The following is a 72,089-nucleotide window of genomic DNA, read 5'->3' as shown; positions in this document are numbered from 1 at the left end:
TTTTAAATGCTTAATAGTTTATACAGCTGAACCCAAAATAAGAGGTTGTCACCACCCCTTAGAGACATTATCACATGAGCTAAGATTTTATCTCTATATATGCTTAAACTTGATAATCATTAACTCATATTCATCTGTAAGATGCCTCTAGCTTGACACTAAGAGATTAGTACTTGTAAGATACCCAAAAACAAGTAAACAATCATTTTTCACTTTAATTCCAAGGCATGAAGTTCTTGAAACTGTTTCAAAGAACCATAAAGAAAAAGCAATTATAAGATTTGATAAAACCAAAACTCCGTTGAAGAAAAATCCAACACCTTGTATTTGGAATTAAAGCCAACATCACCGCAGGCAATCGACCTGAAACGTTGCCACCATTCCATTTCGGGACGGCCACAAAATCTTGTCTCTCCAACCCCTACTCAAGAGAGTATATATGAGGCATGTCTAAGATGCAAAGGAGATAGTGCTTGCTATACCTTAAAGAGCAAAGGAAAAGAGAGAGAAAGGGAAAATGCAAGCGGCGAACGAGGGCAAAGAGTCTCGACATTGAGTCACTATGTTAAGCGTTAAACAAAGTGTTTTTTTATTGAATTGATTGGATGGATGGATTTGATTATGAGGTTATTGTTTCTCTTTCAACAACAATATATCAAGAAATGGGTTCCATTCATTTAATCACACGATATTCCAATGCCTAAGGTTGTGCAGGTAGCCAGGTATACGATTCTGGATATGTCAGGTGGAGGATTGCAAGACTCAGCACAACACATGAAACACCATGCATCTTACTTACCCGTTCATTTCATTGACTTAAATCTATCAAATGTCGAAAAAGTGTATTATGGGATACACAAATGGATATACAGATAACAAGTTTCAATGTATTTGAGTTGCCCATTGCATCCATTATATTAGCACTTATATTAACAATTATTTAATGTTTTTTAGGGTTCAAAAAAAGCTGAAAGGGTATTTGTTAGGAGAAAGTGCAAAGGACTATGATTATGGGGGGGGGGGAATCTGAGAAAAAAAACAGAAAGGAAAAATAATTGGACCACCCTTTGTTTTGTTTGCTATTATTATAATTTTGCTTTCGTTTATTCCTTTCTCAAAGTCCTTGTTTTGTGATTGGGCAGCAGGAATACTGCAATTACAGTCAAAGCAGGTCAAAAGGGACAATTGGGTCAGGCATGACAAAAGGACCTTGTTCCCATATTTCTTTTAATGTTTTCTTAATTTTTTATTATATAAATTTTAAAACATTAATAATTTGTATTATCATATAAATTCCCAAATAATTGTAGAATTTGTATATAGCCGTTCTGTATTTATTTGAAATTTAAATTAAATTGTAATAACAAAATAATAAATACTTATCAAAGTATTATATTTCGATATTTTTCTAATTCGGTCAATTTCTACCTACGTAAGTTAAGGATTTAGTTTTTCTTTTTTTCTTTTTTACACCTTTTAAATTTTTAATATTAACTTAAACCGTAGTTTTAAATTCATTCATTAAGTTATAAGAGTGTTATTTTTAAAATATTATGTGGCAAATATATTATCGTAAGTGTAATGTTATGTTAGCTATATCATTTTATTAGCGAATTTAACAATTATTGTTCAAGTCAAAATTAATTTTCTTTTTAAGTATAAAATTAAAATGATTAAATATGAAAATAGGGACTAAATGCCTAACTTAATCATAGTAAGAGGCTAATTAAAAATAAAATAATTTGTTTTGACCAATTAAATATGTAACATGTACAAGCCTTCAATTTTTATTATATCAATTTTTTATAACAAAATACTTAAAAAAAAACTAAACACCTAATTAATAAATCATAAAAAGAAATTGGTTAGTGCTATTCCTAATTGAGTTAATACTTTTGGTTGAAACTCACATTTATTCATGTTAACATAATGCTTAGAACAATTAATTTATTCTCGAATTTTGTCTACCAAAATTTTTATTATTAAATTTGATCTTTTATATTTTTATAAGAAATTATGGGGTAATTATTTAGTAAATCCTTGAAAAGTTTTGAACTTCATAAGTGGGGTTTAAATTTCACCATTTTTAAAATTTTTTAAATACATGGTAAAAAGAAGCTATTTACAATTTATCATTTAAAAAAAAGTAAGAAAAGTCAATTTAATATCTCCTAATAAAAATATATAATATTCCTTTTTATGAAGTTTGAAACTGAGGGCTTAACATTTTGGAAAAGCTTGAAGAACATGAACGTGGATTTCCAATTTTAACATCCATGATATTGGTGATGAGCCCCGGGTCGGATATCTGCATGTTCCGAATATCGATTTCGTTGCACATCATCTTAACAACGGTGGACATGTAGGGTCGAAGCCGAGCTTTTTGTTGCACACACATTAACGCTACCTTGAGGAAACGATCCACGTCTTGTTTCGAGAACCTCATCTCGTTCAACACTGGATCCACCATCTGCACCAACTTGTTTGATCTGTACATCTCCCATGCCTTTCATCACAAATATTCAAACCATAAAATTATTATGAATTGATTGATGTTAATGGAAATTTTTACTTTATTCTTCATTAATTTTGTATTTTAAATTACTTCACCTAAGTGATGCCAATTCTCTCACTTAAATTACAAAAACAATTTTTCCCCTTAATTTCTTGGTTTTTCATATCCATACAATATATTTAAAAACTCTACAAGGAGTTAGTTGAGTCTTAACTTAATTGGTATGAGCATTGTTGCTGATATAGAAAGACGTGGGTTCGAGTGTGCTAAAGCACATTTTTCTCCTATTTATGAGTTGAGGAGAGTCTATGAGTAATTCTAAATATTGTGTCAAAAATAAATAAATATGATCAGACTCAATAAATCTTTAATGTCAATTTTTTCCATTTAAGAGGGTCGAAACCCTTACTAGCCCTCCGACTATGTCCTTGATCACTAAATGTATGATAAATAATTTAATTTTATTTGTAATAATGTGACATCATTTAATTGATTCAGGATTGTAAAATCATAAATCATCCTCAATACATCAAATATTTCATTGTGAAAGTTTAAATTTTTAATGTTTCATAAAAGAGAAAAAAGAAGAAGAAGAAATATATACCTTTTGTACAAGAAAGAACTCGCCAACGTCGGGATCAAAGTCAATTGCAGTTCGACCACTCACAATTTCTAAAAGTAGTACTCCAAAGCTATAAACATCTGCTTTTCGTGTTAAGCGTCCACTCACAGCGTATTCCGGAGCAAGATAACCTCTTTAATAAAAAACAAATTAAAAAAAAGAGAGAGGACATGGGAGGAAGAGAAGATATATATATATATACTTACAATGTACCAGCAACTCCAGTAGTAAGGTGAGTGACACTATCGAAAAAGAGACGAGAGAGACCAAAATCAGAAACTTTGGGGGCGAAATTTTGGTCCAAAAGAATATTGCTAAGCTTTATATCTCTATGCACAATATGTGGCTTCACCTCTTCATGAATGTAGGCAAGTGCTCGACCTATCCCTACTGCTATTTCTCTCCTTGCTTTCCAACTTAGCATTGCTCTATTTTCCTCCCCTCCTACCACTCGTCAATACATGCCAAATTTATGATTATACTGAAGTCTCATATACACATACATTTAAGGTACTAGTAAAAGTAATTATATGAACACGAAATTCTAAAAATAGAAAGAAATATACCAAGTAAGATATGAGCTAGACTGTTGTTTTCCATGTACTCATAAACCAGAAGCTTAGAGGATCCATCAATACACCCACCATGGAGCTTTACAAGATTTTCATGTCTAATATTTGAGATGGAAGCTATTTCAGACATGAATTCCCTGTCCCCTTGCTTTGATCCAGCTGATAACACTTTCACTGCTACTCTTCTTCCATCTTCCAGTATTCCCTTCAAGTTCCCAATCCAAAACAATGTTAGCCATCAAAAAATAAAAAATTCCTTTTTTTATAAGCCAAAAAAGTTTACCAATGCCAACTCATTTAAAAAAAACAGGCCCTAGTATTTTGTTTAAATCCATTTTTCAAACTTATATTTTTGTTCAAACTCTTCTGTTTTTTGAACAAGAGCCCAGCCTATGGACAAATTTGAGTTTAAAGTAGATTCCGGCTCAAATAGTTGAGTGCAATTCTGTCTTTCGCTATCATAATAATCACCATGAAAATTACACTAAAATGCTTTGAATATATTGTTTAAAATGAATTTATATTGTATTATTTAGGAGAATGTTAACCAGAGGTTTGTGGCAATGATTATGACAACATTCATAGGACAAAAACATATTAAATTTAAATATTTTAACAAATTAATAACTAAATAGAACTCGACCAGCATCATTCAAGCAGACTTTATTATTTATAATTTTGAGACATTAGAGAGTGATAATGGTTGTATTTGATGCCATCAATCACTTAGTTGTATTGGTAATCAATTATTGTCAACAGGAGGACGTGAGTTCGAATGCACTGAAACTCAATATCTTCCTTATTTATGAATTTGAATGCAATGCAATATATTAAATATTTACATTATTTAACTTAATTTCAACAAATGGAAGCATTAGTTAGGAAAATCTATAATTATAATAATGAAGAATCTTTTGTCATTTTTAATATATTGAAGGAAAACATTTCAATGTATAATAACAACTATATTATTAATAAAGTGGTTGGGAGACCAAATTTAATGTTAGTAGATGAAATGATATCAGCTAAATTGAACGAATAAAATAAAATTCTAAATTAGATTAAAATAATTTTATAAGACAAAAGACTACTTTTAATTGGATTTATTCATTAAAATATTCATGACGAAAACCCGCCCTACCCAAGCAACTTCAATTCTTTTATAAGGATAAATTATTAAAATAGTCACTTTTGTTTGTTTTAGGTTACATTTTAGTCACTTATGTTATCATGTTATAATATTTTAGCTACTGAGTCGTTAATTTCTAGTAGCGGTGTAACGGTAAGTTGACGTGGCACGTTAAATCATCATTTCAAATGAAAATTTTAAGTTAAATTCTACAATTGATTCCTATATTTTTTTCGTTTTGAGCAATTTAACTTTTTTTTCATTTATGTTCTTTTAACTTTTCTTTTTTTTCTTCATTTTCCATTCTCTTCTGCTTCTCCTTCCGTTTTTCTCCTTTCTTCATTTCTTTTAACGTGGTTTTTCTATATTTACCATTTGTTAAAACTAGTCTACAAGCTCGCCTCACTCGAAAAAATTAAATTGTTCAAAAAAATAAAAGTATAGGGACTAGTTTTAACAAATGTAAAAAATAGAAAAACTACGTTAAAAGAAATGGAGAAGGGAGGAAAACAAAGAGAGAAGCAGAAGAGAATGAAAAAACAAAGGAAAGTTAAAAGAACATAAAAGAAAAAAATTAAATTGCTCAAAACGAAAAAAATATGGGAATCGGTTGTATAAATTAACCTAAAAATTTTGTTTGAAACGATGATTTAATGTGCCACATCAACTTACCGTTACACCAGTAACGGCAATTAACGACTAAGTGACTAAAATGTTATAACGTGATAACATAAGTGACTAAAACGTAATATTTCAATATAAATAACTAAAATGTAACCTAAGATAATAAAAAATGACTATTTTAATAATTTACCTTTTATAATGGATGCTTTTAAAACATCCATTAATATTTTTATTATAATTATTATAATTATTATAATTTATTGCTAACACCTAACCATAATAAAGAAGTCAATGAATGAACCTTACTTTTTTTCTTTAATTTTCATAAAAATAATTAATAAGATAAGGGTCCTTTAAAATAGTGAGTATTTGGTATTTTGGGAGTGTACTCTTTTATTTTACAAGTAGTTTTAAAAATTGATATATATATATATTTATATTAAAATATCTATTTTTTAAATATTTTACTATACGGACATTTGTCAACCTCTAGTTTTAAAACTTCACCAACGATGTACCAAATATTTTCACATTCTAAAATATCCAAAGGCTAGTAATAATAATTAATCCTCACGTTCTAGAAATTTTTCAAAGAGATAAATAACCGATCACAAAATGTGTTTTATTTTCATGAGTGATGATCAAACTCCACTACATAATTAAGAGCCGAGCTATCATGAAAGACCTCGTGATTTAAAATATATATTTTAATTATGAAAGATGAATTTTAAAAGGGAAAATTATGAGGATTTTATTTTATTTTTGTAAAAAAACAGGAAAACTACCTTATAAACAAAACCAAATCCACCTTCGCCAATTTTATTGGAAGATCGAAATCCATCAGTTGCAATTTTCAATTCATCATATGAGAAAGCTTGAAGGTTCCAAAGAGCTTGTGAATCTGTGGGGACGTGAAATTCCATCATCATAAAATAATAATTAACCTAATTTGTTCTTAAAAAATTAAACTTCCAACTAACCATAAATAAATAAACAATTTTTAAAATATATAAAAAAGAGAATATTTATATAAATAAATAAATGATGATGGTGACCCGTAATATGCATGAATAATTTATAGGAGAGTCAACTTAAAGATAACGATACTTTAAAATTCAAATATTATGTAAATAAAAGAAAAACATATATATTTTTTTAAATCAAATTCCATTTAATTTTCTTTATATTCATTACCAAAAAATTTAGGCTTCATCACTCTTTTGTCTTAATCTTAATGATTTGAACTTTTGAACAAACTTGATGAAATAAATCAACATACATTGCATTATAGATATGAATATATATATGTATACACATAAGAAAGGGGATTGTATGAAACTGCGATTCCACGTTATCCCTATCCATTTCTAATAGGAGAATTGACATATCAGATTTTTTCTCTTGATTTTCAGCTTTTTTTCCTTAAAAAATTCAAATCAAACTAAAAATGCTAAAAATCAGGAGGAAAAATCCAATATATCATTCTCCTATTAAAAAGGAATAATGATACGTGAAATCGCAGTTTCTCATATACATATATATTTTGGATATTCTCATTTGCTTAAGTATTAGTTCAGTTGACATTTTTGTTATTGCATTAATATAAATATATGAATTTGGACAGGTTTAAACATATTTCTTCTCTAATTTAAGGATTGAGAAGAGTATAAATAAAAGCATACATTTTATAAAAAAAAATCTTTTTGCAATGTTTATATTGAATACCATAACTAAATAAGAACAAAAACATGTAAAAGTACAAAAGAAATTAAGAGAAAGCCCCACTTTATATATGTATGTATAAAAAAAAATTTAAGAAAAAAAAAAAGAGTAGGAGGAGGATTAAGAGGAAGAGTCTAGACTTGTTTATAAAATGAGTGATCGGTTTAAGGTGGGTTTGGATGGGCGATTGGGTGCGGTGCGTTTAACTTATTTTTTGTCTTACGCTACAGTATCGCTACAGTATCTAATCTCACCGCCACCGCTGTTTTTACACTAACCGCAAATAAACGCACCGCCCATCTAAATTCACCCTTAGTCTTCTAAATTTAGTTTGAATGTTGGTACCTTGTTGATGGGAAGCGTTTTCCGAAGAGGAGAGGCAGTTGAAGCTTGAAAAACAAAAATTCATGATTTTGGATGACATCTTTACTGTATAGTTCTTCTCCATTCATGTGAGTAAGCTTTTTCACGAAGAGGAATTTCATTTGAATGCGAAGACGCCTCAAAACTCTTGTATTTATATATGTACATACATAGCAATCATTGAAGGGAACATTTAATAATACGTGTAGTTTAGCCATCTATGGAAACCCATGGATGACAAAAGCAATAAATGGAAAGCACAACTAGAAATTGGACGGTTGTGATCTTTTTGTTTACATTTTGGACACCCTTGGATTGGATTTATTAATCAACGTGATGGGCACGTGGGGTGGCGGCCGCTGTCTATGTTGATATATTTGATCATCCAATTTGGTTTTGATTTTTTCCTTTATGGGTTTTAGTTTTAATTTTTAATATTTTCAATAATTTTGACTTAAATTCACGGAGACCAAGGATATCTATAACCAATTATGTAGTAGTTAATATACGAAAGTCCAAATATATAAGCTCCGAAAAGTCTATGGAAAATTGGTTGGACAATTATTATCAAAATTTAACTAAACTTAGAAGTCCGAATTAAATTTTAATTCGATTGGTATCAATATTGTTGTTAATGTAGGAGGACGTAGATTCGAGTGCGTTGAAGCGCATCATCCTCCTATTTAAGAGTTGAGGAGAGCTATGAGTAGTTCTATGCAGATATGATAAAAATCTATAATGAGATTTATGTTCCAAAAAATTGATTTGGAATATAAAAATTTGTTTCATATTAATGTAATCATATTCTAATTTAGCTATTTTCGGCCTCAAGACACCGATGGGAATTGGGTCACACAATATGAACCTATGTCAAACAAGTGTTTAATAAGAGTTTTAATCACCGTTTCATACAAATCTAAATTTTGATTTAACTGAATAGGTAAAAAAAAAACTAAAAATAAATTATCAATATTTAAGAGAGTCATTTTTGCATTTTCAAGTCTTAATGCCACATGACCCGAATTGTTGTTATCATCCATCCGAGCAGCGACAAAGATATTTGCTCCCGTATGTTGTTGCTCTTTAAACACAGGCATAGATCCAACACAAGAACAAAATTGTTGACAATATATATATATATATATATATATATATTATTCCCAATAAATTGGGGACAAAATATTTTGATAAAATAAAATTTAAAACTTATTTTTTCAAGGGATAAATATCAAAATTATACATGAATCTTGATTCAATGTGTAATTTGATACATGAACTTTAATTTAGTGCATTTATACATATGAAACTTTAATTGTAGTTCAAACATATATATGAAACTTTAATTGTAGTTCAAACATATATATGAAACTTTAAATTTGATTCAATCAAGCACATTTAAATAAATAAATACATCAGTTTATTTTATATGGATAAATATAATTATTTTATGTGCAATATACAGACATAAAATGACACACTATCAACAATTGTGTTAATAATTTATAAGAACTGGATCAAAATCAAAATTCATGTATAAAACTACACATAAAACCAAAGGTCATGTATAATTTTGATGTTTATCCTCTTAATTTTAGGTATTCATTTCTTTAACAGTTATTTTTCGACATTTAATTTTTTTAATTTATCAAATAGATTATTTTGTAATTATTCTTTTGAAGGTAAAATTGTGTAATTGTTAAAATAGAATCAAATTTATTTGATCTTCTAAAATGTAAAGAAATTTATATCTATATTTATACTATTATTTAAGTTCTTAATCGAATTGGTGTCACCTCCAACTAAGTCATCAACTCGGTTAAAAAGTTATGGAAATGTTGTTCTGTAATTAAAACAAGTAATTCAAAGCTCTAGTATTCTCGCGTCTTTATCATTTCTAAGTCAAGTATTGGAGAGAGATTGCAATCAAAATCATGGAATTTGATATCTCCAACTTCGTCAATTGAACGAAAGGAAGAACAAAGTGAAAGATATTGTTAAAAGTCATTTTGGGTACAAAAATCTAAATAATTCTTTTTATAATTTTTATAATTTGCAAACTTCTCTAAATATTTTTTTTTATAATTTTTATAATTAAGATTAAAATGAAAAATCTTGTAAACATTGAGGGCTATTTTTTTCGAAGTTTTTAGATTTGGGATCAAATTGATAGCATATGTAAATATTGGAGTGCTAACTTTGTTATTATGCTAATAAAACAAAGCACACATTAGACTTTGGTTACGCAACTAATGGAAAAGTGACTAAAATTTTTAATTTTGAAAAGTTGAGTGACTAAGACAAAAAAAATAGTTGAGTGACCAAATTAGAACAAATTGAATAGTTAAATGACTATTCTTGTACTTTACCTTATTTTTTCCTAATTTTTTATCAACATTAAAATTCATTAATCAACTTACAAATACATATATTGAGGAATAATGAAAAATCATAAATATTTAAATTCAATCTCATTTATTTATATATATGTCAAAAATAGATATTTTATTTAATTTTTATAATTTACAACTCTGTCATCTATCCTCATTCTTCTGTAATCTCTTTCATGACAAAAAGAAATATTTTGAGGCTAAAATTAAATCAAATTATTAATTTTTAAGAGAGTTAGAATGTAAATTTTCATTTAATTAAAGAGCTAAAAGACTTAAAATAAATTTATAAATACTAAAACAAAATTAAATTTTCAGAAAAAAAACAATACAACATAAATATAATATCTAAACCATATGTTATATAGATATTAAATATGCATATAAAAATTAAATTATAGGAAAATATTTACTCATAAAGAATTCGTTAAAATAAAAAGAAAATCAAATAGGAGGAAAGAGGCAATAATTTTTCTTCTTCTTCTTTCGTTGAGTAATAGATTGATACCTTAAACCAATATAAAATAGAGTTAATTTTATTTTAATAATTTTTAAAAAATTTCAATCTATATAGTAATTTTTCCACATTTTATCGTGGGAATTGCATTGCCATAAAATAAATAAAATTTAAAATACCAAAATTGGAATAACTTTCCAATTGATTAAATTCCTAAAAATGACTAATTTTCATTATACCAAACTTACCTTAATGTAGACATGTTAGTATCCAACTATCCATTCCGCAAGACTTGAATTATTATTCATTATCTATCCGAGCATACGTATATATATAAAATCATGAAGTGTAGTGTGGTGATTACTCACTTAATCCCTTAATCATGTGATTGGGAGTTCCTTCAGCTCATAACATTTCATAATCAGCCATTTATCTCTACAGAAAGTATCAATGAACAAAAATTTTTGTCGACAAAATTAACATATATGTTATAGATATAAATATTTAAGCGCGACAAGATATTTGCTCCCCATACGCTGTTGCTCTTTAAACACTGGCATAGATCCAGCAGCAGAAGAAGAAAAGTTGACAAATTATTCCCAGTAAATTAATCCCATTCAAGAAATATAACCAGCAGGAGGAAATTGGGGAAACACAGTATGCTTGGTCGGTTCCATTTGAGACATAAAATAAAACAGAAATATAAATTATTTAGCTTGAACGAAACCAAAAATTCAACTCATATGGTCCAATATTCAAAAGAAACACACTAGGAATATGTAGTCAAGGTCTAGAAGTCCAACACTGTCCTACAATTTCGATTTTGATTTTCTTTTTATGACTTGCTCCATTGCAATTCTACTTTCTCTTTTTGGTCTTAATCAATTTCGTCCAAATTTTAAAATATTTATTAGTGTTTAATTGTTAAGAAAAACAACCAATTTATGTAATTAATTCTATCTACTTCTTCTTCTTTCTAGATTTTAGTACTTATAATGAAGATATCTCGCATGTAATCTTAAATGCTTTAAAAAAAATGTTCATGCCAGCCATCCCGTTATCTGCTACATCAATACTGAACGGTCCATCAAAAGCTTTAATAAAAATGACAATTCGTAAGGTCTAATTAATTATTATTTTTAGATTAAAAATCTAATTGATTACACTTTTTAATAAGAAGTTTGATTAATTTTTGAATTATTTTTAAGATTTTATTTAGTACTTTAACCTTAATATAGTAGTGAACATGTTTGAATTCGAAAACTGTAACTAATATTTGAAGAGATTAGCAATTGGTTGTTACAGCTGAAAAGATTGAAATTGGATTATATGTTCGCTTAATGTTAAATTTAGACCTCCATCAATTTTTTTCACTTTGGTATTTAATTTTTTTTTATAATTGGTATTTAAATTATCATTCAGTTATTCGGTTTAGTCTTTTTTTTCTGTAACGATGTTAAAAAAATCAGTTGTCACATGGTGCCAATCAAAATGTTCTACATGACACTTAGGGTTAATTAAAATAAAAAATTGACCCACCATTGATCGACATTTATCACTGTTGTAACCTCCCCAACTCGGCCTAGACGAATCCAACCAATCACACCAATTTGGCAGTCAGTGCCTATTAGACAAATCCAAAAAAAAAAGTTGCGCCCAGCACTGGTTGGTATAACCGAAAAATAGGTGTGCCCAGTACTCGACACGTAGTCGTAATAACCCTAAACTCTTCCTATCCTATAGCATGCCAACTATATTCAACTAGGCCCGAACAGTTAATAGGGTAACAATTTCTCGATCTCATTATAACCAATATCTCCGTTCATATCATAATCTCATCATTAAATCATTGATTTATGCATATGACAACATAATTCATCACAATATGGATTCAATTTTTCATTTGTATTAATATACAACATTTTTTAAAGCAATTAAATTTAATCCTTATCATATCATCCAAATCTCAATTATCGATCGATTCTCAATTTGCTGGCATAGTTCATAACATTACTAATTCAATTTCCACACTTATAACAACAATATATATAATATTTTCACATATATTCAATTCAGTCCTTATCACTATCAATCGATCCCAATCAAACCAATTCAGCTCGAATGTATCAATAACGACTCACCTTATGATCTTACCACGCAACAATTCATAATGCAATATATCAAAGTAGTTCGGATTATAGAAACACAAACTGTAAACTTCGAGTTATTTGCCAACGACTTTGTCTTTTACTTTCTTTTTCGAGGAATCTGGGTCGACGTTAGCTACAGATTAACACAAACATAATAATTCATCAATATACAATCAATTTTACAGTTAATTACAAATTTATACTATTTTTATAATTTATTCAATTTAGCCCCTTGTAATACCCGATTTTGGCCCGAGTAAAAGGCCCAAACCGATTTAAAATAGTGGCCCAATTTCGAATATGGCCCAAATACAGTGGTCCAAAACAGATGAGGAAACCCTAGGGTTTCTGAGGATCAATAGCGCCGCAAGCCACCTCCACGCGATCTCCACCTGCACAGCAAGAAAATAAATAAACAACAATGGCAAGAAAATCAAGAAAATTACAACAGATTTGTTTCTTTGTTTTTTATTTTTATTATGGCTATAAAAAGCCATTGAGATACTGTATGAAGAAAAAAAAAGTGAAGGGGATACAAAGAAAAAGAGAGAAAACAGATACAAGAATAAATACGAAAATCTTTTGAATACAAAGGTTTCTTTTTTTATTTTCGTTCTACATTATTGGCGTTCATCATTCTTTTACTATCTATCTATATTTTTTCTTTTTTCTTTTATTTTTATAGTTTGCTTAAAATAATAAAGAGGAAGAGAACGAGACACTTACCTTTTCTGCCGGAACCACCAAGTTGTTGCCATCTCCGTCGTAATCGGTGCTTTGGCACAAGGCTGAGCGGTGGCACTCAAGGGTTGATGAAACCCTAAAGAAGCCATTTCATATGCTACTTCAGAGAAAGGGGAAACAAAATTGTTTCCTTAAATTTGTTTTTTTTTAACTTAAAGAAGAAGCAGAACGGTGCCATCCAGTGGGGTCCACGCATTTCACCCTAAGTGGGAAATTTGCACATTTAGACCTCCTCTTTTGCGACATGTTTTGATTAAACCTATTGTTCCTTTTTAATTTGGCCCAAATGTTTTTGCCTTTGTTCATTTCAGCCCATATCGCTGCACACCGTTTTGGGGAGGCAGATTATTTCCGATTTGGCCCTCCATGTAATTCGCATGTCGCGATTTGTCGCGATTTGGCCCATTATTTTGATTAAATTTCATTTATTTCTTGTTATTGTAGTTTTTTAACTATTTGGTTTTTTTTTTGCAATTCACTGTTTTTTTTTAATTTATTTTCTCCTCATTATTATTATTATTATTATTATTATTATTATGAACATACAAACATTTTTTAATATATATTATACTTTCTATCCATATTTTATAATTTCTATATATATATATATATTTCTTTATTCTCATGAATGTATTATATATATAAATATATTTTTATATAAATTTTATATTTTTCCATAATTTCAATGTATATATTATGTACTTTTTTTCTTTATTTTTTTACGTTTGTTGATTTATGTTTTCATATTTTTTATTTTGCTCATTTATTTGTACTTTGCATGTCATTTTTTATTTATTTGTTTATCTTATTTCTATACAATTGTCGTATTTATTATTGTTATTTGCTATTGCAACATTTATACACGCATTTAATGTAGCATCACATCATTTTTTACTCGATTTCAAACTTTTCAAAATTAAGATAATGCTTGTATTTAGGATTTTCAAGGAAATTGAGCCCTAACGTATTGGGTTCCGATTTTCTTCGTTAAATCTAACAATCGAGCATTTCTCTTTAATCAAAAAATAAGAACTCATTATTGGGAATTCAACACGTTGTGTCCTAATGTATTGGATGTGACGCATTAATTTCTCGAAATGAAAATTTTTTCTAAAAAATAATAAAGGAAATATTCCGAGTTTGGGATTTTGGAGGAATTGTGCCCTAACGTATTGGGCCGCGATTTCTTAAATCTTGAATAAATGGATATTCTTTTAAATTTTTATTACACGAGTATTCTGGCCTAATTCATTTTTGAGGAAATTAGAATGTCGTGCCCTAACGCATTGGGTGTGGCATTTTCTTTCTCTGAAATGATAAGGGACTTAATACGTAACGTTTAAGAGTTTTTTGCTAAGGATTATATTTTTCAAATTTTCGACATCAAGACATTAATTAATTAACTAGGTACCAATTTTTGGCGTTACGAGGGTGCTAATCCTTCCTCGTACGTAACCGACTCTCGAATCCGTTTTTTTGAAACTCGTAGACCAAAACTGTTTTTTTAGGTGATCCAATCACATCTCAATAAAAGATTGGTGGCGACTCCCAAATTTTCATTTTTTTAAAGTCGACAACCTAAAATATTTGTTTTTCAAAAATGGTTTCGACAGCTTGGCGACTCCACTGGGGAACTTAAGAGAGTCGAGCCACATAGTTGATTAATTCTTGTCTTATAGTTGAGAAAATATTTTTTTATAAAAAAAACTCATGACATCCTTCATTATCTTCTTGTTTAAATATTGTTTGCATTATACATTCCATGAGCTGAACAATTTTACCCTTTTAAGTGGGAGTGAGAAGCTATGCCTTCATGAGGTTTTCACCTCCGTGTAGGGTAGTGGATTGCTTCCGGGATACATCCGTACCTATGTCTTCGTGAGATTTTCATCTCTGTGCAGCCATAGGGAAATGTATTTCCCTGAACTGAACTCGGTCCATATGAGCCTATAATGGGTGAAGATCGAGGAATCTGCTGGTTCGGGTACCTTTGGCCTAGAAGCCGAACTTCATATAGTGAACTTTAGGAATCCACCTTAGGTAGAACTATTCTAAACCCTAGTAGATATCCTAGTAGATGTTTTACTCTTTCTTGATTATATTCTATGTTTATATTCGATACTGACTTTTTGTGTTTTATTTTGATTGCATGACATGACATTTCATTTCATCATAAAAAAGGAGGTGTTGATTCACGTTCAGTTGCTAAATAGAGAGCTTGTCATAGGGAAATGGGTTTCTTGATAAAGTGGATGACAATATGGTTGTCCGAATATGGTCCAAGAACACGTGATAAGAGAAGGATGATAATTTAATGGAAGACTACACGACTATGGCTCCGTTGCCTAAGGATTCAAGATAACAAAGATTATTTGAGAGTTGCTGAACCTTCTTAAAGAGAAGCCAACGAGCATCACGAGGATGAGTGAGCAACAAGTTATGACCTGGATCGAGCAAAAAATGAGATAGAAGAGATGTTTTTTAAAGAGTTCGTGAGATTTATCTTAATGCTCGAATGAAGAAGAGGACCGAATATCTCCACCTATGAGGGCAATGCCATATAAATATCCATTTTATGTAAAGAGATTTGTTTTCTAGTAAAGTTTTCTAAATGGAATTGAATAGAATCAACGTCTCTTTATGCATTCATTTCATGCATTCGCATTACATGATATCATAGCATTAAAATTCTTCAAAAATTCTAATTAATTTAAATCACTGCTCAGTTAATCTGGAAACCAATCAGCCTACTAAACACTGCTACGGTACTCGATCGAAAACTAAGGATATGGATCAAAGGATGGAAAGACTAGAACAATCCCAAAAGGAAATGCAGGAGCAGCTTCAAAAGCAAATGAATGAGCAGCAAAAAATGATAGACAAAATGATGGAATCTCAAGGGAGTATGATGGCTCAGTTAACTCAATGGTTCAACAAAGGAACTGATAAAGGAAAAGGCTCTGTGCTCAATATTGAAGAAGGAGACAATGAGGGACCTGTTTATTCCCAAGAACTTACCTCTCAACAAGCGGAGGTATATCCGCGCAAATCCTCCATTACCATCAACCCTCAGGGCGGTGCTGTAACACCAATGAACTTTCAAGGTAGATCAGGCTCTAACCCTGGAGACAACCTTGCTAATCCCGCTATCCCTGACTTAGATGAGACAGTTGAGAAAATGAATGGTGAATTGCTGAAACAGCTCGAAGAAAAGTACAAATGGCTGGAGGAAAAACTTAGAGCGATGGAAAGTACTGAGGGCTACCATGGAATTGACGCTAAAGAATTGAGCTTGGTTCCAGATTTAGTACTCCCTTATAAATTCAAAATGCCTGAGTTTGAGAAGTATAATGGAACTAGTAGCCCCAAAGCTCATGTTACCATGTTTTGTAGGCGAATGACTGGGTATGTTAATAATGACCAACTGCTGATACATTGTTTCCAGGATAGCCTCGCAGGAGCAGCATCTAAGTGGTACAATCAATTGAGCCGTACCCAGATTAATTTATGGAGAGACCTAGCACAGGCGTTCTTAAAACAGTACAGCCATGTGACTGACATGGTACCTGATAGAATTACTCTTCAAAACATGGAGAAGAAGCCTGGTGAAAGTTTCAGGCAATACGCACAGAGATGGAGGGAGGTTGCCGTCCAAGTTCAGCCATCTCTTCTAGAAAGAGAGATGACGATGCTTTTCATTAGTACATTGAAGGCCCCATTCATAATACATATGTTAGGGAGTGCAACAAAAAGCTTTTCTGACATAATTATGAATGGTGAAATGATTGAAAGCGCCATAAGGAGCGGAAAGATTGATGCTGGAGGAAAAAACAGAAGGCAAGCCTCAAAAGAAAAGGAAAATGAGGTGAACAGCGTGAATAGGTACGGCAAATCGATTGCTAATCAACAGAGTTCATCAAGACAAGAATTAGGTGTGAAGCTAGGTACTGAAAAGCTCCAGTTCACGCCAATTCCAATGTCGTACAAAGAGCTGTATCAAAGCTTATTCAATGCGCATGTTGCTTCTCCTTTACATGTGAAGCCTCCACAGCCCCTGTATCCCAAATGGTATGATGTAAGTGCACAATGTGATTATCATGCAGGAATTACGGGACATTCTATAGAAAATAGCATTACCTTTAAAAAAGTGGTTGAAAGGCTTATCGGTATGGGCGTTGTCAAATTTGGCGATTCATCCAGTGTAGAAAATCCACTACCCAATCACATTTGATAATGGGGGTGAATGGGATGTATGAAGAAATGTTGAGAGGCGTTCACATCAATGCTATTTTTGAAGACACAATTTGCAAGGGTCCTTGAAGATATTCGCCCTTATCAACTTAGAAGTGTTCTAAGTAATTGAACTGCGGAAGAAATCTCTGTAGTTTTTTAGAGCTTATTTAGAGTAATGTTCAAAACAATTTTGTTATTTTTAGCCTAAAAATGATAAAAATTTCTTTGCGAAATAGGCTCATGTCTGAACATCATTATTCTAATAAAATACATCTTTGCATTCATTTTTGAGCCAATATATTTTATAATCATTCTTTTGGATTTTCTTCCACATTCATAATTATATTGTACAAATAATCATTCTTAAATTCGTACATTCTGTGTATATTCTTTTGTACTTACTATAGGTCCCTAGATATCAACGACATGAGTGACGCTGCTACAGACTCAGAATCTCCTTTTGAGCAAGACATGTGTTTAGAGGGATCTCATGACTTTGAAGATGACATAGATTGTAGCCTATTTCCGGACCTGTTAAGGATGGTAGAACAAGTCGAGAAACGGATCTTACCCTACAAAGAATCATTGGGATACTTGACTTCTCTATATGTGGGGCATAAAGGTCATTTGGTCAATCTAGCCAAAAAAGTCTGACGATCATTGATTTATCTTTGTGGTCGTCAATTACTTTACTAAATGGGTGGAAGCTACTTCATATGTCAATGTCACAAAGTCGACAGTTAGCAAATTCGTGAAGAATCAGTATGGAACGCCAAAAGGATCATATCTGACAATGTACTAAACAACAACACAATATCAAAAGTTTGAAGTCACTTCATGATTAATGCCATATCGCTAAGAAGGGGATAACAAAAAAAAAATAAAATCTACCAGGGCAATGTCTTTCTCTTGGGTCCATTGCGGTTTTGCCTATTGAAGACAAGATTCTTTCTCTCTGAGTTTTTGGATCCAATACCGATTGAGGAAGAATGTTCAAAGTTATCCGTCATGGTCAAATGCGCCAAAAGTAAATGATGCGAGCTCACAAAAAAGGTCCGCCCTAAAGAATTCCTTGAGAGGGACCTAGTATTGAAGAAGATCTTTCCCATACAAAAAGAACTTCATCCCAAGCTAGGAAGGAGCTTATGTGGAAGGCCTTATCCGGAAAAGCATCGACTTTGATCAGAAGGGATAACAATGACATGCCTAATCTTACGAGTTCAGATTTAATAAAAAATATTTCAAAAAAAAGGGAGAGGCCAAGGTGAAAATCCACAAAGGACGTCTTGAGACCAAAAGGGATTTGAGTTGAAAACCCGAAAAGGGCGGCTCAAATATTGATCAAAATGAGGCATGAGGTGATCAGAACAACTCGAATCTTGATCAGATTGGGGCATGTGGTTATCTAGTTATATTTGAATCAACAGGAAAGAGTAGACAAAATTTTGGGGCATTGGCAGAGTACTGTGGATCTCCTAAACACATGTCAAACTCAGAAGTGTCAAACTCAGAAGGATCTTCAAAAAGTTTGTACAGAGAAGTTCAAGCTGCGATATCTGGGGCACCCAATTTTCATACTATTGAATTTGTTATTCTTGGAATACTTCATTCTTTTCAAAGATACACATTCCCAATCAATTTCTTTGTTATCTTTTTTTTACTATAATTTATTCTTATCCCTTGTTATGACATTTTTGTAAGCATGTTGCATTGGAATAATGATCAATGGACTAATAAAACTTTCACAAGGAAAGTTTTACATATTACTCTAGAAGTTTCTAAATAATACAGGAGCCTGAAACAGGACTATTATTTAGAACGCATCAGGTTTAAAGGTTGGAAATCTGAAAAGGAAGAGTCTAAACTAGGACTTTCGCTTTGGATTTTGTTGTCAAAAACATTGGTTGAACAAAATAATAAGATGTCGTGTTGATGACAAAGCCTAAATCAACAAGCAAGTAATGATCATCAGGCAATAGAAAGAGGTTGCCTCGGGAGAAGAGCCTTCATTTGCACATGAGCCTTTGGTACGACACCCTGGGAATGGTGTAAGAGACTAGAAAGATTTAGATCTTGTATCCTTGAATTGTGATAGGAGAGGATTGAAGAAAAGCCATATACTCTTGGGTTACAGTGGGAGACCGATGGTATGAATTTTTGCGCCCCAATGGATTAAATTTGGAGGTTCACAGTGGGGGGCAACCTGGCTAAATGTTTCTTCAGAAAAGCCAGTCAAGTAAGAAGGCGTTGTAGCACGCCAGTCACAAAGCCTTAATAAACTTCGAGTAATGACAACTTAAGCGGGATCATTCTCGGAAAAATAAAATTTTGCATTCATGCAAACACCATTCACACATGTCTAGTAAGGAGCATTTGATGCATTTTGATCATGCCATCCTAATCATTAGGCATAATTAGGTTCATTATACAGGTCATGTTCCCTAGAGAATAGATCAGTGAAAATAGTATATCTTACCTTCCTGCATTGACAGCGAAGCAGATCGAAAACAAAGCCTTGCCTTCCTCGATTGTAGTGGAGCAGGTTAAGGATAGCAGATCTTGCCTTCCTGCATTGACAGCGAAGCAGATCGAAGATGACGGATTTTACCTCCCTGTGGTTACAGTGGAGTACATTGAAGCCAGTAATTCTACTTCCCTGAACAACAGTGGAATAGATTGAAGATTTCAGATCTTATCTCCTAAGCGATAGTGGAGCGGATCGAAGATGGCGATTTTACCTCCCCGTGGTTATAGTAGAGTACATTGAAGCGATAATTCTACTTCCCAGGGCAACAATGAAATAGATTAAAGATTTGGATATTATCTCCCTAAGCGATAGTGGAGCGGATCGAATATGATGATTTTACCTCCCCGTGGTTATAGTGGAGTACATTGAAGCCGATAATTCTACTTCCACGGACAACGATGGAATAGATTGAAGATTTCAGATCTTATCTCCTAGCGATGAGTGGAGCGGATCGAAGATGGCGGATTTTACCTCCCTGTGGTTATAGTGGAGTACATTGAAGCCAGTAATTCTACTTCCCTGGGCAACAGTGGAATAGATTGAAGATTTCAGATCTTATCTCCCTAAGAAGTAGTGGAGCAGATCGAAGATGGCGGATTTTACCTCCCTGTGGTTATAGTGGAGTACATTGAAGCCAGTAATTCTACTTCCCTGGACAACAGTGGAATAGATTGAAGATTTTAGATTTTATCTCCCTAAGCAATAGTAGAGTAGATCGAAGATGGTAGATTTTACCTCCCTGTGGTTACAGTGGAGTACATTGAAGCCAGTAATTCTACTTCCCTAGACAACAGTTGAATAGATTGAAGATTGTAAGTCTTATCTCCCTGCAGTTGTAGTGGAATAGATTGAAGCACTAGCTCCTAAACTTCTGAAGATGTAGTGGAGCGGATTAAAACCTTGGAAAAGAAGAAGAAGAAGAAGAGTACCAAGATCCAGCACGACCAGACAAAATCGGGTATTTTTAAAGTCTTTGCTCTGTTCCTGTTACACGATAACGAGCAAAGAGGGGCAGCTGTAATACCCGATTTTGGCCCGAGTAAAAGGCCCAAACCGATTTAAAATAGTGGCCCAATTTCGAATATGGCCCAAATACAGTGGTCCAAAACAAATGAGGAAACCCTAGGGTTTCTGAGGATCAACAGCGCCGCAAGCCACCTCCACGCGATCTCCACCTGCACAGCAAGAAAGGAAATAAACAACAATGGCAAGAAAATCAAGAAAATTGCAACAGATTTGTTTCTTTGTTTTTTATTTTTATTATGGCTATAAAAAGCCATTGAGATACTGTATGAAGAAAAAAAAAGTGAAGGGGATACAAAGAAAAAGAGAGAAAACAGATACAAGAATAAATACGAAAATCTTTTGAATACAAAGGTTTCTTTTTTATTTTCGTTCTACATTATTGGCGTTCATCATTCTTTTACTATCTATCTATATTTTTTCTTTTTTCTTTTATTTTTATAGTTTGCTTAAAATAATAAAGAGGAAAAGAACAAGACACTTACCTTTTCTGCCGGAACCACCAAGTTGTTGCCATCTCCGTCGTAATCGGTGCTTTGGCACAAGGCTGAGCGATGGCACTCAAGGGTTGATGAAACCCTAAAGAAGCCATTTCATATGCTGCTTCAGAGAAAGGGGAAACAAAATTGTTTCCTTAAATTTGTTTTTTTTTTAACTTAAAGAAGAAGCAGAACGGTGCCATCCAGTGGGGTCCACGCATTTCCACCCTAAGTGGGAAATTTGCACATTTAGACCTCCTCTTTTGCGACATGTTTTGATTAAACCTATTGGTCCTTTTTAATTTGGCCCAAATGTTTTTGCCTTTGTTCATTTCAGCCCATATCGCTGCACACCGTTTTGGGGAGGCAGATTATTTCCGATTTGGCCCTCCATGTAATTCGCATGTCGCGATTTGACCCATTATTTTGATTAAATTTCATTTATTTCTTGTTATTGTAGTTTTTTAACTATTTGGTTTTTTTTTTTGCAATTCACTGTTTTTTTTAATTTATTTTCTCCTCATTATTATTATTATTATTATTATTATTATTATTATTATTATTATTATTATGAACATACAAACATTTTTAATATATATTATACTTTCTATCCATATTTTATAATTTCTATATATATATTTCTTTATTCTCATGAATGTATTATATATATAAATATATTTTTATATAAATTTTATATTTTTCCATAATTTCAATGTATATATTATGTACTTTTTTTCTTTATTTTTTACGTTTGTTGATTTATTTTTCATATTTTTTATTTTGCTCATTTATTTGTACTTTGCATGTCATTTTTTATTTATTTGTTTATCTTATTTCTATACAATTGTCGTATTTATTATTGTTATTTGCCATTGCGACATTTATACACACATTTAATGTAGCATCACATCATTTTTTACTCGATTTTAAACTTTTCAAAATTAAGATAATGCTTGTATTTAGGATTTTCAAGGAAATTGAGCCCTAACGTATTGGGTTCCGATTTTCTTCGTTAAATCTAACAATCGAGCATTTCTCTTTAATCAAAAAATAAGAACTCATTATTGGGAATTCAACACGTTGTGTCCTAACGTATTGGATGTGACACGTTGATTTCTCGAAATGAAAATTTTTTCTAAAAAATAATAAAGGAAATATTCCGAGTTTGGGATTTTGGAGGAATTGTGCCCTAACGTATTGGGCGCGATTTCTTAAATCTTGAATAAATGGATATTCTTTTAAATTTTATTACACGAGTATTCGGCCTAATTCATTTTGAGGAAATTAGAATGTCGTGCCCTAACGCATTGGTGTGGCATTTTCTTTCTCGAAATGATAAGGGACTTAATACGTAACGTTTAAGAGTTTTTTGCTAAGGATTATATTTTTCAAATTTTCGACATTAAGACATTAATTAATTAACTAGGTACCAATTTTGGGCGTTACGAGGGTGCTAATCCTTCCTCGTACGTAACCGACTCCCGAATCCGTTTTTCTGAAACTCGTAGACCAAAGCCCTTTTTTTAGGTGATCCAATGACATCTCAATAAAAGATTGGTGGCAACTCCCAAATTTTCAGTTTTTTAAAGTTGAGAACCTAAAATCTTTGTTTTTCAAAAATGGTTTCGACACCCCTAAAATCGAGACTAACATAACTTTCAATCTAGAAGTCATATATTCAATCTGATTTCACTATAGTCCAATTTGGACCTCCTATTTTTCATTTCTACCACAAAGTTTAAAATTTTTGCATTTTACTCCTATACTACAAAACTATAAACTAACTTCATAATTTAGTCATGTTTCACTCCTAAGTTTAAAGTCTATCGATTTAACACCTAAAACTTTAAGAATCCATCAATGACATCATTCTAAAACTTTAACAGTTTCAAAAGTTAACACACAGATTAACTAAATTAAACTCTTGAGATTTAAAAACATAAAAATTACAATAAATAAATAAAAATTTAACTAACCAATTTATAGAACCCTAGTCCGAAGCTTCTCGACGCTGGAAGTTCGGTGCATGGATGGAAGAAGAGAAATGTTTTCTCTTTCCTTCCACCATGCTTAATTATCATTCTTTTTTTTTTTTATTAAACCAACTTTTATAATATTTTCCTTTATAAACAATCAAGCTACCGTCCATTTAATTTCTAGAAGGTATAATCACCATCTTAATCCTTAGCCTATAATCTAATTAAAATTTTTATATTAATTGAACTTCTACCACTCTTACAATTTAGTTTCTATACCTTAATTAATTATTAATTCGGTAAAATTACCTATTCAAAGTTCAATTAATTTCTACTATAATTCTATAAATATTTAATAAAAATATTTATGACTTCAATTTATGAAAATAAAATTTTGAAACTAAATTTTTCGACACCACTTGATTTTCGATCGTTACAAGATTTATTGTAGTGGACTGCTTTGCTACAATGCTTTACATCATATTATGTGCGAAGAGATTTGTTATGTATAACACCTATGACACGAAATAATTTGAAAATATTTGAATAAAACTTAAATTTTTGTGGTTGTTTTTTTAAAAGTAAAAATCACAAGTACTTTATAACATAAAATATCTTAGGAGATTTGTTCAGTATATTGAATTTCATATATCATTTTTAATTTTATTGATTACTTAATACTTCAATTAAGTCATATAAAGTAAATTTGTCTTTCGAAAAAAAATTTGGGTAATCTTCCCTACTAGTCACTCCAAAATTAGGTTGTTCTTATTTTAGTCTCTCTAATTTTTTTTTGTTAATTTAGTCACTTTCATTAAAGAAATTAATCAAATTGGTCACTCAATTGTTAAGTCCATCTCTTCCACCATGAATTCCACTTTTTCTTTTTTCATTTTCTTCCCTTATTTTTTCTATGTCCTCTCCTTTTCTTCATCTTCTCCCTTCTAACCTAGAAACCATAGCCATTGCCTCCTTTAAGGATGTTGTCACTATTTCTATCGAACCACTGTTAGCAAGCTCAAAAGTAAAAAGACATATCAAAATCAAGCTATATCGACTGTGAGATTAAGAGATTTTTTTTGAGAAATATAATCCTCTATATATTGATACAATGCCTAGAACTACTTATAACCCCTCACCAACCCTTAAATAAGAGGATAAAACTCGCTTGAGCACACTCGAACCCTTATCTTTCTTCATTGACAACAATGTTGATGCCAACCCAGCTAAAACTCAATCGACTTACTCTTATATATTTGAAGAGGAGGCTTTGGTCACTTTGTTGGTTTTGGATTGAAAGTTCGATGTCAGAGAAGACGTTCGACGATCATAGCAATGACGATGAGAAGTAACAGCCGTGGGTAAGGAGAAGGAAAAAAACGAAAAACAAGGAGAAAAAATAAGCGTCCCACGATGTCGTTCATTGACAAAATATTGCTCACTGATGGTGGTTTGATAGAGGAAATGATGACATCTTTAAGGGAGATAGGGACTAGGGTTTCTAGGTTAGAAAAGAGAACACGGAAAAGAAAAAAGAAAGAAAATTTAAAGAAAAAAGGAACGGAAAAAAAGGAAATGAGAGCATTCATCTACATTTAACGATGAGGTGATCAATTTAGTCAAATTCTTTAATGATAGTGACCAAATTAACATTTTTTTAGGGCGACCAAATTAGAAACAACCTAATCTTAGGGTGACAAACAGGGTAATTTACCCAAAAACTGTTTAGCAACTAAACTAACATTTAGTATTTATCAACAAAGTTGCTTATCAGATGGCCAATTTCAGACTAAGTTGTTGATCAAAAATAGAGGTTGTTTATGGGTTAGTTTAGGTCGACTTCGAATTTGACCAATACATGGTATCAATTCTATACATATTTATCCAAGCTCGATTCGACCAGAAATATAGATATCAAATTTTGCTCAAGTTTGTCCATATTTATAAATGATTAACTTGAATCTATTTAGGCCCACCCATATTATTCCTTTTTTTTAAATAATTACTTTTATGTAATTTTAAGTAATTATATATATTTAATGCCACTATATTTTTTATTTAATTTTTAAATATAAATAACTTAATATATTTTAATAATTATTTAAATTTCATATGTTATAAATTACATAAATAACATTTAATAAACTTAAGGATGGACCAAGTGGGGATCAAGCTTTAGATAATAGAACTCAAGTTCAATCCATATTTTAAATGTGTGTTTTTGTCCAAACTCATTTTTGGATCTAATACTTTCGTCCAAAACTTATCAAATTGGCCTTTCGGCTTTAAGAAGTAGGCTTGTCCCTGAACAAATATACTCACAAATATACATTTTAGGGATAAATCTCAAAATTATAGATGAACTTTGATTTAATGTGATATTGTATACATGAACTTTAATTTGGTGCAATTATACACGAGAAACTCTAACCTGCGCCGCCGCTGCTCCTAACGCTTGCCACCAACCACTCCGTCAACCACCCCTACAAAAATCAGCAAAAAACACACCAGAACAGTAGCAAATAGTAGAAAATAGAAAAATAATAGTATGGAATCGGCTATAAAAAGCCTAGAAAATCGATTGTAAGGGATTTTTTTTGCTTCTAAAGCAAGAATCGAAATAAAGAAAACTTCAAAAGGTGACCATTTTTTCTTTTTTAAACTTCACAAGGTGACTATTTTTTCTTTTTTTTTTTGAATCTGTTATTACATGTATATATATAAAATAATAATAATAACAAAAACAGAAAGTCGAACAGTTTTACCTGAGTCGCCGCGTAGCCGTTGTGAGCGAGGCCGTTAACCCCGAGGAAAGGTGCCTCCTTTTTGATGCAAAAGGCCTTCGGGTTCTTTTAAACTTGCCTAGAGTTTCGTTGGAGAAGGGGATACGAGGGGTGCGTCTTCAAGAAAAGGGCCAAAAGTGGCTTGAGAAGGCTTTGCCTTCGAGATCAAGGTTAAAAGAAAAAAGAAAAATTGAATTTTTTAGGTTTTTCCAGCCACTGAAGATGGCAGAGCCGTCGCCAGCGATCTGTGGTCGTCACAGTGGATGGCCGACGGCCCATGGCCGGATTCTGAGCTTTGCCCAGAGAGAATAGAAGAGAGTCCGAAATTTTTTTAACAAAGGGATAAAACTGATTTTTTTCTTCAATTTTTTACTTATTTAGACATGCTAAACGACGCCGTTTTGTAACCTAACCCGATTCTGACCCGATCCGACCTAGTAGATTCACCTGTTTTTTTAATGGTTTATTTATGCTTTCAGTCCTTCCGCTTTTTAATGACATTTCAATCCAGTCCTATTTCGCTTCTTTTTCTTTTTTTAAATCTTACCATTTAATCTTGGTTTTGTTTCATTTTAGTCCCTCTTGAAACGGTGCATTTAGGGAGTTTGGAATAATTTCCCGTTTAGTCCCTATTTCTTTTAGCGCATCTTATTTTGATCCTTATTTCTGTTTTATTAGTTATTTTTTTATTATTTACAATTTATACTTCTTAATTTTATTCTGATTTCAATTTAGTCCTTGGCTTATTTAACTTCAATTTTTTTTACAAACTATTTTTTATTACTTTATTTATTTATTTATTTATTTATTTTCAACTTTTAATCAAAATTTTTGTTATTCACTTGTTTATTTATTTATTTACTTATTATTCATTTATTTTTTATGCTTAAAAGCGGCTTGTTTTTGTATTTTCTTTTATTGTGCATTTTATTTATTATTTTATTGTTTTTCCTTTATTATTATTATTTATTTATTACTTTTTATACTTTCAAAAATTAGATTTTTTCTATTTGCAGATTTTGTTATTATCATCATTATTATTATTATCTTATTATACATATTAGTATCATGATTTATTATTACTATTATACTTTTATATTTTATTATGCATATTTTGCCACTATTACTACAAGTTGATATCGCATTATCATTATTGGCTAAGCATGACATTTTATCTCACTTTTAGTCATTTTTATTTATTTATTTATTTATTATTCTGATATCATTTCATTTTACTCATCATTGCTTTGTTTTTTTTATTAATTATTATGCCATTATATATTCATTCATTTTCTCCTTATGCCCGAATAAGTAAAATGCATATCGTTTTAAGTATTATGTTCGTTTTTCGCACGAGGCACAAAAAAGGAATTTTTTTAAATCAAAGTAATGTTCATTATTTTGGAATTAGAAAAGTCGTGTTCTTAACTTATGGAATATGGCTCCTTTCTAAAACCGAGATAGTCGAATGTTTACTTTAAAATAAATAAAAAAAAGAGATTTAAGTAGCGATCAATTGGCGTTTATTCTCGTTTTCGAGGATTTAAGGCGTTGTGTCCTAACTTACAGGACATGATCCTTCCTTCTTGATTAATTTGAAATAAGCCCCTTTTTGTGAAAACTAATTTAGTTAAGTAATGTCTTAATAAGGGATTGTATTTTAAATTCTCTTCAAATTTTTAATTTTTGACACTAAAGACATCAAGTAATCAATTGGGTACCAATTTTGGGCGCAACGATGGTGCTAATCCTTCTTCGTGCATAATCGACTCCCGAACCCATTTTCTGGATTTTTGTAGACCGAAAAACATTGTTTTAACAAATCAAACCTTTTATTAAAATGATCGAATTACGAGGTGACCCAATCACACCTCATAAAAAAAAGATTGGTGGCGACTCCCATATTTCGTTTTTTTCAAATAAAAAGTTAATTTCAAAGAAAAAGGTCTCGACAGCTTGGCGACTTGACTAGGGACACAAAATAAAAGAGTCAATCCACAAGTTGATTACTTTTTGTCTTTTTGGAGAAAATCAAAAACTTGGTTTAAATTTACGATCCTTTCGTTGCATTTCATTTGACTTTGTTGTGATCTTCATTAATTTGGTATAATTGCTTTACTGGGTTGAGTTTTTGATATATTTCTGCACATTGCATCGCATAATCGGTCTATTTTACCCTTTTAAGTGGGAGTGAGAAGCTATTCCTTCGTGAGGTCTTCACCTCCATATAGGATAGTAGATCGCTTTTGGGATACATCCGTACCTATGTTTTCGTGAGATTGTCATCCCATAGAGCCATAGGGAAATGTATCCCCTTAAACCGAACTTGGTCTGTATGAGCCTATAATGGGTGAGAATCGAGGAATCTATTGGTTCAGGTACCCTTACTTTAGAACCGAACTGCATCTAATGAGCCCTAAAAGCCTACCCTAGGTAGAACCATACCGAACCTCTAGTGGTCACCCGATTAGGTGTTCTATTTATTATTTCTTGCTTTGAATTCTAGATTTGTATGAAATGTGCTGACTTGTTTCGTTTTGTTTTGGTTGTGATTGCATTTTCATCATAGAAAGGGGCGTTGATTCACATTCAGTTGCTAAATAGAGAGCTTGTCATGGAAAATGGGTTTCTTGATAAAGTGGAGGATAATGTGACCGTCCGGATATGGGCTGAGACAACGCAACAAGAGAAGGGTGATAGTCTTACAGAAGGGTACGTGTCAGAGTTGTAGGATTTTACTCGTATTAGCGTAACCCAAAATAATCTTCAGGAGATGAAAGAAATATAGGATCAATGGGATGACGAGATCAAGCAACTATTCTACTGTAATTATGGTGACTTGCACTATCTATTCGATATCAAAGTTGACAAGTACTTATTCCGAGCTCTCACCCAGTATTGGAACCCTACTTATAGTTGTTTTCCTTTTGAAAAGCTGGATTTGGTACCTACTGTGAAAGAGTACATGACTTTACCCCGTTGCCCGAAGATTCAAATTGACAAGGTTTATTCCAGAGCTGCCAACATCCCAACGTTCTTAAAAAAGCTGATGAACATCACGGGAATAAGAAAACAATGGGTTGCAGCCCGAATCAAGCAGAAAGGTGATAGTAAGTGCATTCCCTAGAGAAATTTGAAAGATTTGATCCTAACGCATCCCAATGTGAAGAAGAGGGTTGATGTCTTCATGTTAAGCATTTACAGATTAGTTATCTTCCCTAAGGCTTTAGGGCATATAGACGAGGCGATCTCCGATTTATTTGATCGACTTGATAAAAGGGTCACACCCGTTCCCACAATTTTGGTCGAAACTTTCAGATCCTTGAACACATGCCAAAGAGCGGGCGAAGGGAGATTCATCGGATGCGCACAACTCTTACTAGCGTGGTTCCACAACCATTTTTGGAAAGTGAAAAATGTCTCATATCGAATCTTCTCTGAAAACTATTCTTCGCTGAAAGAATTAGTGGCTACGTCAAGACGGGAAGATTTCACGGAGGAGAAATTTTGAGTGAAAATTTGCAAGACGAAGACATCAAGTGGAGAGCCTTTTGGATGCTCCCTGACAATATTTTATATCGGTGTGGAGATTTTGATTGGGTTCCCCTACCTGGAATATGGGGGCTGTTTGGTATACTCCTCTGCTCGTGTTAAGACAATACAGATCAAGACAATTTACACCAGTAACACAAGGATTAGCTCAGTGCGAGTTTGTATGCGAGGGAGATAATTACAAAAAGAAATTTCGTGAAATATTGAACGCCTGGAACCGAACTCGCAGAATGAAAAGGTTTGATGCTAACCCAATGACTACCCTTGAGTACGACCGGTGTAGAGTCAGAGAATCAATGACAACATCTCTACGTCAAACCAAGAAAACACTCGTTCAATAGAAGAACACTTGCAGGTGATCTCGTCTGAGCTAGAGATCATCAAACAGGATTTTGAGAGAAAGAGTTTGGAACTAGAAAAAAGGATAGAGCAATATGAAGAGGAGAAAATACAGCTAGGAGTGGATGTCGACGTCTAGAAACTAGAAGTTGAGAAGTTGAGAAAGGGGAAGAATAAAGCTGAAGAGGATTTGGACAGTTTGAAAGCGGACTACAAAAAGTTGCGATTGTCAATAAAAACTGCCGGTCTGGGAAAAACGTTAGAACAATGGCGGTAAGAAATTAAAGAGGAAAAGAAAAAAGCTAGTCAATGGGAAAAGAAATTCTAAGATGCTCAAGCGCAAGAAGACGTTCTGCAAGGGAGTTTGGTAGAAAATCAAAATGAGAAGGTGAGGTTAAAAATTCGGGTGTTAGAGTTAGAAAGATTCCTACATTAGTATCGTAGTCGTAACTCTGTAATCAAGTTGAAGGCTAGCTGGAGCAAAATTGAATAGCTAAAAAGAAAGATAGAAGAACTCGAAACCGTGCTACAAAACTACGAACTTCGAGTTGAACTTTTGGAAGCAAATAATGAGCAGTGGCAAGAGCAGCTTCATCGATCTCAAGATCAGGTCAGGGATAGGAATTACATTATGGGTGCAGCTTTGACTCAAGTACGAGAGGTGGTTGATCACTTACAAATCTTAGCAGTCCAGGCTGATGTACTAAGTCTGAAATACGAGTCAGAGTCAGATCAAGGCCAAGAGTTAGCTTGGCTTCTTAGGAAGGTCAATGCCTTAAGTATTAGGGCGAGGCCTTATATGTAATCTGTTTTATGTAAAGAAATTTGTTTTCTAGAAAAGTTACTCTAATGAAATTGAATCAGAATCAATGTATTTTTTTGCATGCATTTCATGCATTAGTATTACATTGCATCATGTGCATTAAACCTCACAAAGGCAGTTACACTAGAATATCATTACGGTACACGAGGGAAAACTAAAGCAATAGAAAGATTAGAGCAAATGCAAAAAGGATATGATGGGCCAATTAACCCAATTGCTGACTGGAGGGCTAAAAAAAAGAAAGAGCCCTATGCTCAATTCCGAGGACGATAACGAAGACCCTGCTTATCCTCCAGGCTTTACCCCAAAAAACACCCAAGCACAACCAAACGCATATCCACAAAGGGTGACCGTTAACATCAGGCCCCAATATTAGACAGGTACCTCGACACCGACAAGCTTTCCAATAGGTTTAGGCTCCAACCCAGGAGACAATCCAGCAAATCCCATTGTCTCTAATCTTGATGATATAGGAGAAATAAAAAAGGCGATAGTGGAGCTCGCAAAGCAACTTCAAGGCCAATGCAGATGGCTAGAAGAGAAATTCAAGGCATTGGAAAGCGCTGATTACCATGGTGGAATTTTCTAAAGACTTGAGTATGGCTCCAGATCTAGTGCTCCCGCCCAAGTTTAAGACCCCGGAGTTTGAGAAATATAATGGGACCAGCTGCCCCAAAGCTCACATTACGATGTTCTATCGGAAGATGACAGGATATGTTAATAATGATCAGCTGTTAATTCACTGTTTCCAAGACAGCCTGACCAGGGCTGCTGTCAAATAGTATAATTAGTTAAGTTGTGCCCAAATTAATTCATGGTAAGACCTGGCACAGGCCTTCATGAAGCAATATGGTCACGTAACAGATATAGCACCTAACAAAATCACACTGCAAAACATGGAGAAAAAGCCAAGTGAGAGCTTCAAGCAATATGTTCAAAGGTGGAGGGAAGTTGCCATGCAAGTCCAGCCACCTCTACTAGAAAAGGAAACGACAATGTTCTTCATTAATACCCTGAAGATTCCATTCATTAATCACATGCTGGGAAGCACAACTAAGAGTTTTTCAGACATAGTAATGTCCGGTGAGATGATAAAAAATGTAATAAGGCGTGGAAAAATAAAAGGCGGGGAAAATGCCAAGAGAACGACCCCAAGAAAGAAGAAAAATAAGGTAAATAATGCGAGTGTGTATGGCAAGGGCTATTCAAAGCTGATTGCTATAAGCCAGCCAAGGGAAGTGGCTACTAGCCATCATGGCCCCCCAAGGCAAGAATCTAACACAAGGTAAAATAAGGAGAAACTCTAGTTTATGCCCATCTCGATAACGTATAGGGAGTTGTACCAAAATTTGTTTAATGCATATGTAGTATCCCCTTTCTACCTAAAACCTATGCAACATTCATTCTCCAAGTGGTACGATGTGAATATCAAATACGAATACCACGTGGGAATCACAAGACACTCGATCAAGAACAATACCACTTTTAAAAAGTTAATCAAAAGACTCGTCAAAATGGGCATTGTGAGATTTGATGATCCATCTGGTGTAGAGAATTTGTTACCCAACCATTCTAACAAAAGGGTAAACACGATTATCGAGAATGCATGAAAGAGAATCAAGATGAATATAGCAGAAGTGAAAACCTCAGTGAGAGGGGTTTGGAAGAAAATGGTAGAAAGTAGGTTAATCACACAGGATTTAGGAGAGAAATCCCGAGAAGCAAAGAACTACTGTGAGTTTCATGATGAAGAAGGTCATGAGATTCAAAGATGCAGTAAATTCAGGGCCCTAGTACAAAGTTTGATAGACAATAATGAGCTAGAATTCTTTAAGTATACCGAAGGCCCAGAAGGAGAAGAGGTGTGCTCCTTAGAAAAAAATCGACAGAGAAGGACTATAGGGCCAATCACCCGGTGGTAATCATCTCATGACCAAGAATCAATGAAGCTGGAACACAAATTGCACCAAGGGTCATAATCTAGAAACCCGTATCTTTTCCCTATAAAGACAGTAAAAGGGTTCCTTGGAATTATGACTGCAATGTAACGATCCCGGAAGAGGAGAACATGTTAACACCTCAGAAAAAGGACAAGACGTGGGTTTCTATACACGCAGCGGAAGGTACTATGATACCCCAAACATAAAAGCCGAACTTGTTAAAAAAATCCTTGGCAATTGAACAGAAGAAAGAGAAGTCGGCCAGACTTGAATCACCTGTTAATGAGCTGGTAACTGAGAACAAAGCTATGGAATTCTTAAAATTTCTAAAACACAGCGAGTATAGTGTCGTAGAACAACTACACAAACAGCCAGCTCGTATATCAGTACTGGCTTTACTCTTAAACTCAGAGACACATCGTAGCGCGCTGATGATATCTCCGTAAACAAGCTAGATCTCTTGTTAACAACATAAGTACCGATAATTTCATATTTTTTAATGACGATGAAATACCGCCGGGAGGCATGAGATCCACAAAGGCTCTACACATCACCACCCGATGCAAGGGGTATACATTCCCAGGGGTCTTGATTGACAATGGATCTGCACTGAATGTCCTGCCCCTATCCACACTGAATAGGTTACCTATGGACAGCTCTCATATGAAGACGTGTCAAAACATAGTGAAAACATTCGACGGTATAGAAAAAAAAGTAATGAGAAGGATTGAGATTCCTCTCTTGATCGGACCAAACACATACGAGTTAGACTTCTTGGTGATGGACATCAAGCCTTCTTACAATTAGTTATTGGGGAGTCCTTGGATTCACTCAGCAGGGGCAGTACCGTCATCACTGCACTAAAAGTTAAAGTTGGTAACGAAGGGACAACTGGTAAAGATAAATGCGGAAGAAGACATTATTGCATCCGTTACCAGTGATGTACCATACATAGAGGCAGATGATGAAGCAATAGAATGTTCCTTTCGATCGCTAGAATTTGTGAATGCAACTTTCATCGTCGAAGGAAACAAGATCCCAATGCCCAAAATATCCAAAGCTACGAGGATGAGCCTACAACTAACGGTAGGAAAAGGAGCGTTATCGAGAAGAGGACTTAGGAAATACCTCCAAGAAAGAGTCGAGGTACCAATCTTGATGGACAAACGGGATAGCTTTGGCTTAGGGTATAAGCCAGATGCGAAACAAAGAAAGAAGAAGTTAGAAAAGAAGTAAAAGAGGAGAAGAGCACGATTAAGTGAGGTAGAGGTCAAATGGGAACCAATGACCTTTCCCCATATGTCTAAAACATTTGTGTCAGAAGGAATTATTCACCCTAAAAGGAAGATGACAAGAAAAGAAACTGTTGAATAAATGATGAACATCAATGCCATATTTGAATAGGGAATTTTGGAAGGAAATTTATTGGGCATTCACCCTTATGTACCTGGAAGTGTTTTGACCAATTGGACTGCGAAAAAGATTCCTGCAGGTTTTAGAGGTAATTTAGAGTAATGTTCGAAACACACTTGTTACTCTAAGCCTAAGAGTAATAAGAATCCTTTTATGAAATAGACATATGCCTAACATCTTTATTTCAATAAAATGCATCTTTGCGTATCATTTTGAGCAAAATTTCTTTTATTCTTTCATTTTATTCAAAATCATACCATACAGATAGTTAATCTTAGATTCTTTTGTTCTTTGGATCTTCCTTCATTCCTATAACAGGTCTCTAGATATCAATGATATGAGCGACACTACTACTGACTCAGAATCTCCTTTTGAGCGAGATATGTGTCTAGAGGAACCTCGGGACTTTAGAGATAACAGAATTGTAACCTATGACTTTAGAGATGACAGAGATTGTAACCTATCTCCTGATTTGTTAATGATGGCAGAACAAGAGGAGAAACAGATTCTACCTCACAAAGAGTCAGTAGAAATTGTAAACTTGGGAGACGGACAAGAAAAGAAAGAAGTGGATATTAGAGCTTGCATTACCATAGAGACAAAACGGGTCCTCATTGAGTTACTCCAAGAATTCAAAGATGTCTACGCATGGTTGTATCAAGACATGCCTGGTCTAAGTACTAGTATCTTGGTACACCAGCTCCCCATAAAGGAAGAGTGTAAGCCAGTTCAACAGAAGCTCCGAAGGATGAGACCCGATGTTGTGATAAAAATAAAAGAAGAAGTCAATAAGCAATTCGATGTTGGTTTCTTACAAGTGGTTAAATACTCAAAATGGGTAGCCAATATTGTCTTTGTCCCTAAAAAAGATGAAAAAGTACAAATGTGCATAGACTACAGAGACTTAAACAAGGCCAGCCCAAAAGATACTTTCCCATTGCCTCACATCGACACCTTAGTAGATAATACGACAGGTTACTCACTGTTATCCTTCATGGATGAAACCTCCTCCCCCCTCTCTCAACATTTCCAGAAAACAGCCCTATCACCACCATAGCCACCATATCCAGTGGCCAGACTTCTTATGATACAACCAGATAAAGATGCATCCTGAAGACATGGAAAAGACCATATTTGTAACCATGTGAGAAACATTCTGCTATAAAGTAATGCCATTTGAATTGAAAAACGCAGGAGTGACATATCTGAGAGCCATGGTAACCCTGTTCCATGATATGATGTACAAAGAAATCGAAGTTTATGTCGACGATATGATTGCCAAATCCCAAACAGAAAAGGAGCATGTACAAGTTTTAAAGAAATTTTTCTTGAGATTGAGAAATTTCGAACTAAAGCTCAATCCAACAAAATGTACCTTCGGGGCTAGGTTGGGAAAGTTGCTAGGCTTTGTAGTCAGCGAAAAGGGATCGAAATTGACCCGGATAAAGTTAAAGCTATACAGGGGTTGCCTCCGTCGCGCACTCAAAAAGAAGTTCAAGGTTTTCTAGGAAGACTAAATTACATTGCCCGGTTCATTTCACAACTGACCGAGAAATGTGACCCCATATTTCGTCTTCTCAAGAAACACAATCCAGGTGTATGGGATGACGAATGCCAGAAAACTTTTGACAAGGTTAAACAATACCTGCCCAATACCCAGTGCTGACGCTACCTAGTCCAGATAGGTCACTGATACTGTATTTAGAAGTATTTGAGAATTCTATGGGATGTGTGCTTGGCCAACACGATGAGTCAAGATTGAAGGAAATGGCATATACTACCTCAGTAAGAAGTTCACTAAATGTGAGGCAAGGTACTCACCGATTAAAAAATTGTGTTGTGCTTTAATCTGGACAACTCGAAGACTGAGACAGTACATGTTGTACCACACAACTTGGCTCATCTCGAAATTGGACCCTCTAAAGTACATGATGGAGTCGACTGTTTTGAATGGAAAGATGGCCCGATGGAAAATTCTACTTTTCAAATTTGATATAGTCTATGTGAATCAAAAAGCTGTAAAAGGGAGTGCAATAGCAGATTTTCTAGCCAGTAGAGCTTTAGAGGATTACGAGCCCTTGAAATTTGATTTCCCAAACGAAGATCTAATGTATGTTGCCACCACTAAAGAAGACTCTCAAGAAAGCCATCCTTGGAAACTAAAATTCGACAGAGCCTCAAACATTTTGAGTAACAGAATTGGGACAATTTTGGTATCCCCAAATAGAGATCATTATCCCTTTACTAGTAAATTGGATTTTGATTGCACAAATAACATGGCGAAATACGAAGCATGCATCATGAGTATCTGTGCAGCCATAGAACATAAGATCAAAATACTAGAGGTATATACGGATTCTGCGCTAGTGATCTATCAACTTAAAGGTGAATGGGAGACAAGAGATCTCAATTTGATCGATTCCCGAAGGTTGGTCCTTGAATTAATTAAAAAGTTTGATGATATCACCTTCTGCTACCTCCCGCGAGAAGAAAATCAGATGGCTGACGCCCTAGCAACTTTAGCTTCCATGGTCAAGGTGAACAAACAAGAGGATGTGAAACCTATCCAAATGAGTATTTATAAGGCTCCAGCTCATTGTCACAACATCGAAGAAGAAGAAGAAAATGAGGATCACCTTTGGTACCATGACATATTACAGTATGTGAAAAATTGTGAATATCCTGACCAAGCAACTGGGAATGATAAAAGAACGTTGAGAAGGCTAGCCAGTGATTACGTCTTAGATAGGGAGATCCTATACAAAATAAGAAAGTATCAGGTGCTACTAAGATATGTAGACGCTGTCGAGGCTAAGAAAATCTTAGAGGAAGTCCATGAGGGTGTCTGCAGAACACATGCTAATGAGTTTACGATGGCCAGGCAAATCATGAGATTCGGGTATTATTGGTCCACAATGGAAGGGGATTGCATCAGTTATGCCAAGAAGTGCTATAAGTGCTAAATTTATGGGGATAAGATTCATGTGCCTCCTTCACCTCTTCATGTTATGACTTCTCCATGGCTTTTCTCTATGTGGGGCATGGATGTCATTGGGCCAATATCACCAAAAGCTTCTAACGAGCATCGATTCATCTTTGTGGTCATCGATTACTTCACCAAGTGGGTAGAGGCTGCTTCATACGCTAATGTCACAAAGTCAACAGTCAACAAGTTCTTAAAGAAGGAGATCATATGTCAGTATGGCATGCCAGAAAGGATCATATTAGACAATGCATTGAATTTGAACAACAGCACGATAGCAGAGGTCTACAGTTAATTCAAAATTAAACACCACAACTCGTCACCATATCGCCTAAAAATTAATGGTGCAGTTGAGGTAGTTAATAAAAATATCAAGAGGATTGTAGGAAAAATGACTGAGACTTATAGAGATTGGTATGAGAAGTTACCATTTGCTCTTTATGCTTATCGAACATCGGTCAGAACCTCTACCAAGGCAACTCCTTTCTCCTTGGTTTATGGAATGGAAGCAGTTTACCCATCAAAGTTGAGATTCCTTCCCTTCGAGTCTTGTCGGAGCTGAAGTTGGATGAAGCAGAATAGGTCCAATCCCGATATGATTAGTTAAATTTGATTGAAGAGAAGAGGTTGAAAGCTATTTGTCATGGTCAAATGTACCAAAAACGAATGATGCGAGCTTACAACAAAAAGGTTCGCCTCAAAGAATTCCATGAGGGAGACTTGGTATTGAAGAAGATCTTTCCCATACAAAAAGACTTTAGAGGAAAATGGATGCCAAACTAGAAAGGACCTTATGTGGCAAAGAAGGCCTTTTCTGGAGGAGCGTTGATATTGACTGAGATGGATAGCAAGAACCTACCTAATCCAGTTAATTCGAACTCAGTCAATAAGTACTTCACCTCAAAAAAAAGAAAAAAAGATAGAGGCCAAGGTAAAAACTCGTAAAAAAGCGCCTTGAGACCAATATGGTTTTAAATTGAAAACCCATGAAAGGGCAATTCAAATTTTGATCAAAGATGAGGCACGCAGTAGTCTTGCTTTCTTCGAATTAACAAGAAGGAGAGATGCTACATCTTGGGGAATCAACAAAGTATTCTAGATTCCCTAAACAAATATTAAACTCAAAATGGTCCTCAAGAAATTCGGGCAGAGAAGCTCATGCTGCGATATTTGGGGCACATATTTCCTCTTACTCATTTTGCATTTGAGCAATGTTTGCTTTCTCTGATTAATTTATTCTTCTCAAATTATGTTCCTGATAAATTTCAGTTTTGTCCATCAGTATGATCTTTTTCAAGCATTTTGCATTAAAATAATGATTAATGGGCTAATAATACTTTCATAAAAGGGTTTTGCATATTGCTCTAAAAAGTTTCCTAAATAGTACAAGAACCTGAAACAGGACCATTGGTCAGGACATTTGATTCATTCTGATCATAACATCCTAATCATTTGTCATGAAATAGGCCCATGAAATGAATTTTACAGGTCATGTTAACCAGAGAATGGTATAACAGATCAATGAAGTTACCCATACCCCTGAAGTTGCAGTGGGATGGATTGAAGTCATTATGGCGAATCTTATCTCCCTGAAGTTGAAGTGGAATGGATTAAAGCTACAAATTACGAATCTTATCTCTCTGAAGTTGTAGTAAAGCATATTGAAACTACAAATCTTATCTCCCTAAACTTGCAGTGGAACAAATTGAAGATAGTGAATCTTATCTCTCTAAAGTTACAGTAGAGCAGATTGAAACTACAAATCTTATCTCCCTGAAGTTGCAATGGAGCAGATTGAAGATAGAAAATCTTATCTCCCTAAAGTTGCAGTGAAACAGATTAAAGCTACAAATCCTATACCTCTAAAGTTGCAATGGGTTAGAATGAAGTTATTTGAAAAAGAGGGGTACCAAAGAGGTCAAGATTCGATGAGACCGGACAAAATTAGTCCTTCTTAAAAGTCTTTGTTCCATTCTCATTACACGATAATGAGCAAAGAGGGGCAGCTGTAGAAGCCCAATTTTCCCCAGGCCCAAACAAAAAAAACCAAAAATCAAAAGTCCACAGTCCAAATTACAATGATAGCCTTTTTACAAAAAAAACAACAGACCCAAATTACAAGCCCGAATTAAAAAACCCTAAGTCCCAGTGGCCCAAACTAATTCAGAATGTTAGAAACCCTAAGGTTTTTGGCACCGTACCCTAGCCTACGCTGCCGCTGCTCCTAAAGCCTGCCACTAACCACTCCGTCAACCACCCCTACAAAAAATACGCAAGAAAAATAGCAAACAGTAGAAAATAGAAAAATAATAGTATGGAATCAGCTATAAAAAGCCTAGAAAAATCGATTGTAAGGGCTTTTTTTGGCTCCTGAAACAAGAATCAAAATAAAGAAAACTTCAAAAAGTGACCATTTTTTTCTTTTTTTTCGAATCTATTATTACATGTATATATATAAAATAATAATAACAAAAATAGAAAGTCGAACGGTTTTACCTAAGTCGCCGCGTAGCCGTCGTGAGTGAGGCCGTTAACCCCGAGGAAAGGTGCCTCCTTTTCGACGCAAAAGGCCTTCGAGTTCTTTTAAACTTGCCCGGAGTTTCGTTGGAGAATGGGATACGAGGGGTGCGTCTTCAAGAAAGGGGCCGAAAGTGGCTTTAAAAGGCTTTTCCTTCGAGATTAGGGTTAAAAAAAAAAAGAAAAAGGATTTTTTTAGGGTTTTTCGGCCACCGAAGATTGTGGAGCCGTCGCCAGCGACCAATGCCCGTCACGACGAATGACCGACGGCCCATGGCCGGATTCTGGGCTGTGCCCAGAGAGAATAGAAGAGAGTCTGAATTTTTTTTTTTAAAAAGGGCTAAAACTGATTTTTTTTCTTAAATTTTTTACTTATATAGACATGCTAAACGATTTCATTTTGGTCGGCATTCATAAGCCCCAAAATGACACCGTTTTGTAACTTGGCCCGATTCTGACCCGATCCGACCTAGTAGATTTGCGTGTTTTTTTAATGGTCTATTTATGCTTTCGGTCCTTCCACTTTTTAATGACATTTCAATCCAATCCTATTTCGCTTCTTTTTCTTTTTTTAAATCTTACCATTTAATCTTGGTTTTGTTTCATTTTAGTCCCTCGTGAAACGGTGCGTTTAGGGAGTTTGGGATAATTTCCCGTTTAAATCTTTTAGCGCATCTTATTTTGATACTCATTTCTATTTTATTAGTTATTTCTTTATTATTTACAATTTATACTTCTTAATTTTATTTTGATTTCAATTCGGTCCTTGGCTTATTTAACTTCAAATTTTTTTTACAAACTATTTTTTATTACTTTATTTATTTATTTATTTATTTTCAAATTTTAATAATTTTTTTACTATTCACTTGTTTATTTATTTATTTACTTATTATTCCTTTATTTTTATGCTTAAAATTGGCTTGTTTTTGTATTTTCTTTTTATTGTGCATTTTTGTTTATTTTATTTATTTTATTTATTATTTGCCTTTATTATTATTTATTTATTTATTACTTTTTATACTTTCAAAAATTAGATTGTTTTTTTTATTTGCAGATTTTGTTATTATCATTATTAGTATTATCTTATTATACATATTAGTATCACGATTTATTATTACTATTATACTTTTATACTTTATTATGCATATTATGCCACTATTACTACAAGTTGATATCGCATTATCATTATTGGTTAAGTATGACATTTTATCTCACTTTTTGTCATATTTATTTATTTATTATTCTGAAATCATTTCATTTTACTCATCATTGCTTTGTTTTATTTTATTAATTATTATGCCGTTATATATTCATTTATTTTTGCCTTATGCCCGAATAAGTAAAATGCATATCATTTTAAGTATTACGTTCATTTTTCGCACGAGGCACAAAAAAGGAATTTTTTTTAAATAAAAGTAATGTTCATTATTTTGGAATTGGAAAAGTCGTGTTCTTAACTTACGGAATATGGCTCCTTTCTAAAACTGAGATAGTCGAATATTTATTTTAAAATAAAAAAAACGAGATTTAAGTAGTGATCAATTGGCGTTTATTCTCATTTTCGAGGATTTAAGGTGTTGTGTCCTAACTTACGGGATATGATCCTTCCTTCTTGATTAACTTGAAATAAGCCCCTTTTCGTGAAAACTAATTTAGTTAAGTAATGTCTTAAGAAGTGATGGTATTTTAAATTCTCTTCAAATTTTCAATTTTCGACACTAAAGACATCAAGTTATCAATTAGGTACTAATTTTGGGGGCAACGAGGGTGCTAATCCTTCCTCGTGCGTAACCGACTCCCGAACTCATTTTCTGGATTTTTGTAGGCTGAAAAACATTGTTTTAATAAATCAAACCTTTTATTAAAACGATCAAATTACGAGGTGACCCAATCACACCTCATAAAAAAAAGATTGGTGGCGACTCCCATTTTTTATTTTTTCAAATAAAAAGTCAATTTCAAAGAAAAGGGTCTCGACATTACACATAAACCATAATTCATCTATAATTTTGGGATCTATCCCTACATTTTACTTTATCTAAAAATAATAACATTGATATAAAATAACATATTAATATATATAAATAATTAATGTTATAAATAAATTAAAGTTTAAAATGCTCCAATTATTTTTTAGTCAAAGAAATATGAGCCCTATTTTTTAATTAGATTCCAATAACGAAGTTGCTGATGTTGCGCCAACCTCTTTGTCCCACTGCATATGAAATGATTGAATTAAATCTAAAATAGAAGCAAAGTTTTAGGGTGTCACCACTCACCAACCCATTTTCATTAAACAAATAAAAAGAAAAAACTCACCAACCCATCCAGTTTGAGTGATAAATAAATTTAAATTAAATTATTTTGTAATTTTTTATAATTAAATTATTAAAAATAAAATTTATTAATAGTTGAATGATTATTAATGTAAATTAAATTAAATTAAATTAATTAACATGTTTAGGGTTTTCCAACCTCTTTAATTGTAATTTTTCTTTTAAACAATTTCCTAAAATTGTTATTCATTCCTTTCATTTTTAATATACCTAAAATAATATGTTATAATCTTGAGGATTTTTTTATTTAAATTATTATTTATTATTTATGAAAAAATATTTTCTGGGAATATTATTCGTGCCCATTGACATTGACAAACCAGGGTAATTTATAATCTTGATGATTGATTTGATTTATATTATGATTTATTAATTAAAAATATTTTTATGGGAAATATTACTTCGTGCCTTGACATTAATTATAATGATATTAGAAAAACATTTTTTGACAAAAAATAATCTTTTCAATAGAAGAAATATATTAAATACCTAGTAATTAAAATAATTCTTAACTAATTGATGGGAGGTTGAAACCACTAAATATAAATTCATACAATAAAAAAATACTAAATAGCAGTATAAAGTAGTAAAGTCAAATTTACAGGGACTGTTTATCTAATTTTACCATTTTTGCGTGACCAGAATTATTGTCGCGGTACAGTCGTACCCACGACCTGTGCTTTGCAAGCTAAAAAATAAAATGGGGTTTAAGTTGATAGAGAAAATAAAATAAAATAAATAATATAATATAATAAAATGAAAACAGATTCGAAATTGCAAAAATAAATTTAAGCAAATAAAATATTTTAAAGCTTAGCCTTAGTCTCGGTACACCCCGAACTTGAACTGATCCTTAAAAGAAGGTTTTTCCTTCCAACCGATAAGTTGGTAATAACGATCGAGGACGCCTCAAACCACCAGCTTTTCCTCTTGTAGTCGGTTCCGGTACGACCTACAAATCGATCCTTGTCGAATTTCTAACTACGTGACACGTGCCCGTAATTTAAGACTTTGACAGCCTTGTGATCTGAAAAGCCCAACTCGAATCAACAAGCCTCAACCGTGTGGGTCGTTTAAATCCAATCACTATCTCCTTTAACGGAATCCAACTAGTTTTTTCCACTTGAACACGCCAATTTGTTCGCGGAATTTTGAATACAGCACGGCCGACTCAACTTCTCAACTGTATGCCAAACAATTCCAACTCAACACGCGCTTTTTAAATTGAAATCAAATCAATTTTAAGGGACAAATTTGTACTATCCCATATACAAAAGAGATAGCGAATACCGAATTGCAAGGTATTTAGTGTGGGTTTATATCTCACGATTACTTCATCGGAGTGATAATTGGACTAAGGCTAAAAGGGACTTAGTTAATCATGAAATAAATCATGATAAATGGAGTATGGAAGTGACTTTTAATGGAAATTATGAAAAGTGGAAAGGGGGAAGGGCTTGGAAGACAAATTAACCAAATACTTACTGACGCCGAAATTGAAAAGAAAGATAGGAAATTTTTTTTATATTCAAGGCCAAGTCTCCCGATGGTTATTGGTAATTATATATGTTTCTAATCCTAAAACTTTGCTAGATTTTTCCTAAACATTATTGCTGGATAAATCAAAATTTAAAAATTAAATTTAAATTAAAAATCAAATTTAAACTATTTACAAAATTTTAACAATATAAAAATAATTTAATCCTTATCGAGCCACTTTTTTTAATCTTCAACCCTTTAATCTTTATCCAACCAACTTTAAATCTTCAATCTAGCCCTCTCCTTTGCTTTTTGTTCCAATTTAACCCCTTTTTGGTATGAATTTGAATTTTGGCACACCAATTTTATTCATGATAAGAAAAACCCAAGTTTAGTAGCATCTTATTAGATAATTAGCCAAAAATAAATTTATTAAAAATACGAATTTATCTTGCTATCAAATTCCCTCCACTTAGCTGATGCTTGTCCTCAAGCATGATGTTCACTAAAAATCATTCGACAATTTTTGAAATCAAACCCCCTTTTTTAGTTAAGTATAATGCAAACAATTAGGTGAATCAAAAATAAATAATCGCTAGACTCAATCAATAAGCATTTTATAAAATCTCGAGCAGTATGTCAAACTCAACTACTTCAACAAATTTAGGCTTAATCAAACTTGCAAGACAATCGTATTCAATATATTTTTTCATTTTATTATATTTTTTTAAACTTATTTGTGACATAGTCAAGTCTTTTGAGACGAAATGAGATGACAACCCAAGCACCTCACCCCGGTTACTTAACTCGACATGTTCTTTTTTTTTTTACGAATTCAAGACATAGCCAAATCTTTTGACGCGAAGTGAGATGATAACTCAAGCACCTCACCCGGGTTACTCAACTTGACATGTCCCTAATGAATTTATTTCTCTTTTTCTTAAGGCAACTCGGTTAGCAGAGTGTTACAAGTTTTGATTCGTCACCAAATCTTTTGACACAAAATGAGATGACATCCCAAGCACATCACCCCGGTTACTTAATTTGGTCACATTTCATATCCTTCACTCTTAACGAAGTCGTTAACAGATTACTTATTTATTTATTTATTAAAATGAGTACTTTCATTAGGCAAGTTCAAAAGAGCCAACAATTTATACGAAATATTGACTAAGCCATAACATTTTCAATTATACAAAATATTTATCAATCAAGTAAGCAATAGTTATTCATGGGTCACCCGATTATTTAAATAAACTAAGCATAAGAATTGGAGGTTTATTTCCGAAATGAATTAAGGAAAACGAATTAAGGAATTATTTAGAGAAACACATGCAAAGAAGAAATAACATGGCATGTCCCCCTGCTTTGTAACACTCTAATCCCGAATACGGAGTACTCGAACACTAAGGCGCTACATCAGGTCATCAGAGCAACCCAGCAAAATTTTCAAATAATTTAAAACATTGAAATACATTTTATATAAGAGAAAATACCATACATAGTTATACTGAAAATAGTAATAAAAGTAGTTATACAAAATATGTGGAGCTCCAATATTATTGTATATCAAAATAGTTAAAATAACAAAAAATGACAAATGAATTACAGACCTACAAAAAAAAATACAAGTAAGGCCTTAGGAATACAAAGCCCACTAATAGATAAGGTACTGTACTCTGAATACGTGATGTTAGGGGTCTCTCGTCGATGATGTTTCTCGAACATGAGCAAGAGTTTACAAATCTAAACATTAAGAAAATTTGAAGGCTAAGCTTTACAGGCTTAATGGTACACAACAAATCTACTATACTTCAAGCAATTCATAAATATAAGCATGCAAATCAAATGTATACATAGAAACATGACATGAGTATCGAATAATTAAATCATGAGTCATTAAATTTACATAGCCAAATCACTTGCATATCAACCTGTCAAACTTGTTAGATTGCACATACTACTCAAATAATTGGGTATCCGGATAGTCCTATGCAACTCATGGCCACTAGTCAAATAATCCCGAGTGTCCGTAAGGTTATCCTGAGCGCCACTCACGGCCACTAGTTAGGTTAGAGCCCGAAGGCTGAGCACAAACAAAGCATCAAACATATAATCACAAAAATGCAACCATGACATTTAAGTCTCATACTCATTTCAATTTGCTTATCATTCCAGCTAAAATATTAACTAATGAGATGTGACAGTCTGCTACCTTGACATTTTGACATTTTCTCATTAAAAAATTAATAACTCTTAATATATAATTCTAAATTGAGCACCGTTTATTTTAAATAAAACTAGACTTCTGTGCGGTTATAGAGATAAAAGGCTCACTTCCTATTTTATCTTATGAAATTTTTGGTGATTTTTCAAAGTCATTGCTAAATTTGTTTTATAAAAATTCTGCTGCCAGATTTTTATGACCTTTCAAAACTAAAAAATTCATATCTTTTAAAATACAAATTGAAATCAATCTTTGTTTGTTCTAAACGAAACTAGACTGACTCACGGTTACAATGATGTATAGATCACTTCTTAATTATTTTTACAAAATTTATGGAGAATTTTTAAACTTACTGTTCATATAATAATTTGTTTCTAGTAGATTTCACAACTAAGTTTTTAGCTTCATTTTAAATCATCCAAACATGATTTCCACCCAAAGACATATAACATGCATGCATTATCGCACAAGCATCATATTTATGACTTATCAAGAATCATAGGAGACCTAGAGGGTACCACCTTGATGGAAGAACACCAACAAAGTTTCTTGCCTAGCTCTCCACCACTTTGCCTTTACCCTTAGCTTTAGAAGAATTACCACCCTCTTTAACTAATAACCATGTAACACACAAAAATTTCCCACAAAAAAAAATAAAAGTTGATAGGATGCAAAAATAAATGCTTTAAATAAATAAATAATATGTGAGAATATGGGTAGAGACTTCCTCAAACTCAAACCCTCTCAAACACCTAAAAACCTCTACCTTCATCCTTGATGAACATAGATATTCCTTTTTTTCCATGGAATTTAAAAAAAAAACTAGATCAAGACCCTGACCCTTACCTTCTTTGAGATTTGGGAGATGAAAAATGGTGAGAACTCGATCAAATCTCTCTCCCTCTACACAGTTTGCTAAGGGAAATAGATGGAAAGAAGAAAAAAATGAAGTGTAAAAAAAAAAAGGTGATTATAATATAAAAAAAATGGAGACAAATCCACTTTATCCCATACTTCAATATGCCAAACCATATTTTCCCATTAATTGGGAGAAGACTTCTATACAAAAATGGTAAAATCACCATATTAGCCATCCATCTTCCCTCTACTTCACACAAGCTTCCCAACATCCTTAATTTCTTATAAAAAGGTCCAAAATACACCCAAATTAATTCCAACAAAATCCAATCCTAAAATAAATTTATCCATTGCCAACCCAGGTTAAAACTCGAATGTTGACTAAAAAATTTAGGGTTGCTACATACTTAGCCCATAGTGCCCACAATGTGCAAAAAGAATAACAAAAGTTGAGGTAAAGTGTACTCACTGTGTATATTTAATGGGTCGGAGGACGGTGGAAGTGATCACTTTACAGTATGGTGGGGATGTTTGAGATGTTAGCTTTCATTGTTTCTAAGCGAGCCTCAATGGATGAAGTCGTTCGTCCATAGCAGAAGGGGACTGCTCCTCTTGTTCTCTAGTAGCCGGATCGCGTCTTCGTCGGAAGACTTTATTGCTTCGAGCGTGTAACACCCCCAACCCGTATCCCTCGCCGGAACCGGGTTACAGAGCATTACCGGAGATTACAGATCAAACAGATAGAAATCTCAAACATTTTATATCATCAAAACAAGTTATCAAAGCATCATTTTAATCCAAATTATAAACTCTCCAAAATTAATATAACCTCATTTACAATCAAACCACAAAAATAACTAATATTTAGACACTCTAGGTACATGCCGACACAAAGAAATAAACATCACCATATTTGAGTTCGGGATCATTGTTGGATGCTGAATCAGCGATCAAACTTAAGTACTTAACCTGCATACGGAAAACAAAACCATACGCTGAGTAAAAACTCAGTGGTATTTCTATAATCCGAATTTTTTTAAAAATAGAACAATAAAATATGTATAATAAAATGTTAAGCACAATTGAACATTTAAAATCACACAATACTCAATTGTCATCACTTGCTATATATAATACATTTCCATAATTTATTCACGTATCATGTAAACAATGGCACTATCCATTCCACAATCAATGTATGAATATATAACTCGTGTATTCCATGTATTTACAACATATTTCACATTCTATTTTCAGTTTACTATCTCATATTCTTAGCCTAAAGTAGAATTATAGAACACACCGGATATATGGAACAAAAACAGAGGTGCATTATTATGCACTAATGAACAGAGAGCACTAAAGTGTTAAACAAAGAACACAAATGTGCTAAACAGAGAGTGCTAATAATCAGAGAGCACCAACTTGCTAATAATCATAGAGCGCGCTAAAGTTCCTTAATGACATGCCACTAATATCCTAGTAGTTCTAAATTTCGTCTACTTGGGCATTAAAACTAAATTTTATACATATAAAAAATAATCCAATTATCATATTTGCACAATTTCACATTTACACACACACATATATATATTTATAATATATATTCCAATTCAATTTAATTCAACCAATATAATTTCATCACATATCAAGACAATCCATTTCAATTGTAAAACACAATAATTTTCACCTCAATCACTTACTATAACATTTAATTAAAATACAACAATTAATAATTAGATTCGGATTATAGAAATACAAACCAAGAATTCTGAGCTATTCCTCGTCAACTATATTTTTCCCCTTTTTAGTCGAGAATTCTGGTACAACGCTAGCTACGGAATTAAAACAATTAAAAATCATCAATACAACACCATTCAATCTCACATTAAATATTTCAATGCCTAAATACCAATTTAGTCCCTGAACTGAGACTAACTTTTATTCTCAAAACTAATTTCATATTTTCATTCCATTCCTACTTTAAACTAATTTAACTCTCTAATTTTACCATAAATCCCTAATTTTGAAATTCTCTCAATTTAGTCCCTACTATTCAAAACTTATGTTTTATTTTACAAATCAACCCTTTACTAACTTCTAACTTGAAATTCAATCAATTTAACCCCTAATTCATCAATTAATTCAACATGAACAACATCTAGAAATTTACTACCTTTCAAAATTTCAACTTAAATCAAGTAGTATTTTGTTCTAGGATTCCAAAAACATCAAAATTATAAGAAAATGGACTAATTTGACTTACCAATCAAACATTGAACCTTGAAATCCCAAATTTTCTTTCTTTCCTTCCCTTTTTCTTTTTCTTTTCTTTCTCCCCTGTTTTCGTTTTGCTTCTCTGTTTCTTTCCTTCTTTTCTATTTGTTTTGATTAATTAATGTAATATAATAATAATATTTTAATCTAAAATATCATATACTTAAATAATAAGTAAATTATACATATTATTACAAATGTAAGTATATATTTTGTTACACATGTATTTTATTATAATCACACAAGTGTCACATTTTGGTTTATTTACTAATTTAGTCCCTTGATTTTTTCTATTTCATAATTAAACTTTCACAATCAATTCAATTTAATCCTTTTATCTAATTAACCTTAATTAAGTCAAACTTACCTAATCAAAGCCTAATTAATTACTACACAACTAGCTTCGTAAATATTTATTAAAAATATTTACAAATCTGATTTACCGGAACGAAGTCCTGGGAATGCATTTTAAAAAAAAAATCACATTTGACTCTTTTTAAAAAAATCACATTTGACTCGTAAATATTAAATAATAATATTTACGAACTTACTTGTCGGATTTAGTGGCATCGAACCACTATTTTCGACACCACTAAAAATTAGGCTGTTACAGAGCGGTTCGTGTACCTGGGGGAACAAAATAAAACGCAGTAGGGGTGCCGGCAGGCAAACCAATAGAATCCAAACAATATTAATCCAAAGGATCCATATTATAAGCATATGTTAGTGAGGAAACATTAACTCTAGATGGAAGAATTTTTGTAGCTAAATGTGTGACGTAAAGGCCGAGTATGAAAGGTCGACGAGCCTGAATTACAGCATGAAAACTACGTGCAAACCAATATTCTAAATTGACCCTAAAACCAGAGTGCATGCACTATAAGAAAAATAGTTCTGTCTTAGTTAAGACAGATGTAGAATCATTGTAGCTCGAATAATTAAAATCGAGAACCTATGAATGTACCTTAGGGCTAGTTCATGCACTAGCAAAGCTTTAAAGGTCTTAGAATTGTAAGACCAGGATACTGAGTTAGTCAAAACTGAGTAAGCTAAATCGGCATCGAAATCACTAGGTATCTTGAGTAGAGTAGTATGGTACGAGTCGGAGTGAACATTGTCAGGGTCAACGAAACTCATAGCTATGTTAAATTTAGAAATAGACATATCAAATGAATGACCAAGTAACCTAAATTTAATTACGTTCGAGGTTTCAACAGCCCTAACTGTGATATATCAAAACAAAGCGTTGCATAAAATTCAAATACGAGTTCATAATATGCAGCATAGTAAATATTTGCGTATGATGTCCAATCAATAGCATTGAAATAATTAAACACCGACTCTCGCATGTTTAGTGTATCAAGGGTAAAGAGGAAGATATATTTACAAACTGGAATTGGCCGATGTTGAATTTCCTCGTATCTTGCACAGTGTTCCGGTGTCATGAAATTTAGAGACCTTCGAAGTCTCTGTTCTGGCGGCATTGTATAGGTTCAGCCTCACTGACCGCGCATATTATTTCTTGGAGGTTGGTACTCATTTTTGGCTGGACTGTGCAGCGGACTCGGCATATCAGCAGCTTTAGTACTACTATTCGGGGTTGACTCTTGCTCTTCATTGGGTTGGTTTGATTGTGTACATTGAGCACGAGTGGTGGCTGACCTTGTTTGTCGTGGAGTTGGTTGCTCATTTTGGTTTGGCAGTTCAACATCATCGTGACCTGAAGTGTTAGCTCCATCTAAACGACCTGTAGGAAATGTTAGTAACGATAAAATAGGTTGTAAATTTGGAACGTCATACCTTTTGTCGTTAGAAGTGTCAGGACGAACTTGTGGACTTTCTATTTCAACCGACGTCGGGCTTCTTTGACGTTGAAGTCAACTCGGTCCAACAACATATATCGGTGGTGGTGGTTCTAGATCTTTGTCATCAAGGTCGATGACTGGTGGTGCTGAAAATCAGTTTCAACCTCGATTAAGTGAAATTGGGAATTTATCAGCCAACTGGTTTCTAGTGCGAACCATGGTCCATTTTTGGGCTCAAAAATCAATCGAAAATGATTGTGTAGCGATGGCGACGGACAGCTAAAACGACATTGGGCAGTTTTTGTACAGTGTTTTAATCGGTTCTTTTAAGGTTGGGATGGGGCTTTGAAGGTCGGCAGTAATGAGGAAAAAGGGTGAGGTTTGTTGTTGTAAAGGTGGCGGTTAGGTTTTGGGAAGGTGGTGGTTGTTAAAGGTAAATGTTTGACGATGGAGGAACTCGATCGATGGTGGTACACAGTGAAGGATACGATGGAGCAGCAAAGATAGGATGAGTGGTGGTGTTTTGGTGAAGAAGTGGGAGGTTTTGGTTGGTCAATAGGAGGTGGTGGTTACTTGAGCAAGCTCGGCGGTGGAAAGATGGCGGCTTTGGCTTGCGAACAGCGATGTTTTGATGGAGAGGTGATGGAGATGGCGATGACGGCATACGGAGTACGATGGAATGGGTTTGACCATCGGTTACTTGGTTGTCAGCGGTGACGTAAGACGACGAAGGAGGTCGACTGCGATGGCTTGATGGTCTAATAGTGTTAGGGTTTTGTTTGGGGAAGGTGGGTGAAGAAGAAGAAGAGGAAAAGAAAAGAAAAGAAAGAAAATGGAGGTTCTAACTAGAGGTGATTATGGGTTGCCCGAAAAATGGGAGGGCTCGAGTAAAATTATAGGCCCAAAATATAGGTTTGGGCAAAAAAAGAGGCCCATTTAAAAAACGGGTCGGGCCTCGGGTAAGACTTTTTTGGCCCAGGCCCAAACCGAATTATATATTAAATATATATTTTTTGGACTTTTAATCCGAATTATATATTAAATATATATTTTATTTTAATTAAATATGGGTCGGGTCGGGCCAAGCTCAGGCTTAGCAATTTTCTTTCGGGCGGGCTTGGACAAATTTTTAGGCCTATATTTCGGGCTGAGCCGGGCCCGAGCCTAGAAAACGGGCCTAAAATTTTGTCTGGGCCCGGCCCGGCCCATGATCACCTCTAGTTCTAAGCATTGGGCTCTATTTTTTTCCTTTTTTTTTCATCATTTTTGTGTTTGGGCTTGAGTTGTTTGGGCTTCTTTTCTTTCTTTCTTTGGGCTACTTAGATTCTTGATATTTTGGGTTTGGGTATGAGTTTGTTTAAGAAAATGGATGTTATATTTACAATCATCGATTAAATGAATTTTATTTTTATTTTAATTAAAATATATCTTTCTATGTTTTGAAAAATTAAATTAAAATCTTAGTATTTATATCATATTAATTAATAATAAATATCATGAAGTAAAATTACCTTGAATGAGTACATAAATGTGATGAAATCTATTTAACTATAATTATTAACATTTTCAAATTAATAAATTTTATAATAATATAAACACACGAAATAAAAAAATACAAATATACAAAAAATTAAATTAAATTAATATGATAAATTATGCAATTGATACCCTAAAAAAAGTTTGGATCGAGAAATTATTTTATTAATATTTCTCACCACATCATTCATGATTATTTTTCTATTATTTAATGACACTTCAACAATTTTTTTTCCATGCCATTGACACATAATTTTGGTAATTTTTTTTACCCTGAACCTCGAACCCTGAATTCTAAACCTAGAACCTTGAACTTGAACAAGAACCTCCAACCCCAAACCAGAATCCCAAACACCGAAACCTGAATAGGTTCAATATTTAGGGTTTGGGGTTTAAAGTTTAGAGTTTAGAGTTTGGAGTTTGGGATTTAGGTTCTGGGTTCTAGGTTTTAGGTTTGATGTTTAGGGGTATAGAATTCAGAATAAAAAAATTACAAAAATTATATGCCAATGACACGAAAAAAGTTGTTGAATGCCGTTAATTAATTGGAAAAGGAACATAAACAATATAGTGGGAAGGACCCATAAAATAATTTCTCGTCTAGATCGAAATAAGACACAAATAAAAATTTTCTTTAAATTAGAAATATTTCTTTTAGAATTAATTTAAAATCAAAAGGACTCCTAATATTATAACTAAATATCCTAATTAACGTACTATTAAAAAATCCTAATTAACCTAATACATTAGATCAAACATCAATTTATAAATAATATAATTTTATACTCCAAATAATCACACGGCATGTCTTACTTGTCAAAATCTAATCAAATACTCGAAATTAAATGTTAACTAAAACTTAATAATAACGAAAATCTTTTTCATGGATTAGTAGTTTAACTGATTTATACTTTTTACTTAAAAAAATTATTGATACTTTATCTTTAAAATTTTAATGTGATTGTGAACTTTCTGTATTGGCTTGATAGTAAGGTATTTATCGTCTCAAGTGTAAATGTCGCGTTGTTGTTAGGATTTTGCTCTCCTCTTATAAATTATCAAATTTTTTTAATATAATGTAATTAAGAGAACAAGTGTTTATGAAATATGTAAATGTCAAATTTAGGAATCTATGTTTCATTATAACTATTTATCTATATATACACTAATTTTATAATTAGTCCCTAAGCCTTTAATTACCGTTAACGATGTAACGGTAAGCTGACGTGGCACGGTAAATCATTATTTCAAATAAAAATTTTAGGTTAAATTATACAATTAGTCTCCATAATTTTTCATTTTGAGCAATTTAATTTTTTTTCTTTTATATTCTTTTAACTTTCTTTCTTTTTCTTTCTTTTCCATTCTCTTTTGCTTCTCTCCTTGTTTTCCTCTCCATATCTTTTAACATAATTTTTCTATGTTTTCTATATGTTTATGAAAAAAGAAAAGGCAAAAGCTGAAACTAAAATAAAATTTACTTTACATATTCTTACCTCACAATTACAAACCCTCATCATCCATCATTACTTTAATGAACCAATTTGGATCTCTCAATGACCTAGTCCACAAGCTTGCCTAACTTGAAGACTTTGCCGGTTGTGACTTATGGCAGTCCACCTCAACAAAGTTTCTCGAGCTCGTTCCATTAACCTCCTAACCAACTCCCACGACCACCTTATCTATCTTACCTACAACATTCCCGCCCTCTTGAAACTATGTTGTTTCACAGATTCTTCAAATGAACTCTACACTCTCAATGACTAAATAATCACCATACGAAACTTACCATCAACTTTACTTAAACCAGTTTGGTTCCGTGCTCTCTTTCTTTCTTCAGTTTATCCATGCTCGGCTTCCAATCAAGCTTGCTTGGGAATATTCAAAAATGTTTAGATCAATTTTATCGTTTGCTTAATTTATTCGTCAAAAAAAAGAGAAAGGAATAATCTACACGATTCTGTAAAAGTTTGGAAATGGAAAAAAAAATTATTTTCATTATAAAGAATTCAATTTATGTTTAGATTTGATTAAGGATATGTTTTTTTATATTGATTAGTTAGATTCAATTTTAGTTTCAGATTTAGGTTATATACAAATCTCGATTTGATTAAGAATGATTGATATCCAATTTTGAGTTAAATTCAATTTAGGAATCATGTGAAAAAACAAGGACTTGATTTATTTGGTGGGTAAAGATAATGTTTCTAGCTTTTGAAATAAAAAGTATAGGGACTAGTTTTAACAAATGGAAAATATAGAAAAACAACATTAAAAGAAATGGAGAAGGGAGGAAAAAAAAGGAAAGTTCAAAGAACATAAAATAAAAAAAGTTAAATTGCTCAAAATGAAAAAAAATAGGAACCAATTGTATAATTTAACTTAAAATTTTCGTTTGAAATGATGATTTAACATGCCACGTCAGCTTACCGTTACATCATTAGTGACTAAAATGTTACAACATGATAACATAAGTGATTAAAACGTAACATTTCAAACATAACTGACTAAAATGTAACTTGAGGCAAACAAAAGTGACTATTTTAGTAGCTTACTCTTTATATATAAAAGGATAAAATGATAATTTTATATAGTGAAGCGGCCAGGGCAAGTAATTACCATAATCACTATCCAAAAGAAAATTCTACCTCACCCTGCATCTACTTTAAAAAAAAAGTATTCCATTCGAAATGGATCGATTCAGAATAAATTGAATGGTTCGAGTTTGGCTATTCCTAAGTACAAAAAAAATAGTATAAATGCTTATTTAAATAAGCCATTATAGTTTGAGGTTTTTTTTTTAATATATAAGCCTTATATCTTTTAATATCTTTTAAAAAAACCTTAAACTAGTATTTTCATTGCAATAAGTAATATAGTAATAATGTAAGATTTGAAAATAAAAATAACACATAGATAATATTAAAATTGAAATGTATAATAATATTAAAAATAAAGTTTTAATTGACATGATAAAGAAAATATTTCATAAATGATGGTGTGGTAAGTTGAAATTTTAACATGTAACTTTTTTATTTAAAAAATTTGTAACTTTTTTATTGATTTTTATACGGAAAAGAAGAAACTATCCTCATAATAATATATGTTATTTTAGTAATTTCATTGATGAGTTGATGTTAAGTTAATTTGTGAATTAATTTAGTCGCACATTTAAATAATAATAATATAGATTTTTTTTAATTCATTCTATGAATGAGACCATATAATTTAGGGTTCCAAGATAAATTCTTGGTGGCCGATGTTGTTTCAGTAACGACAATCACCATCATCTGTCCATCACAACTTGTGAAGATAACAAAGATACTCATAAAATAAATTTACAAATTGAAAAGAAAGAACACATAGAGTGAATGAAAAGAAAAGATATAGAGAGAGTTAGTGGGAGTGAATGGGAAAAAAACAGATAAAGAAGACACATTTTGACTTAGTGGAAGCCATCAGTTCGAGCTTGATTATTCCTAAACCTAATGTGAGTTTTTCTATTCTGCTTTGCCCCCGCCTTGATAGAATAAGAATGGATAAGAGGCTCGTGGGATTGATGTGAGGGGTTGGGATGGCTATATTTTTAGGAGCAAACTCCAGGCGAATATGAAGCACATAGATGTAAATTATGCCTTAAAATGAAAGACAATTTTGAAATGGCTTTATTTACGAATGAAAAAGTTATAAATGAGCAGTAATCAACTCGAAGATTAACATGTTGCTAAACAAAAATGTAAGAGAAAAAGCAAACGGCTTAAAAAAATAAAAAAAATTAGAGTTCTTTATTTAAATTATTGTTACAAATCAAGTGAACACCTACGAATGGATTAGAAAGCTTTTGTATTTAAAAAGTAATAAATATATGTATGTCGGGGCAATTCCTTGGGACTTGAAAGGTGGTAAGATTTTCTTATATTTTTTTCTATTTTCCTCCCCAAATTTTTTATTATTGACGACCATAAATTTGTCCCAAAATTTTATCAAATAAAGGAAAAATTTTTTTCCCAAAATCAAGTGGGGTCGAATGGCCAACTAAATTCTGGAATCTGGATCCACTTCTCTTTGCCTTTTGCTTTTCTGTGTTTTTCAGCCCGTGTTAGGCGCCTCCTTCTCCACCAGCTTCAAATCCTTTTTGTTTCTATCCTCTCATTCCACCTCCAGTTTTTCACCAATATACAAAACACCCTCTGCAAAAGCATCAAACTTTATGTTCTCACAATCTTTAAGGATTTGGTATCTTTCACCTTCTCTTATGTTCCTGTCTTTTGGGTTTTATTCCTTTTTTAATTGTTTCTTTCTTTATGTGTAAGATCTGCTTATCAACTTTATTATTATTATTTTGTATTTGTTTTTATTAATGTTTCTTATATGTCGTTTTAATAGTTCAATACAGAATGGATTTTTGTTTCTTCTGAATACTTGAGTTTTTGACACCCCTTGCTATTGCATATATGTTAGATTGTTACTTCAATTGGATTTTTTTTTTTTGGCTTTATTACAAAAGGTTCTCTTTTCCTTTCCAGTTCGTTTGAAGAGGGTACTTTTTTTATGGTTGCGTTGGACCTTTGTAGTATGATTTGTGTTACACTTGTGTGCTTTTATATTTGTCTCCTAATGAAAGGTCATTGTTTGTGCAATTTCATAACTTTTAGCAACCAGATTTGCCTTTTCAATTAGTGGTCACTTTATTCACTTTCTTCCAAAGATGCTGAAGGTTTTATTATGTAGGATTAGGCTATTGTTCTCATTTGAAATGAATGAAAATCATTTTATCTTATTATCTACTTCATCTGTTTAATTACATCTTATGATCTTTTATATTCAAATCTGTTGGTAAAAAGTAGCATTAGTTTAATTACACATTGTGCATACATTTATATTTTAATATGTGTTTACTTGATGCATACAAGGTTGCCTCTTTCAATGGCTATAGCTATATTGCATAATAGGTTAGCCTCAAAGGCATCTGTAGGTAGAAATTCTCCTTTTGCATGAAGGGGGAAAAATTGGCTTCTAACGTAAATTCGTTCACTTTAAGCATGACCTAAGTAATCTCCTTATGGAACTGTAGATGGTGGCAAGAGTACTGTCACATTGCGTAGTATAGTCATTGTGGTTTGGAAAAGTATTTTATAAAAAAAATCTAATGAGAGGAACTTTTTCTGCAGAAGGTAAGGGGAGTTTTCGTCTACATTTTACCGAACTTCCCTTTTGAGGCAAAAAATGGGCTTCACTTTATGTTCTTCTTCTGAACTCTCATATCCAAGTTTAGAGGGTTTGAGGAATGCACAGGCAAATCCAGTGGCATCTAAATCTTTCACAAGGGCTGGTGGTTACATAAAAAAGCATTATTTTCTATCATCGTATTCTGATGCTAGAAAATTGGTGATATCAAGCCATCTATTTCCTGGCCATTTAGAGGGATCATTCATGGGAAAGAAACGGCAAGTGGAGCCGAGAAAGAAGCTGGAATTTGTGAGGACATTGTTGATTGATAACTATGATAGTTACACATACAACATTTATCAGGAGCTAAGTGTAATTAATGGCGGTGAGTTCTCTCTCTCCATCTCCTTCCTACTTGTGTATGCCTTTGCGTGTGCATATATTTATAGCAATTACTTATGATATTTCTTACTTAAATTCTTTTCAAATAGATTGGTTGCATTTATGATAACTTTAAATTTAAATACATAAGGATATGTAGTATTGAATTCTATGGAAATATGTTTCTGTTTTGACAGCAAGAAACCTATGGAGTTCTCCTTATGAACCCTAGTGAGGTATACATAACAGTTATGTGATCAAGATGTGTTCGGGCATATGATACATTGTTTAGTCTCCATTTCGAGATTTCAAAACATTGATTTCATACTCCAAAACAAATGGTGGATCTGGTCATTATGATCTAAAATGGTTTTCGAATGTTCATTGATGTATTAAGTTACAACTTCATCTGAATTCTCAATTTCTTTTATGCTACTTCTTCATTTGGGTAAAGAGTTCCCCCTATAACTTGAAAGCTTTTCTATTAGTTTTCTGCACTTTGCATGGTGGAATAAATTCTTGTTACTAAAGAAGAACTAAATATTAACTTGGTGGAAGTTGTCTGACATCTTTCCTTATGGTCTGTAATTTTGTCAGTGCCACCCGTAGTTGTGCGAAATGATGAGTTGACATGGAAAGACATTTGCTGCCTCTTGTATGAGGACGGTGCTTTCGATAATATTGTTATATCGCCTGGACCTGGTTCTCCAACTTGCCCTGCAGATATAGGTAAGACTGTTAGAAGTAGGATTCAACTTACATGGCGGGTTGAAGGAATAGAGAATCAGGGCTTTGAGTTATTACGATCAGTAGTAGTTTAAATTGTGATATACTTCTATATGGGCCTTCTCACCCAAATCCTATGCTTTTTGAAGTAATATAATGCAGTCAAATAGTTTTTGACTTAAATCAGCGTATTTGATATTACCTCCTCAATCCAAAAGAGTGGTGTTGAAGAATGCAATCTATTTGGGGTTCTCAGATTATGACCATGTCTAATAAACCATGTTGAAATTTACAGGAGTGTGTCGTCAGCTTCTGTTAGAGTGCTGGGATATCCCTATTTTGGGTGTTTGCCTTGGCCATCAGGTATTTCCTTTTCATGCTTTTATTACCATTTTAATGAGAAAATGTTATAGCTTCTTCACTACAATGTTATGCTTGAATTTTCCATCTTATGTCATCATTTCAGTTCAGTTATTCAATCTTAATGGGCTTAAAATTGAGCTGCCTCATGATTTTATTTTCATTATACAATCTGTGTTTTGCAATTTTCTTTGCTGGACTTCAAAGTTTTTGGTCAACATGCTGTTTTATGTTGAAAAACATCTATGAGGATTCTATTTGCACTATTAAGTTCTAGGTGTCCGGATCGGGTTCCACTCTTTCACACTCTTTTATTGGGAACTGTTTGCCCATATTTAATTGAAAGTTGATCTGGCAGGCTCTAGGTTATGCACATGGTGCTCAAATTATCCATGCATCTGAGCCAATCCATGGACGCTTGAGGTATCGTGATATATTATTACAAGTTTTTTATTTTCTTGATGTTCAGATGATAAACCAATCTCATTATTTCAAATGGTAGTATCTTTACAAGTCTGAAATGATGGATTTCAAATTATTTTGTTCTTCTTTTCCTTTGCATTTATTTGTTCCTTGTTGTCTACAGTGAAATTGAGCACAACGGCTGCAATCTATTTGCTAATATACCGTCTGGCAGAAATTCAAGGTTCAAGGTTAGCCTTCTCTTATATTGAGCTTGAATGTGAAAACAATGGTCTCCCCATTTCTGTAAAAGCTCCTTTGTATGTTTCTGCATAGTTATGTGGTATCATTTGTTGTTTTGGCATCTCTTTTGATGGGATAAACATGTGGAGGACTATAGTTGTGTTAACTGCTGTCATATTAAACAGTCACTATGATGCAGTGATTGTGTCATTTTGAGCCTGTTGGTTGTTCTTTTTTACAGGTTGTTCGATATCATTCACTTGTTATAGATGCAGAATCTCTCCCAGAAGAGCTCATACCAATAGCTTGGACTGCTTCAGATGACACACTTTCTTTCCTTGAGACCCAGAAGTTTGATGCCATCCCTGATGCTTATGAGAGTGAAAGACAGAAAGCAAACTTTGACTCTTTTTCAGCAAAAAATGGAAGTTACTGGGGTCATGTTAACGGAACAAAAAGTAGAAAAGTTGTAATGGGCATTAGGCATGCTACTTGGCCTCATTATGGCGTGCAGGTAAGCTCCAAGATTATCTCGTTTTAAACTTCGCTTCTATATTTCCCTTTATCTGTATTTCTTTAGCCATTCTCTTGACTTTTATAATTTTACTTCAGTTTCATCCCGAAAGTGTTGCTACAACTTACGGGAGACAGATATTCAAGAACTTCAGAGAAATAACCAAGGATTATTGGTTACAAATGAGTTCGTCATTCTGCAGTGACAGAAATATCCATTACACTGGTAAAATGAAACTCCTTTAGAAATATAACTTTTGTACTACTTGTGTTGTTGACTTGCTTTCTATCCTTAATTGAAAAAAAAAAAACTTTCTATCCCACACTCCCTTTCTCTTGTCAACCATAGAGGTATGGGAGATATTCTATTTTGGCTGTTCAGATTTCATTAAAATAATAACTTGGATTATAATCTGTATGATATTAAACATGGTGTTCTCATGGGGTAAAAGGTGGTTTAGTATAGCTGAAAATGATTTGACCTGCCTCTTTCCGTTTGTCTGAATACTTTTTAGACAATTTGAAATTACATATTGTTATTTGACCGCGACCTCTGCTTTAGCTGCTGCTTTTTATCTTCTGCTTTGCCTAGGGAGATGCATATGCTTCTCTGAGCAGTAAACTTGTTTTAGCGTCCATGCAGGTACCCCATGCTACTGGACTTTTTGGAGCTGTTCATAGAGGGAGGCAATCAGTAAAAAAGGCAGATTTCCGAGTTAATGGAGAAGCTTGTAGCAGTGGGCAATTTATGCGAGGTGCAAATCAGCGAAATTTAGGATTTCTTGATATGGTAAATATTTTGCCTCCGAGCTTAGGTGCTAAATTTCTAAGGTTGAAATGGAGGAAGTTTGGTCACTTGGCAAGTGAAGTCGGTGGAGCAAGAAACATATTTACTGAACTTTTTGGGAAAAATAAGGCTGAAAACACTTTTTGGTTGGACAGTTCATCAACAGAGAAGGTTGGTTTATTGCTTAGTGAAATCCCTTGCATATGGAACATTGCAATTTTCAATCATTTATTCATTTTATTTATATGTTTTAGTTATTTTGATCCTGCTATTTATATGGAATTTTCTTTCTAGTGCATTTATTTGACATAGAGTTGTAATGCAACGTGTGTTTAACTATGTAAACCGTATGTGTGAATTAGCAAGCTGTGGAGTTCATCATTGACATTTATGATTTGCTGTTGAAATCTAGACCAAATTAATGTTTTGGCTATTCATGTGGCGCTTGACCAAGATGGAACTTCTGGTTGACATAAAAGAATGCATAAAACTTATTCTACTGCATAATGTTCTAAGATTAATGTCATAGATTCTTTTCAATCATAGTCAAAATTTTTAGTAAGAATGCATTATGAATTGTTGGATCTAAGTTTCAATTATCATTTGCATAAGCAAAAGGCTTAGTAGTCTGTTTAGAAGCAACTAGCCTGAAGCCAATGTGTTCCATGGTCCTTATATAGGGATATTTATTGTGATGGATATCTTCTTTCAGTGATCCTAATTTTTCCCTGTGTCATTCAGGGAAGAGCACGGTTTTCGTTCATGGGGGGTAAAGGTGGAGATCTTTGGAAGCAATTAACTTTCAGACTGTCTGAACAAAGGTTTGAACGTAATCTATTCCTGTTATCTCTCAATCGATATAGTCGAATTTTCTTTTTGTCTTCTTAAGTATTTTTGAGGTTCCAAATTAGGTGATTTTTCTTTATGCTTTTACCCTGGCCTATTTATGTGATTACTTGCTTGACGATCTATATTCATTAGTCGTTTTGAGTATCATATGGTAGTTAAACAGTTCATTCCTTTTGTAGTGATACAGCTGGTGAACGTGGTCATTTATTGATTGAAGATACCAAAGGCTTTACTTGTAGCAAAATTCTGGAAGAAGGTTTTTTTGAATATTTGAACAAGGTATTTATGAATCTTGATGGATGTATTAGTCATTCCTAGTCAGCATATCAGATAACTTCGATAAAAGTTGTGAGAATATAATAGAAAATTTGAAGACACTATCTATGTTGCTCCAACTCTTCATTTTCTTAAGGTACCCATATAATACATTGTGTCCAACACCTATCTGGACATAGCTGTGGAAATATGACTCTCCTAGGACCCTCCAAATACATGGATAAACTTAGAAAGATCTGAACATACCTGTGTCAGAATTCATCCCATAGTATTTTGGTTATCAAATAGACTTCATGTTAGCTTTAGGTTTGGATGCTTCGAGTGTATATCATATCTCTCCGGGTGACTGTACAAACTTGTTTATGAAAAATAAAAATACTCTGTCCAAGCCTATAATAGTATTGTGTTGATTGTGTATCTTCCAATCATACTGAAAATGATGTTTGGTTTTCATGCTAATTTATATGATTAAACAGTTTGAATTTATGGTAACTCTCATTTCTATTCATGTAACAGGAGCTTCTGTCACTGTGTCACGAGGAAAAAGATTATGAAGGCCTGCCATTTGACTTCTACGGTGGATTTATCGGTTATATAGGGTATATTGTTTGTACAAATGTTGATTTCTTTCGTTCTTTCTGCTTCTGAAACGAAAATAAAAGGATCTGTGAGCTTGATAGAATCGTATTTTATCTCTAGCTGTAATTTTATTGGATTTCCCCTGTGTATCCACTTCCTTGTTCCAACACAACCAACAGTTCATTGACTCTCGGTGGATTGGAAACCATGTTATCATGCTGTAATATGAATTTTTCTCGCTTTACATGAATTTGCTCCTATTGCAGGTATAATCTTAAAGTAGAATGTGGCGCAGCATCTAATGCTCACAAATCCACAACTCCAGATGCTTGCTTTTTCTTTGCCGATAACCTTGTAGTTATTGATCATCATACCAATGATGTTTATGTATTGTCCTTACAAGAAGGAAATACAACTAAGACCCAATGGCTGGATGATACCGAAAAGAAGCTTGTCAGCTTGAAAGGTTCAGCAACAAGACAATTACATGAGCGGATTTCAAAACCTGTGGCAAACTCTCCACATGAAGCAGGTTTTCTTTCTGAGAAATCCCAAAAGCAATACGTGAGTGATGTTGAGAAATGTCTGGAGTACATTAAAGATGGAGAAAGCTATGAGCTCTGCCTCACAACTCAGTTTAGAAAATTCATTGGGGAAGTAGATCCTTTGAGACTTTATCTTCATCTTAGAGAGAAAAATCCAGCTCCCTATGCTTCATGGCTAAATTTTTCAAAGGAAAATTTATGCATATGCTCTTCTTCTCCTGAGAGGTTCTTGCGACTAGATAGAAATGGTATACTTGAAGCCAAGCCAATTAAGGGAACCATTGCTCGTGGTACAACACCGGAGGAAGATGAACGGCTCAAGTTACAATTGCAGTATAGGTAATTTGATCTATTCTAGCTACACCAAAGTTATTGTTGGGTTTTTTTTTTTTCCTGATTTTGCTCAATACCTTTTAGTTGAAAAATGATATTTTAATTAAACAGTCAAAAGAAAAAGGAATCCATGGTCAAGAGGAGGTATGCTTGCAATTATTTCTTATGTAGAAGAAACGAGTCTCAATATTGTTGTACTTAAGGGTACTGATGGATTCTCTGATGGTGTGGGACTTGTGGCCTATCATCTGAAATTGGTTTAGTGAAAAATTGTACAATGGCCTCTTATATTACATACTACTCGTGCTTATCAGTGTTATGGTTATTGCCTTGTTCATATAGAAAAAGTATAAGGTGGAAATGTATCATAGAAAGGTGAATAATTGAAAACCTTCCCTGAAAGAACCTTGCATCCTGTATTGCTTTATGTAATTGCAGGTGATAGAAAGGATTGACCCTAGTCGATATGCAATTTTCATTGATGCATTTATGTTTGAAGGAAATCTTTTGGATTGGAGAGTAACATTGCAATTTGAAGTTTTATATTCACATTGGAGTCCTTGTAGCGTATTTATTAGTATGCATTTGGTTAATCATATCTGTTAAAATCAATTATCTGAAGTTATATATTCACCGGATTCTGACCTGTTAAACTAAAATTGAGAGCATGATGGATTAAACCTTAATTTTTTTCCATGTTATACTTAATTTCATTCGAGGTGTAACTAGTTCTCTCTCTCTCTCTCTCTGTGCAGTGAAAAGGATCAGGCTGAAAATTTAATGATTGTCGATCTTCTGAGGAATGACCTTGGTCGTGTCTGTGAACCGGGCACCGTTCATGTGCCACATCTCATGGAGGTGGAATCTTACGCAACTGTTCATACTATGGTGAGTACAATCCGGGGGAAAAAGCAGTCAAATGTTAGCGCTGTTGAGTGCGTTAAGGCAGCATTTCCTGGCGGTTCAATGACGGGAGCCCCGAAGTTGAGATCAATGGAACTTTTAGATTCCATCGAGAGCTGCTCCCGGGGTATATACTCGGGCTCCATTGGATTCTTTTCCTATAATCAGACATTTGATCTTAATATTGTGATAAGAACAGTTGTCATACATGAAAATGAAGCAACTATAGGTGCAGGAGGGGCCATCGTTGCCCTATCGGATCCGGAAAAGGAGTACGAGGAAATGGTACTTAAAACGCGTGCTCCGGCCAATGCTGTGATGGAATTTTAATCGCAGTTATTTGTCAGCTGAATCAAATACGAACATTCTTTGCCATTAATTTTTGCTGTGTTGAATTATTGTCACAGGAAAATACGCCATAATCTGCAGAAAATGCGGCAATACAATGTTAGTTTAGCTTACCATGTTATCCCTCATTTATTTCTGCCAAAAATCAAACAAAAAGCTATTTGGTTCAAACAATGTTCTGAACTTCTGTACTATAAATTGATTGGAAATAGAAATTTATGAGTTTATAATTTTTTATATATTTCACTTCGTGTTCAATATGATTTTTTTTCCACGTCAAACAAACAATTTTTGTTTTTACTCAAATGTTTGACATGAAAAATAAAATATAATGGTTCAGTTCAGTTTTTCTGTTTTATGATATCAGTCTTTATAATATTTATAGACTATCAATTTTATAAAAATAAAAATTTCACGTTAAAATAAATTTTATTTTTGATAGTATCCATAGATTCTTCCACGATTCAATATAATCAAACTCACCTCTTTCAATGTTCTTAAATCCATCAAAATATGAATTTTTTCTCTAATCATATTAAAATTATATTTTTATTTAAACTAAAAAAGACCCTAAAGGTTAGGTGAACGTGTTAGTTCAAAATAAATAACCCTCCAAGAGTCACAAAATCCAACAACCCAAACTCACCAACCCTCCATTCTCAAAATCCTCCTCCTACCAAATCTTACATTTTTATTAGCTCAATCTCTTCTTCATCTCTTTCAAGCTCTACCCACTTTTTGTTTTCTAAGTTTTCAAAGCTTTCATGGCTTCTTCCATTACATCCAAGCCTTTCCTTGGAGCTACTAAACCCAATTCTTCTCTTTCTCCTGATCTTCAAAGACTTTCTTTTTCCTCTCTTCGCATCTCAATCAAACCAAGAACCCACAAAAAGCTTCGTAAGTTTTGTTATTTGAGCTTCAAATTTTAATTGGGGTTTCTGCATTTTTCTTTAAAGAAACTTTTTTGTTTTTAACTTTGATTCTCAATGTGGATATTGGGTTTTGTAGTTGTCGCTGTTGGAATTAGCTGTTTATTGATATATGAGAATGGGAAGCAAATTTTAGTTTTTTTTGCAGGATTACTACTTTCTAGGGGATTAGGTAGTTATTAACTTCAAATTTGTGTGTTTTGTTGTAATTTGTATGTATTTTATGCCTAAATTGTAGTACATTACGGTTTGAGCGATCACTGATAAAACTTTGCCATCAGGTTAATACAGTGTTAGGTGTTATTTTATGCTTTTTGTATAGAACCCTTATTGTCGTCATGCTAAAAACACATTTGAGGATGTCTTTGGTGTCGCAGTGATGTACTTTTATTATGATTAATAGTCACGACTCTCAAGTGTTGACTTAATCGATATTTGTGTCAGCATTGAAATCTGTTTATGCATGGCGAAAGTTTGATATTAGATTCAGATGTTTATAGCAGCTATAGGTGTTGTTATGTTCATGTTTTGACCAGGGAGTGAATTTTGTGATCAGCATACACAATAGGCTGAGAGACATGCACTAATCTATAGTGTTACATGCTAGTTTACTTGATTTGATTAGAGTTTTTATCATTAAGATTGATGGTAACATATTTCCACTAGGCTGAGACATCTTGGGGTGTCTGTAAATTACATTGAAATGCTATTTTTGTTTGATCATAAGTATGTTAGACTCTGGTGTGAGTGTCGGGTTGGGTATTTGTCCGACATGGGAATGCACTTCATTCCCATGTTTGACTATGTATCGGACATAAGTACTCTAGGGAAAAATAAAGAGTCCTGGTACTATATCATAACTATAAGACTCTCTTACCTGTGTAATTATGTTCTATTACATGTGGGATTCTTCTGTGCTTGCATCAACTTTTTGTGAATCATTGGAGTTACCAGGAATTCTACCAATGAAATTACTATGTTGAGGATGTAGTTTCTGGATGTGCTAATGAAACTTAAATTGTATGTTTGTTAGAGATTAAACACTGTTAGTGTATCTTTGCTGCACCTGTAATATTCTTAGAAATTAAACACTGTTAGTGTATCTTTGCTGCACCTGTAATATTCTTAGAAATAGTTTCTCCAAAATAATACCCCCACCCAACCCACTCCCTCAGTTGAGCTTCTAAAGTCTGACAAACTGTACTGCCTAACAGAGATACAAGCAGCTGGGAGCACATTTGGAAATTATTTCCGTGTTACAACTTTTGGAGAATCTCATGGAGGTGGTGTTGGTTGTATAGTTGATGGATGTCCTCCTAGGATTCCTCTCTCAGAAGCTGATTTGCAAGGTGATCTTGATCGAAGGTACTTGATTTTGAGAACTTAGTGTTATCTCATTCATTCTTTTGCTTGCCTTTAGAGAAGGTTTGTGCATCCTAGTGGTAGTACTGTGTGATCCATGTTCATTGCACATTGATCTAGTGGTAGTGCTTGTGAACAGGATTGGCCTATTAACGATAGAACACTGTACTATAACTTACTTTTAATCATATAATTTCTCATGTCTTTGATGCAAGTTTCTTTGTTCTTTTGGATTAATAGTCAACATATTTCTGCAGGAGGCCAGGTCAGAGCCGAATTACCACCCCAAGGAAAGAGACAGACACATGCCGAATATATTCTGGAGTTTCTGAAGGTTAAAATGTTCCTTTCCCCTGGATCTTCCAAATTTCTAGTGTTATCTTCAGCCATCATTGTTGTTGTTTCATAACACTGTTCATATTTTGTGTTTAAATAAACTTTTCATGAAAAACTGCAGGAGTGACTACTGGAACACCAATCCATGTACTTGTACCAAATACTGATCAGAGAGGACATGTGAGTATTATATGTTATTGGGTCTATAATGGGAAAACTAATATGAGGTTGAACAATCGTTTGGTTGGTCTTTTGATTTCTGGCATAGGGTTCAAAATGGGTGCAATCTATTTTGAATCACCATTTGGAACTAATCTATTTAAAACCCTTCAAGGCTCAGTTTGTAATTCTAGAGGTGATATTACTAGACAGGGAATGAGTGCTCATCAATGAATCAAATGATGCACAGCTATATAAATAGTGTAGTTAGATAATGTGAAAATATGTACTACTTTGGAGTACAATCTAGTGAATCCCCTTTCAGCTAAGAATCATGAGTTTAATATGTCAGAAATTTCGAGGAAAGCATACATATAATATGACAAACATTTGCTCAATTTTGGCTTCATTCTTTATTCTTATGGGACTAGAAGGATTCATTGATGATGCCATTCTACTTTCAGGATTACAAGGAAATGTCAATAGCTTATAGGCCATCTCATGCTGATGCCACTTATGACATGAAATATGGTGTCAGGGCAGTGCAGGTAATGCCCTTTGTTATCAACCCAATATTTCAATTTCTTCCATCATTTTCTAAGAGAAGCAGAGTTGTTTGGACGCAATCATCTGAATTGGACTTGTAATTGAAGGGTGGTGGTAGATCATCGGCCAGAGAAACCATTGGAAGAGTTGCCTCTGGAGCTATTGCTAAGAAAATTCTCAAGCTGTTTTCAGGAACTGAGGTATGTCTTAAGCTGGTCAGATTGAACTTTTTATCCTTTAATCTTGTTTTATATGGTTGTAGTTCACTATTCTTTTCTCTGAAGTTATGATAATATTTGTACTTGGTAGTAATTAGGCATTTGGTTCATTTGTTTGGGCTTCAAAACAATTAATCTACTATTTTACTAACAAACAAAAAAATGATTAACTGTTATCCTGACATGATGTGTTTCTCATTGAAAACATCTGTCTTGTGTTGAATGGATGTTTACATTCAGTACAACATAGTGTTAAGTCTTTAACTATGTTTCAAACTTCAATGGATAGGGGCGTGGATTCTAGTTCTCATATTAAATTGTATGTCTTTAATTTTTGGGTTTCTTCTTAATGTCTATCTTGTCTTTCAGGTTCTTGCCTATGTCTCTCAAGTTCACCAGGTTGTTCTTCCAGATGGCTCAGTTGACCATGACACTGTAACTCTTGATCAGGTTTAAACCCTTCTCAGTTATTTAAGACTTGACCTAAAACAAGTTGTTGTTGGTTACTAGAGACTTTTTCTCAATTTCTAAAATGTATTTATCTTGAGATATATTACGCATTTTGGTCAACTTTCGCTCACAATTTGTCTAGATTGTGGACTTCCTTCCATTTCAGATCAATTTATTGTAGCCATTATCTAACTATTTTCAACTACATGTTGTCAGATAGAGAGCAATATTGTGAGGTGCCCAAATCCTGATTACGCTGAGAAAATGATTGCTGCTATTGATGCTGTGCGGACAAGAGGAAATTCTATTGGCGGAGTTGTCACATGCATAGTGAGGAATGCTCCACGTGTATGTACATTCTCTGTCTCTCTCATACGCACATGTTTAGACTGAAAATTTAGGTAGCCCTTGATCTTAAAATGATGGAAATGCTTTAGTTGTACCATCCAAATTCTCCTGGAAGTTTTCTACAGAACTGAAAATCTATATTCTTGCATGTCAGGGGCTTGGTTCACCAGTTTTTGATAAGCTTGAAGCGGAGCTTGCTAAGGCTGTAATGTCACTACCTGCAACCAAAGGCTTTGAATTTGGGAGTGGATTTGCAGGTTAAGAAATTTTTGTACTTTCGTGGTACTACTGTTCATTTATCTAAATCTTTTTTTAATTGAGTTGGTAAATGGTCTGTGTGGTAATTTTTCAGCTTAGTTGCATTGTAAGTTTGTTCTAAATGCTGTCCAATAAAACCCCTTGCAGGTACTTTGTTGACCGGTAGTGAACATAATGATGAGTTCTATACTGATGAACATGGAAGAATAAGGACAAGAACAAATCGCTCCGGTGGGATACAGGTGTTTATTTGATTTGTTGTCTTTGTTGATTTGACTCTCAGTAGTTGCCCACGTCCAACACCAATGTCCAACACATATCTGGACATGGTATGGGGATATGACCTATTGAATACATGGAAAAGCATTGAGAAAAATTAAGATATTCATGTTGGACACATACTCCTGTCTTACACACACCATAGTCTGGGTGACTTAGTTGTTATCTCTGCCTGTCTTGATAGCAATACTCTATTGGTGTGCCGATAACCAACGCAACAAATACAAACTGATTTGTTTTTATTCTCCAACTTCTTAATTCTTGGCTAAATTCATTAGTTCTGACACAAATTATGTGATTGTAATGTTGACTTACAGGGTGGAATATCCAATGGGGAAATTATAAATATGAGAGTAGCTTTCAAGCCAACAGCTACAATTGGTGTAAGTTTAATTTTCTTTTCCTGCTTATTTGTTTCCTACATTGTATGACTAGTACGATTTGTGTTATAAATCTTTATATCATATAATTTGTTTTTATGGTCTAAACTCTGTTTGGATTTGTAAAGAGTGCGTTATGAACTTTCCAAGGTTGTCATAAAATAGTCTTGAAGTTTCTGCTGCTCTTTGTGTTAACTCTTAAGTGAACGGGGTTTATCTTTGGTGCTAGGATGTTTTTTTTTGAGAACTAGTAGTCTGGAGTCCATTTGCTGGCTTATTTATATAGCCTAGAGTTACCGTGTTATGTTTTCTGACTTCATTTTTCTTGAAGTAGTGGTATTTGATGATGATGTTTGATTTATATCTGAAAACAAAAAGAGAAAACTTAGAAAACTTTGGATATATCCATGTCAGATACATGCCTATAGTCATACCAGTGCCCGAGTTAAAATATAGCTGCTACCTATGTTTAAATTAATCACATTTTTGTGTTCAAATTAGGTAACAGTTGTCCTATTTTTGTTTTACAGCATTCTTTTCACAGTTTTTGGTTCTTAGTTCAGTTAAAAATTGGTGTGGCTTTTGTGATATTTTCTGCAGAAGAAACAGCACACAGTGACTCGAGAAAAAGAAGAGATAGAACTACTAGCCCGCGGTCGTCATGATCCTTGTGTTGTCCCTCGAGGTATTTCTTTGGATGATAGTTTTCCGTCCTTTACCTTCTTTCGTAGATTAGTATCAATACATTTTCCTTTTGCAACTGCCATTTTCGAAGGCAACTAATCCTTGAGAACTAGGACGAACATCTTACATCGATTGGAAAATCATGTTAAACCGTTTGATATTGTCCTTCATTTCCAAACAATATCTACAAATAGCTATGATTTTAATCTCAATTAGGATTTTAATGAATCTGTGGTGTTGATTTGGGTGATGCAGCGGTGCCGATGGTTGAAGCGATGGTAGCGTTGGTGCTTGTGGACCAATTAATGGCACAATATGCACAATGTAACCTTTTCCCTATCAATTCGGAGTTACAAGAACCGTTGAACTTGGAACCGGCAAATTTATAGACTTGAATGGTTGCAGAACCGGTAACATCGCCCCTTGCTTTCATCAACTAGAATTTTCTTAAATACTCCATTTTGCATGAGAATGTTGTGGTTTTAATGTTTTTGTCAACACCTAGTGGAAGAGTTTGTTGCCATTTCTTTGTAATAAAAATTCTATTATAAATATAGGAGATTGCTTTATTTCCACTTAGCTTGTAAACCAATAATAAATCAATGTTGAAGAATCATGAAATGTTTTCACTCGGGGGTGTTTTCTATTAGGCAGTGTCAAATGACACTATATTTTAAAGATTATAATTAATGTTTTTCGAGAATGTACAATGAAGGGCAATTAGTAGATATGGTAATACTAGACACCATAACATTATTAAAATAACACATAGCAACCGTAATGATAACAATGAGAAATAAAATGTTTTCTTAGATCATGATACAATTGTTTGTTCATGCTATAATCATGGACTGAAAATGAAAAAGAAAAACGGCTTGAACATGGATTCTGCAAATACAAAACCTAGATTTCTATTACAGACATCATGTAATTTTGGATTTTTAAATCTTATTTTGCATAAAACCAAGAGAATGATCGAGTGTTGTGCTTTTTATCATAAAAGTTCTCATTATAATCGTCACTTAAAATGACATAAATACATGATAAATATGAAATATTTTTAACATCAATGTGATAAAATATATGAAACAATGTGTGTTTGTAATTGTTTATAATTACACAATATGATAAAATATATGATACTGACGTGTGTTTGTAATTGCTTATAATTACACATTTATAATATGGTAGGGTAATTATTATAATTGGTGGTTTCGTTAAATTAAATGTAATTAGAGTCACTTAATTATTTGCTATAATTCTTAGAAGAGGTTAAGAATTATGTGAAGTGATTGGTGATAATAATTTCCAAGATGTAATTATAGTCAAAATATT

General features: G+C 33.3%; 3 protein-coding genes across 4 annotated transcripts; 2 read left to right on the top strand and 1 right to left on the bottom strand.

The window, feature by feature from the left end:
• Window positions 1-2,064: 2,064 nt before the first annotated feature.
• LOC105775031 (putative serine/threonine-protein kinase) lies at window positions 2,065-7,687 on the bottom strand. The gene is made up of 6 exons (XM_012597577.2): window positions 7,530-7,687; window positions 6,248-6,363; window positions 3,704-3,914; window positions 3,344-3,581; window positions 3,120-3,270; window positions 2,065-2,506 (listed from the first exon to the last, which is right to left on the bottom strand). The coding sequence occupies exons 1-6, from the start codon at window positions 7,630-7,632 to the stop codon at window positions 2,198-2,200; spliced, it is 1,128 nt and encodes a 375-aa protein (XP_012453031.1). The 5' UTR covers window positions 7,633-7,687; the 3' UTR covers window positions 2,065-2,197.
• A 48,678-nt stretch (window positions 7,688-56,365) lies between these two features.
• LOC105777185 (aminodeoxychorismate synthase, chloroplastic) lies at window positions 56,366-65,046 on the top strand. 2 transcript variants are annotated; one of them, XM_012600295.2, is made up of 14 exons: window positions 56,366-56,627; window positions 57,566-57,945; window positions 58,539-58,670; window positions 58,963-59,030; window positions 59,386-59,450; window positions 59,614-59,680; window positions 59,914-60,186; window positions 60,285-60,411; window positions 60,818-61,143; window positions 61,714-61,793; window positions 62,001-62,100; window positions 62,614-62,696; window positions 62,943-63,560; window positions 64,310-65,046. In XM_012600295.2, exons 2-14 carry the CDS (start codon window positions 57,618-57,620, stop codon window positions 64,785-64,787), a joined length of 2,745 nt encoding a protein of 914 aa, XP_012455749.1. In that variant the 5' UTR covers window positions 56,366-56,627; window positions 57,566-57,617; the 3' UTR covers window positions 64,788-65,046. The 2 variants fall into 2 exon arrangements, with proteins under 2 accessions (XP_012455749.1, XP_012455747.1); XM_012600293.2 differs by having other exon boundaries at window positions 57,563-57,945.
• A 377-nt stretch (window positions 65,047-65,423) lies between these two features.
• LOC105776724 (chorismate synthase, chloroplastic) lies at window positions 65,424-71,383 on the top strand. The gene is made up of 13 exons (XM_012599587.2): window positions 65,424-65,702; window positions 66,949-67,099; window positions 67,354-67,430; window positions 67,554-67,612; window positions 68,056-68,139; window positions 68,245-68,337; window positions 68,725-68,805; window positions 69,022-69,153; window positions 69,308-69,410; window positions 69,559-69,653; window positions 70,008-70,073; window positions 70,671-70,755; window positions 71,010-71,383. The coding sequence occupies exons 1-13, from the start codon at window positions 65,570-65,572 to the stop codon at window positions 71,141-71,143; spliced, it is 1,293 nt and encodes a 430-aa protein (XP_012455041.1). The 5' UTR covers window positions 65,424-65,569; the 3' UTR covers window positions 71,144-71,383.
• The last annotated feature ends 706 nt before the right edge of the window (window positions 71,384-72,089 follow it).

This window comes from Gossypium raimondii, chromosome 10 (genome assembly GCF_025698545.1).
Source record: "Gossypium raimondii isolate GPD5lz chromosome 10, ASM2569854v1, whole genome shotgun sequence".
Taxonomy (NCBI): Eukaryota; Viridiplantae; Streptophyta; class Magnoliopsida; order Malvales; family Malvaceae; genus Gossypium; species Gossypium raimondii.
This window is presented reverse-complemented; position numbering and strand designations above follow the sequence as displayed.

Excerpts from the sequence above, each read along its gene's own strand:
- LOC105775031 (XM_012597577.2), bottom strand. The coding sequence starts at position 7,632 with ATGGAGAAGAACTATACAGTAAAGATGTCATCCAAAATCATGAATTTT. Across the intron at positions 3,915-6,247 it reads GATTTGGTTTTGTTTATAAG|GGAATACTGGAAGATGGAAG; the intron begins GTAGTTTTCCTG and ends GGGAACTTGAAG. Across the intron at positions 2,507-3,119 it reads AGTTCTTTCTTGTACAAAAG|GCATGGGAGATGTACAGATC; the intron begins GTATATATTTCT and ends TTGTGATGAAAG.
- LOC105777185 (XM_012600295.2), top strand. The coding sequence starts at position 57,618 with ATGGGCTTCACTTTATGTTCTTCTTCTGAACTCTCATATCCAAGTTTA. Across the intron at positions 57,946-58,538 it reads GCTAAGTGTAATTAATGGCG|TGCCACCCGTAGTTGTGCGA; the intron begins GTGAGTTCTCTC and ends TAATTTTGTCAG. Across the intron at positions 63,561-64,309 it reads AAGTTACAATTGCAGTATAG|TGAAAAGGATCAGGCTGAAA; the intron begins GTAATTTGATCT and ends CTCTCTGTGCAG.
- LOC105776724 (XM_012599587.2), top strand. The coding sequence starts at position 65,570 with ATGGCTTCTTCCATTACATCCAAGCCTTTCCTTGGAGCTACTAAACCC. Across the intron at positions 67,100-67,353 it reads CAAGGTGATCTTGATCGAAG|GAGGCCAGGTCAGAGCCGAA; the intron begins GTACTTGATTTT and ends ATATTTCTGCAG. Across the intron at positions 68,338-68,724 it reads AGCTGTTTTCAGGAACTGAG|GTTCTTGCCTATGTCTCTCA; the intron begins GTATGTCTTAAG and ends CTTGTCTTTCAG.